Source organism: Pinus tabuliformis, chromosome 3_1, assembly GCF_031772625.1.
Source record: "Pinus tabuliformis cultivar Carrire ecotype Pingquan chromosome 3_1, CPIR1, whole genome shotgun sequence".
NCBI classification, from domain to species: Eukaryota; Viridiplantae; Streptophyta; class Pinopsida; order Pinales; family Pinaceae; genus Pinus; species Pinus tabuliformis.
This window is the reverse complement of record NC_142301.1, coordinates 813,483,529-813,555,617: the sequence shown is the minus strand read 5'-3', so window position 1 is coordinate 813,555,617 and position 72,089 is coordinate 813,483,529. Positions and strand designations below refer to the sequence as shown.

At 35.5% G+C, this 72,089-nt stretch overlaps 1 protein-coding gene across 1 annotated transcript; it reads right to left on the bottom strand.

The window, feature by feature from the left end:
- Positions 1-25,925: 25,925 nt before the first annotated feature.
- On the bottom strand, positions 25,926-57,140 carry LOC149189961 (cysteine-rich receptor-like protein kinase 2). The gene is made up of 9 exons (XM_089410391.1): positions 56,601-57,140; positions 55,725-56,378; positions 29,808-30,699; positions 29,558-29,686; positions 27,555-27,694; positions 27,252-27,462; positions 26,856-27,090; positions 26,554-26,698; positions 25,926-26,450 (listed from the first exon to the last, which is right to left on the bottom strand). The coding sequence occupies exons 1-9, from the start codon at positions 57,138-57,140 to the stop codon at positions 26,076-26,078; spliced, it is 3,321 nt and encodes a 1,106-aa protein (XP_089266517.1). The 3' UTR covers positions 25,926-26,075.
- Between the last annotated feature and the right edge of the window lie 14,949 nt (positions 57,141-72,089).

Genomic DNA, 72,089 nt, shown 5'->3' with positions numbered 1-72,089 from the left:
CAATGGTTTATTACCATTGTTTCCAGTTAATAACCCATGTTCAATGGGTTGAGGAGATGCTCCCGCAAAAGTACCAGAAAGTGACTGATACCTAGTGGGAACAGAAGGACCGCCGTACAAAAATGATTCAGGCGATTGAGTAAACATGGACGACTGACCAGACATATTTACAGGAGTATAAATACCTCCAGGTGGATAAGGAGTACGAGGTGGAGAAAAACTTGACCCTGAGTTGTCTAAATAATTAGTTAACGAAAGATACCAAGTAGTACTTCTAGGAGGACTGTAAAAAATGGATTCACACTCCCTTAGATCAATAGTAGGTTGATGTTCAGGGATAGGGATGCCTATATCTTCTTCTGGAGCAAGTTCTTCAATAGCTACCAAACCAGAAGGGAGATTTTCGGTGATGACTCTTTCTACCCTAGGTGAATCTGGAGCACTAGAAGTCGGAGTAACAGGTTCAGATATTTCAGGTTCTTCGCCTATATCACTAGTAGATGAAAAACTACCAGCAAGCTCGAAAACTGCAATAGATTCAAGATTGTAGCCTGTTTCTAGACTTTGGTAATCCGGATGAACTACCAACGAAGACTCTCCTTCTTCAGGTGACCCTACTTTACTGCCACTAGGAGTTACAAGGACTTTCAAACCTTCGTAATGACCCGGAACCTCTTCAGGAGGTTGGCCTCGAAGTCTAAGAGACCTCCTCAACAAATCAGCCACGGTTACAGCTTCAGGACACTGGCCCCGAATTCTAGGGGACTGTCTCGGTAATTCAGCCACAGTTAAAAACTTTTAACTACTGCACACGCAAACAAAGTAAAATCTCAAAACAAACCACCTAAAGTCTCTAAAGAACCAAACAAATTTGAATCACACGCCTAAAGAATCTAGGGCGTCAAACCATGCACAAACAGTAGCCTTCCGGACCAAAAACGCTAGTTGGTGATGAAGCCCAACATCACCGGATTCAGTACAGAAATGGCGGGCGGAACAGTTACCCTGGCAACCTGCTTAATGAATAGACCAGCACAAGTTCCTCCACTTTAATCGTCTCGAGTGAAGTGAACCCCCCAGAAAATCCAAGTGAGTCTAGCCGACGTCTGCTCCAGGTACAGTGGGATCTTCCCTCCACCGTCACCTCAGGTAGAATCTTAAAGATAATGGTCACTAAGGTTACCAACAACAACAAATATACCTGGGGGAACAGTCTACGACCCGATAGCACGCAAGGGCAGAGTAACAAGCTCAATCCCCTTGCCGGCTCCTTGACAATAATCCAAGGTTTACCGACAAGTGACCCCAGGCTCCTCGACAATAATCCGAGGTTTACCGTTTGTAGTACGTGCGTATCTGGCGTCTTTCCCAATGAAGGAGGATTGATCCCCTCACTGGTTCGGACACGGTCTCGTGCTTCTCCTTTAAGAGGAGCTTTCCCAGAGCATAAATGAAACAGTTGGATTTATCCTACCACAAGATGAGCTACTTGTTTGGTTTTGCTGTCTTGGAGAGTTTATTACTCTCCTACTCCAAGACACTAGCCTGATCTATATTGGTGTTTCAGAGCCCTAGTAAATAAAAAGTTACTAAGTTAATTTTACTTTAAGCGTTAATTTTATGGCTTTTCTTTAGGACAAAAGGTAGTGGAGATGAAACTGGTGGTGTGTAGACTCAACTCGCAACCACTAAAAAGATGCACCTAAGATGATTTACACTACTTTTCCTTTTTCAATGAATTTCCTAGCTAAGAGAGTTGGAGAATGCAAAATTTATAAAAGACAACTTTCTTGGCAAAGACAATCAAAGAAACAATCTCTTTATCTTTTCAAAACATACAACACATGACCACTAATTATTTCACGAAAATTCCTTTCTCTTTCAAAGACTTCAAACGCTACCAAAGCAAACTTTTTCCAAAAGAATTTTTGTATTTTCCCTATATTAACAAAGCATATAAAACTACTTAACAAAAATCACTTTAACAAATCTATAAAAATCAAATCAAATTTACCTAAAAGCAATTCTAAGGGAAATTTACCTAAAAGCAAAACTAATGAGGAAAAAAGCCTACAAAATATAATTCCAGGATGTTTTACTCAGTCAAAATGCAACCAAGTATCAGTTCATGCAGAATCATAAACTAATCAAAAACAAAATCGAAATCTTTTTGTTCTTTTTCTCAAGAATGAAATTCAAAGCTTTAATCAACAAACTTTCTCGAAATTCGCAAAGAGACAACACAAAGGTAGGTTTCTCATAAAGGTGGATTTTATGAAAGGTCTGACCCCTAAGAAGACTGAAAAGACCAGGGATATCCAAGGTTTTTACAACTTCTAAAGCCAAAGTCACTACAAGACCAATGCAAAAATCAACCCTAAGGCGAAACTTCTATGAATTTCACTAAAAACCTTGATGCTAACGAAACAAGTTCAGATGAAGATCTTTGACAGGTAACCAGTGGATCTGGGCAGTAAAAACAAATAAAAAACAAAATCTAAGAGGCAAAAAGGAAAAAATTGAAATTTTCTCAAATTTGACAGGGGTACGCAGGTGACCTGTTTGCACAGGTGCGAGTACGCTCTGTGCACAAAGCTGCAGTGCGTACAGATACGCACTGTGCCCAACTCAGAGGCTGCGTACTGCTGGCAAAACTAAGAAAAATAAAAATCTAACTTAACCCTAAACTATTCCACCCAAATACACAGTCAGACAGCCAAAAACCAGAAAGCAATCGAGTTTTCTTAGATCAAAATATCAAATAAAAAGGAACTCAAACACATTCATGGATTCCTCAGTGGAGTCGCCATTTTGTCATCCGGAAAGAGTCGATTTTGCGGACAAAACCAACCTCCCTAGAAGCTAAGGATTTCTAGTGACAAACAAGACAATTAAGAACAATCCTTCTCTAAATATGCATTTACCATATAAGAAATCAAGTGTTTAGATCCTACCTGTAATCCAACACTGTTGTAGTAGTCCAGCCTCGTTGATCCGGATGAGCTCCTCCTTCTCTTCGAAACTTTCATTCACTAACAATCAAATGATTAAATAGCACCTGAATATCTCATAAAATAAAACATATTTAACATACAGACCAAGGAGTATATGAAACAACTCATAAATAACAAATTGTTGAGAAGAATGGACTTATTTGTATTAATAGGAAACAAAAGAAACCATTACAACCTGAGCCTTGGTGTTGTGCAGGTCCCTCCCAGGGTCCAGCAAGAGTTCTCCTTTACTCTGATCAGCTCACCCACTTCCAAATGAAACAAGAAAGGATGGGAATCTCTCCTCACAAGCTTCTACAAGGAAGTCCTAATTCCAGCAGCATCTACCCTTAGGAATGTTCAGCTTTCAACCTCCCCTCCCTCTGGCCCAATGCCTATATTTATAGTGCTTTGGAGGAAGTTAATTAGGTCCACCATGAATGGGATAAGCCCCTCTTTCAATGGGATAGCTCCCCTCTTCATGGGATAAGTTCCTCTTTCTTTGGGGTGCATGAACCATCTGGAGGCGCTCAATACACGTCAAACCATCTTCTAGAATGCTCTAGATTTGACCACAAGTAACTTTTTTAAGGTGAAACTCGCGCCTTTTGACCTTTACAGGGGTACGCACCCACCCCTTTACATACAGAGCGTACAAGTACGCAGGTATTGTGAACTTGGGTTGCGTACACGCAGGTAAGGCTAAGAGAAATTGCGTACCTAGAGTTAATTGACTTTAAATGACTTTTCTCTCTTTCTTGGAGTTTGACATGAAGAGCAGAGGTATGAGACTTGCCAAGGAGGATAGTATGACAGTTGATGGAGCCATACTAACTGCAAATAGTCATGGTGACAAATTTTAGTGTAACAGTCATCAATATATCATCTGCATAAACTTCAAGATATATAACAAAATCTTTAACTTTCTTGAAAAATAGATTTGTGTGATCAATATTAAAGTATTTGAAATTCAATTACAGAAGATGCTCACTAACTTCTCATGCCAGGTATGTGTTCTCTTTTAGGGCATATAAGGATTTGACAAGTTTCCATATATTTTATTCTTAAATTCTCTTTACAAAAAGACATTTTGGTTGAGACTTGAAGGCATTCTCTTTCAAGTCTCCATTCAAGAAAGTAGTCTTCACATCCATTTGATATAATTTACATCCATTCTATGCTACACAGGAAAAGGGAGTGTGGATAGTGGCCCATTTTGTGATGAGGAAAAAGCTTCCTCATAATTAATGCCCTCTTTTTTTTGCAAACCCTTTTACTACAAGCCTTTCCTTGTGCTTTAAATTGGAGCCATTTGATTTGTACTTGTGCTTTTAGACCCACTTCTAGCCAATTGCTTTTTCTCTAAATGTAGGGTCCACCAACTTCTAATATGGCCCATTCTTGATTAAAGCATCATATGTTGGACTCACAATTACACTGAGAGACTTAGGGGTAGTGGAGCTCATTGTGAAACAATGTATTACTACTTTTACTTATTAAAATATTCAAACACAATAAAACATAAATATTGTAAGCAAATCATGGAGCTCGCGATATACATGGAAATCCTTTTGGGAGAAAACCAAAAAAATTATTTCAATTAATAGTTCTTTGTAGGAACTAACCTATAGGAAACACCAATCCCCCCTACTACTTTGTAGACTCCAACCTATAGGAGTTATCTAGGTGGCTCCAGAAACACTTAGAGATTAAAGAGGTCTAAGGAAAGGCTCAAAAACAAAAGTCCTTGGATGAAAATGAAATCACTGTTATATTTAAGAGCTCATCAAAATATTTCCAATGGCATAAATGACACCTCAATCTGACATCGTATGTGAATTTTATGGCCGGTCAAAGTTTTGGTCGAACTAGGCCCCCTGGCTAAATTTGGAAGAGCGCCAACTAAGTTTGGAGGATGGCTAAATTTGGCAGCCAATAATGAGGCAACAATTAGGCACTTATCGGCAATGGATTCCAGTGGCGGGAACCGGCGAATTTGTCGCCTACTTACCTTTTCCAATGACTTTAAAAATCCATTCAATGGTTTATACATATACATATAATTGAGGTGGCAGGCCACCACCCCCACCAATCCCTCCTACCATATATATTGTATAAATATATATAAGTCATTACAAACAAAATTCCATTTAAATGAGGTTGGCCTGACACTGGGTGGCCCTGTTACATATGTAACGACCCTAATGTAAAATTAAATAAAAAAAATTGCAACCACCTTGCCAAGGGAGGGAGCCCATAGGGTTTGACCTGGGGTTGCCCTACTATTAATAAATCAATTTACCAATGGGCCAACAACACAACTTTGGTTAATTTTCCCAAACAATTATATATAAATTCATTTTCACCATTCATTCGACGGAGAAGGAAGGTCGATCAGAGGTGGGACCCTGATGTCACCTGTAGTGAGGAACCACGCAGCACACATTTTTAGACTGGTATATTCCAAGGGCATATTCCATTTAATATTCTTGTAACAAAATCTTGAGGAATCTTAAAATTCCCTTGGAGCCAAATTTGCATAGTGACAAGTCACAAAATCATACCAAATTTATACTCAAATGAACCAGAATTTCGGCAGGACTCTGATGGCGTGATTGGTTTTCTGATATGAGTAGTGGATCTTCAGTCAAATTACAGAGAAGAATGTTTGTGGAATCATGAGGAATCTAAAAGATTCCTTAAGGGCCAAATTTTGACAGTTTCACAACCACGTCGACTTTATACTCATTTTACTCAATTTTTTCGCAAAGAGCATAGTGGTGAAGTTAGATTTGTCATATGAGCAATAAAATTCCAATCAACCAGCGAGAATGAATATTTGGGGAATTTTTGAGATTCCCGAGGGTCTAGATTTTAACAGTGTCAGAAAGGGGTTGAGTTTACAATCATTTGACACGATTTTGTGCCACGAATTTAACGATGCAATCCATTTCTTCAGCAAAGCTATGAATTTTTAGGCCATTCGAAACTGGAGGTACATGATGGAGTGATGCCATGTATTTCTTTTGATTTGTTGAGATGATGATTTTGATGTTGAGATCCTTGTTTACCATTCTGTTGGAGGATACTTGTATGCCACTTCATGTGAGAATTTCATATCTTGTCATGCTCAAGGAGGGCCTATATGAGTGAGACTTCCTAATAGGAGAATGTTTCGTGGAGAGACATGCCACTCTAGTTGAGGGATTTTATCCTTGTAATGAAAAATAATACACCATGTACTCACCATCATCTTGCAACATTTAATGAAGCAGCCTCCCCACTCTTGACACCGGGCCTGAAGACGTAACCCACACTAGGTGAACTCCGTTATCAACCTGTGTGTTTTCTTTGATTTGATGACTGTCATTATGTTTCCTCTTCTTTAAAATATGTGCATGTGTTTTTTCATCCTCTTTCACATGCAATTTTGCTAACATCATAGAAGTAAAAGATCTTGGTTAATTTTGGTGGCAGAGAGAATCCAGATCAAGTTTGGTATCAGAGCGGTCTTCTTGCTTATGTGAATTGTGGGTGTGAATGTTTGATTGTGCATCTAGAAAGAAAATGGAGGATGACAGAGATCTCTACGAGGCCTTCTATAAGATGGCCAACATGGTAGATATAATGTATGCATATTATGAGGAGAAAATGGCAAGAGAGGAACAAGAGAAAGAAAGAACAAAGGACAATGCTCCATCTACCCCCTCGAGTGAACATTCTTCTTCTTCATCATCTTCTCATCATTCAAATGATGAGATCAATCAGAGCCTTCAAGCAGATAATGTTGAATTAAGGATACTTCTACTAGAAGAAAAAGAGGAAAAGAGAAGATTGCAACTTCAGTTACGAGACATGAAAGAGGCCTTGGAAGATTTGAAGCACAATGAAGGCTTAGTGAAGCCATCATCACCTTCTTTAGAATCGACAGTTGAGGTAAACATTTTTTATCATTCTTTAGTTTCATTTTCATATGATGTTATTTTTGTTGGAATCCTTGAGGTACCCATTTCAGGTACCAACCTGAGACTCCTTACCAAGATGGGATACATTGAAGGAGAGTGCTCGAAGGTAATAGAAGCTTCCAAGGCATTGTTGAAACCATCAAGGAAAGAGGATGATGGGAACACATCACAATCCTCCCATGATAGTGCACATTGTAGAGGAAGAGCTAAGGCAACCTCATATCACTAAGATTGCACCAAAGACAGACAAGAGAGGTATAAAAATTCTCAATATTCTAAAGTTCATTTTGATTACAAGCATATTGTCAATGATGAGAAGAAATCATGGCATAGAAAACCATGTAGTTTTTGTGGCTTGCATAACCATGTGCTTGTTGAGTTTTGGAAGAGAATGGCAGTAAGAAAGAGGATGAAACGTGAAAGGCCTTATCCGCATCAGGGAAGGAAGAAGGTTAAGCAGGTCCGGGGGAAGAAGCATTTTTGCATTCATTGCAACAAAGATGGACATAAAAGAGCCACATGTTGGAGGCTCCAACCAAAGTAGCATCTCAAAGAAAAAGTGTCTATGCAGGAACAAGCTGGTGAAGATGTTCAACAAGCGAATCTGCCACAGGGAAATGGCCCATTCACTTTGATGAGTGAGAGATGGTTTTACTAGATATAGTAGCTTGTCATGGCTGCATTTTGTAAATCATGTGTTGCGATATCATTGTAGAAGTCATTATGTGTTTTCCATCACTTATTAAAGCAACAATGATGTTTTTGGCCTTTTATTGATAACCAGGGTATTGGTTTCTATTAAGATGTACACTTGACAAAAGAGTGTGTGCTATAAAATCTTGGAAAGTATGGGGATGCTTAGGTCATGATTGGTCATGTAATTGAACATGTAGTTTGCAAATATTGTGCTACAGGTTTGCAGGGGATGAAGTTGTCGGTTCATTACTTATGGCTCTGAAGAACAAAGGTGAAGGAGAAGGAAGTGTGGCCTATCAAGGAACTTGTTTTGTATATAAAGGAGCAATGTAGATTGCAAATTATGTTCATGCTTTTGGAGGAACAAAAGATCCTCAATGGGGAGGAGTGATCTAGGTGGCTCCAGAAACATTCAGAGATCAACAAGGGCTTAGGAAAGGCTAAAAAATAAAGGTTCTTGGATTGAAATGAAACCATTGTCATATCGAAGAGTTCATCACAATATTTCCAATGGTGCAAATAGAACCTCAATCCAACATCGTATGTGAATTTTATGGTCAGTCAACATTATGGTCAAACTAGGCCCCTTGGCTAAGTTTAGCAGAGCACCAACTAATTTTGGAGGTTGGATAAATTTGGTGGAGCCACTAAATTTGACAACCACTAATGAGGAAACAATTTTTCACTTATGAGCGATGGGTTCTGGTGGTCGGAATTGGTGAATTTTTCACTTACTTGATTTGTCCAATGACGTTAAAAATCCATTGGATGGTTTATATATATATATATATATATGTAATTATATATAATTGGGGTGGTGGGCCACCAGTCCCTCGCACCATATATATTTAATAACTATGTCACAAGCTTCGTCGAACTTTAACCTTGAGGTTCGAATTTTGGTAAACCTTAAAAAAATTTGAGGTTCACTGAACCTCATCCAACCTCATAGTCATTGACCAAGTCCATAGATCAAAACTCATAATTTCATGTCACAACTCAAGCTTGTAATTTATCGTTGCAATTTCCATGTTCGTAATAGAATTTTTGATGTTCACTAATGTTCATTTTAAATTAATATATATAGGTGAACTTGAAGGCAAACCTCATTAAAAAAATTGAACTCAAACTGAACCTAATAATTGTTGAACCCAAACTCGAACTTGAACCATTTGACATTTGGTATAAATATATATAGTCCATTACAAATGAGATTCCATTTAAATAAGGTTGACGGGAATTGAACCCGCCCGGCCCAATGTTTTAGCTCGCAACCAGTCGACATCATTACATATGTAACGAACCCAATGTAAGATTAAAACAAAACAAAACCACCATGCCAAGTGAAGGAGCCCACAGGGTTTCACCCTGGGTCGCCCTCCTATTAATAACTCGATTTACCAATGGGAAAACAACCCAACTTTGGTTAATTCCCCCGTAATATTATATATAAATTCATTTCCACCATTCATCTGACAAAGAAGGAAGGTCGAGCAGAGGTGGAACTCCGATGTCACCTGTAGTGAGGAACCACACAGAGCACAATTCAAGATTGGTATATTCCAATGGAATATTCCCTAGAATATTCCATAAAATATTCTTGTAGCAGAATCTTGAGGAATCTTTAGATTCCCTTGGAGCTAAATTTTTACAGTGATAGAATCATGCCAAATTTATACTCAAACGAACCAAAATTTTGCTAGGATTCTGATAGCATGATCATTTTTCTGATCTAAGCAATGGATCTTCAATAATATTGTAGAGAGGAATCTTTGTGGAATCATGAGGAAACTAAAGGATTCCCTAAGGGCCAAATTTTGACAGTTTTAGAACCAGGTCGACTTTATACTCATTTTACTCAGTTTTCACAAGGAGCACAGTGATGAAGTTAGATTTGTCATATGAGCAACAAAATTCCAATCAACCAGCGAGAAGGAATCTTTGGGGAATTTTTGAGATTTCTGAGGGTCTAGATTTTGACAGTGTCAGAAAGAGGTCAATTTTACAATCATTTGACACGATTTCATGCCATGAATTTAACAACAACCCATCTCTTCAGCAAAGCTATGAATTTTTAGGCCATCCTCGGAACTGGAGGTATATGATGGAGTGACGCCATGTCTTTCTTTTGATTTGTTGAGATGATGATTTTGATGTTGAGATCCTTTTTTACCATTTTGTTAGAGGATACGTGTATGCCACTTCATGTGAGAACTTGATACCTTGTCATGCTAAAGGAGGGCCCATATGAGTGAGCGTTTCTATAGGAGAACATCTCGTGGAGAGACATGCCACACTAGTTGAGGGAGTTTATCCTTTTAATGACAAAGAATACACCATGTACTCATCATCATCTTGCAACATTTATTGAAGTGGCCCCCCACCCCCCCCACTCTTGACACCCAGCCCGGAGACGTAACCCACACTAGGTGAACTTCATTATCAACTTGTGTGTGTTCTTCGATTTTATTACTATCATTATGTTTCCCCTTCTTTAAAGTATGCACATGTGGTTTTTCATACTCTTTCACATGCAATTATGCTAACATCACAAAAGTAAAAGATCTTGGTTAATTCCAGTAGCGAAGTGAATCTAGATCAAGGAGACACGAATCCCCTCTTCTTCTCTAGAGGCACCAACCTAGAGGAGACACCAATCCCCTCTGAAATTTACTCTGTAAACTTTTCTTTTGCAATCCAATCTTCATTTTTTAAATTTTTTGATCACCTCATCAGTCTTTGTTCTATTTGAAATTTTGCAGTCAATTCATTAAAATATTTACTCTCTTTGAATTTTTACTGTCACTTCCTCAATTATTTGCACCTTTTGAATTTTTTTAGTGGCTTATTAGAACATTTTCTCTAAACCAAATGCTCCCATCAAATCCTAACTTTTGGAACTACAAACTATGTTATCTAACACTTTAGGCACCTCTTCCATAATCGTTTATTTCTACCAATGTAATGCTTTATTATTTGGCGCTTCCTTCAACCTACTAATAAGATTTTGGTGCTCCCTTTAATTCCATGTTTTATATTTGTGCTTCCACATTGTCAAATCTATGGTTCGTTTTGGTGCTTCCTTCAAACCAACTTACCAAATTTTGGTGCTTATGAAATCAAGAATTTTATTTCCCCTCTAGGATTATTTAACATATATGAGCTCCCATCAATTCAACCTTTTCAAAGGTTTTTTGCTCATTCATCTTATCTTTACATTATATTCCCATATAATGTGATCATGATTTATTATATTGGCATACCAAAAGAAGTCCCATAAATATTTAACACTAAAATCATTTACAAAATTGGTTTTTCTCAAGGGCCTTTAGCTTTAGGTGCTACATATTAATCACACTGTGATCGACGGTTGTAACCAAGGGCTTTGCTAAAACCACTTATATGTGAGAACTAATAGAACCTTATGTCTTAGGTATTATAACCCCACATCACTATGATTAAATGTTGGAACCAGGAAAAAGAGGATGAACCTCAAACTTGGACTATTATACTAGAATATTGGAAAATCACCGAAAATATTTAACACTAGAAAACCGTGCAAAACACAGACCTTCAGAGTACAAATGATGTGAAAATATTTTGTCAAAAGCCATAAAATTTTCTATCAGTTGATTGAGTCAAGGAACTAATATATTGGGATATATATTGTTTTCAATCTATACACATCAAAAAATCCTCCATTTTTTTATATGTTAATGTCTTTAAATCCTTAGAGATAGAACTTGGCTCTTCATGACTAGGGGCATGATGAAGAGATGCTATATCAGAATATTGAGAAAAGTACCCAAGCATTCAATTTTTTTTATAACAATGGCATGCCAATATGTCGATGTATCCTATCCCTCAAGTACTACCTTAGCATCCTTGTGACCATGCGCGTAACTAGAAGCTTTTATACCGAGGTATCATAAATTCACGGTAATTGTTCCTTTTTGATACATTGAATCCATAAATAAAGAACTGAGGTAAGGTTTTGAAATGAGATATTTTGGCTATGTTCACTACTATCTTGGTATTGAAGTAACCCAACATGCAAAGTTTATACTCCTATCTTAGAGAAGTACATTGGAGATCTATTGAACAAGTTTGACATGGTTGAGTGCAATCCTTTAACTAATCCAATGGAACAAAATTTAAAACTCACATCCATTGAAGGAAAATAATTTGAGGATGCAACAAAGTATATATAGCTTGTAGGAAGTCTCAACTACCTAACTACTACCATACCAGACATTCCATTTGTTGTTGGAATCCTCTCCAAGTTTATGCAATATCCTTGTGAGGGTCATTGGTCTACTGCAAAAAGAGTTCTAAAGTGCTTGAAGGGAACTCAAGACTTTGGACTCAAGTATACACAGATGGGTGACTTCAAATTAATTAGATACTCTAATTCATACTTTGATGGAGATAAAGAAACCAAAGTATCTACTTCAGGTTATGTTATGAGTATTAGATCAGGAGTTGTCTCCTGGAGGTCACACAAACAATCAGTTCCAACATATTCCACAATTGAGGCATAATATGTGGCAACAACTAAAGAAACAAAGGAAATTGTGTGGCTCGGGAAAATTATGGAATATTTGCAGGAGAAACAAGTACGTTCAACTCCTCTTTTGATTGAAAACACTTATGCAATAAAGTTGGCCAAGAACCTAAAGTTCCATGATCAAATGAAGCACATCAATACAAAATACCATTTGATTTGACATCATGTTGAGGCCAAAACAATCCATCTACAACATTGGTCCACTAATGAGTAGATTGTAGACATATTCACCGAAGTGCTTGGAAGGGAAAAGTTTGAAATATTCAGAATGATGCTTAGGCTCACCAACGTTGCTTTAGATTAAAGGGGGAATGTTGACACCTAATATTTGGGATTAGGAAAATTTATGTAAATATTATAAATAGCAAAAAATAAAGGAATATAGAAGATGAGTAGACATTGTGAGATGAAACCCAATAGTCTCCCTCCCTTTTTATATATTCATATTCTCTCTTAATTCAAAGCATAATTTGATTCGGATTTACAAACCTAGTTTGATAGGAAATACACTTAAAATAATCATTTTAGGTAAATGAGAGCAGTAAACATATGATGGAATGATAACCAGAACAATCCTTAGATATTTGTTTTCCTTTTTATGGCATTCTAAGCATTAAGGGGCTTGCACAAGATGATTGAACAAGTCTATTCTAAAGACAAGGGTAATATGTAGCACATGGGATGAAAAAATGAGTGTAGCATGCAAGCATGTAGAGAGGCACCCATTAGAATGAGTTGAATCAACTAGAGTGGACATGGCAGGATAGCGCATAAGTCAAGTGAGCACAAAGGAGAACATATGACTATTGAGATAGGTTGGGCCAAACTATTATTTGGGAAAAGTATGTAATATATAACATTGACCCATTCGAAATGGAAGGATGCAACCTTCTTCAATTTGGAATGATTGCTTGTAAATGCAACAAGAGAGTTGGCTAAGGAAACAAGCATTTGACAAAGTACCATTTGGATTATAAGTCTTAATGTAAGATGAAGATTTAGTGAAGGAGTTGAAGGGGTAATGTTGGGAACAGGTCCCTTGGGGGTCAATTTTGGGGTTAAAAACCCAAGTTTTGGGGCAGAAGGCCTGTTGTATAAAGAAATGTAAAGTCTCCACATTTTGTGGTCAAGGAGCGCGAAGATATCTAAAGTAAAAACGGGTTTTCCACCCTTAGTCTAGATAGGTTGTGTCAATTTTGAGATCCACCCATGGTCTGCGGACCATGAGATTGTATAAAAGGGGAAGTCTTAGAAGAGTCTAAGGTAGGAGTTGGAGTTCAGAAGTCATGAGTCATTGATGTAATAGGTTTGTGAGAGTTAAGAGCGAGAGTCTTAACGTAGGAAGAGGCTTTGCAGCTGAGTGCGCAGAGGCCTAGGGTAGAAGTCCGCAATTGAGTGCATAGACCCCTGCAGCTGTGTGCGTAGGGCGGTTAGAGTATGTATTGGAAATCTAAATCATCAATAAAGAGAAGTGTTCTGAACTTACTGTGTACTTTCCATCTATGTATGCATTATTTTACTTCTATTATAAATGTTGCAATTATGCTATGTTGAACATTGGGTTTAAGATATAATGTTAAGTTCATGCACGAAAATATATGTTTCCATCTGTTACATGAACACAAGTCATAATATATGTTTACGTGAGGATAATCTTAATTGCATGGTAAAGTTGGCTAATACTTAAGTTAATTCTGAAATAAGATGGTAACCTGGTTTACTGAGGTGTGCAAGTGCCTGAATCATCATCTAGGGTTGCGTGAAGGATAGTTGGATACCTTCGCGGAGGTTTTGAAAGGCGAAAGAGGAAGTACATTGATAAGCGCTAAATGCTTATCAATCTACGTTAAGATAGGGATTAAGGTAGAAAACCGACATCACAACCATCTCACGGTGCAAAAACTTGGTTCCTGCTTCCCCCACATACTGCTTTCGGTGAAACTTCAATCTGTGCTCTGCGACTGATGCTGAAAGGGCTAGTAGTGTAGGGATTTGCTTCACTGCCTAATGCTGAACCTGGGTTAGGGCCCATCAAGCCAACAAATGGTTCTGTTGTCAGGACCGGGATCTGCATAATGATATGTGTGATGTCGTATCATTGGAATCCAACTAAGAAAGAGATCGAAAACTGGTTGGATAGAAAGATCCATGAATTTGCGGTGCAAGAGAATAGGAATCTACGATTGACAAAAGAATAGTGGTTGGATAGATATATGTACACAGAAATACATGAAATCTTCTTCTTCTCCTTCTTGGTTGAGTTATACGAGTGGATCGTGAAGTTAGCAGACAACCAAGGAAGGTGGAGGCTTGACAATCCAATTGTTTGAACACCGGAATTAGTGTGGATATTGGAAGCCTCTAAAGATAAGATCATGTGTGTTTTCGACCATTGGCTCGACCACATCATAGGAGGATTTGTGATAGAGTTCGCAATCAATAATTCTGTTAGTTACATCAAAGTGGAGTGCCGCTTCTTTAAAGGACCACGAGGTAAGTATTTGAAGTCACTAAATACTTGGATTAAGATGCTCTTGAGTGAAAAGCGGGTCATGTGGTTACCTTGATGTTTGAAGCTACGCAAAGTGGAAGGCCTTTCAAGAACAGAGGAAGAAAAGGTCTTGAGTATAGTCTGTTGATCGAGCCTCCTTTGAGTGATGACAAAGGAGCATCGCATGCTTCTCCCTTGAGCACTAGTCAGTTGATAAGACAAGGGTTCCCGTGAATACCTACACTGCCTCCACCCTCATCCCATCCATCCACACCGCCTCCATCCTCGCCTCCACCACTCACCCCATCGCCCACACCACCGCCACCTCCACCATTGTTCAATATGGTGAACTCCGTAAAGCTACCTGTATTCAAGGGCGTAGGAAATGAAGATTCGGACTAGTTTTGGTTCATCATGAAGGTTGTATGGGAAGCTCAGGGTATCACAGATGACCAAATTAAGAAAGCCACACTGGTTAGTGTTTTGCAGGACCGCGCGCTAACGTGGTACATTAAGTATAGCACTGATAACCCAATGTCTGCATTGGCAAATATCTAGGGTGCGCTGAATAGAGAATTCATTAGACCTAAGTTTCAAGTGTAATCAATTATGGGATTCAACGAGATCATGATGAAGCCTGGAGAGACGCCCTGGGATTTGGATCAAAGATTGAAGTGCATGATCTGTGAAGCCAACATGAACCTAACTGATGGGCAACATCGCGAGTGGTCCGTGGCCTCGCTACTGCCCCACCTAAGGGTTGCACTATCACAACAAAAGATTGGAACCCAAGCAGAAGCTCTAGAAATCGCGATGAGATTGCATGAGACACTAATGCAGGATGCTAATCTAGGTGTTCAATAGATTCACGTGTAGTTGCAGAACCTTTGCCTTGAGATGCAAAGTCTGAAGAAGGACAAAACAGCTCAGCTACAAGCGCGCGCAGAAGTTTGGTGCATAGAATGCAAAGGTCAAGGGCATGAAAAGGATCTCTGTCCAGTCTTTGCGGACTATGTTTCAGTAGGAGGACCAATGCCTCTACGACTTGAGGCTGCGGCAGGGCCAAGTGTAGGCCCTACGCTATGGTGCGCTATATGCCAAGTGGCTGGGAAACATTCGACCGACAATTGTCATTTGTTGTAGAAATTTGTACAAACACCACAACAGCTCTTCTACAATTTCTGTCAATCAGTAGGTCATGACATGCGCAATTGTCGCAGTTACGAATTAATGATGGATAGGACACCTGCATATAGGGTGTAGGAAAAAACACGGCTTCCTGACCAAGGCGTTGGGGGAACGAAAGGTGAGTATCAAGGCCGCAACTGAGGCTGAGGTGGAGGGGGGCCTGGTAGAGGCCAAGGACAACTTATTTGTTACAATTGTGGAGGCCCAGGATACTACGTGAGAGACTGTCTGAATCCGACATGACTATCATGTTGCTACTGTACCCAATTTGACCATGCAATTGAGGATTGCCCTATATTGTTGGCTAAGATTCGTGAAAAGGGGGCGCAACCTCCACAGCCGACGCAGAACCTCTAGATGATGAGAGTTGAGCCTCATGAGGAAGACCCTAAGGTAAACATTATGCTATGGAGCAGAACAACGATTGGGGAGGATAAAGGGAAGCAACCTGTAGAAGGGGAATGGGTCCGCAAAGCACTGGAAAAGGAGACTGGGTTTGATTTGGAGTGTGCAAAAGAAACATTCATGGAAGCAAAGAAAAGCTTCACTGAGGCTTCTACCTCTGGAAGTCAGGAGAAACTCGTTAAAAAAATGAACCCATCCATGATTACCATGTTCCTAGAGACTTGCATGGAACTGCTCCATGATAGTAAGGCTGTGAAAGGCCTACAGGAACCGATCAATCAGTGCACTGGCAAGGACAACACTACTGGAAAACCGCGTATAATCAGAAATTTTGCCAAGCATAAGGCAAGGACTGGGCGTGAAATGAGACTCACCGTGCAGATAGGGGAATATGAAATGGACCAAGTTATCTTGGATCTGGGGTCCGACGCAAATGTTTTGCCAAAGAAAACATGGGAAAGAATGGGGAGACCTGCACTCCAGTGGTCTCCGATCTAGTTAAGGATGGCAAATCAACAGAAAATTATCTTGATGGGGAGGCTTCAAGGTGTGACAGTTGACATCAAAGGCACGAGCGAACTAGTGGATTTTGAGGTAATAGAGATTGTGGATGATAGCAATCCCTACCCTACACTCCTTGGGATAGATTGGGCCACTGACATGAATGGGGTAATCAACCTGAAGAAGTGAAATATGATATTTGAAAAGAAATCACTAAGCGTAGTGGTGCCACTGGATCCTATAGAAGGACCATGCTATATAGTACAGGTCTGCAATTATGAAAGTAATGACGATTTGGACCAGATTTACAAGATAACATTGTGTGACTAGGATTGGGTAAGCCCAACAGCAGACGGACGTATTACATGGGATCGCGAGAGCTCCTGCACATCTTATTCGGACGAAGAACTAGAGCACTGGCATAACTGACTGCATGAAGTATCTACGCTACGTTGTAATATGATGATCAAGTAATTGTGCTGCATGTCATTAGAAGTGGAATCTACCTCACTATGATGGGCTAATTGATGTTGATCGCTTTTTGGATGCATTTGAGAGAGAAGTGCCAGAGAAGCATCGCTTCCAGGCCTTGGATTGGGCACTGTGCGCTATGCCCACAAGGTGGGGTATGCTAGGTCTTCCAATGGTATCTTGGAGAGATGGTGTTTGTTTCGGATGTGTACTCAGAAAACATCATCAGGATAGTTTTGTAAAACGTGCCTCTTGGAATGCCTTAGCCTCTTTACAGCTTGTGCATAGTGATTTATGTGGTCCACTTCCAGTTGTTTCATTCACTAGTTACAAGTATTTCTTAACTTTAATTGATGATTTCTCCAGATGCACTTTGATATACTTCTTAAAACTCAAGAGTGAAGTGTTTAACATGTTCTTGGCCTTTAAGGCCTTTGTTGAAAAACAATGTGGACATCAAATTCTTAAGCTAAGATTTGATAATGGCGGAGAATATGTTAACAACAAATTCATCAACTTTTGCACTGAGAATGGAATTCAAATGCAACATACTGTTTCATATACTCCACAACAAAATGGTGTAGTTGAAAGGAAGAATCGCACCTTAAAGGAAATGGCTAATTGTATGCTTCAATCTAAAGGACTTAGTCTTAATTTTTGGGCAGAAGCAATTAATTGTGAAAATTACATAGTAAATCGTACTCCTACTAAGGTTTTAAAGAATATCACTCCAGAAGAAGCATGGAGCTCAATTAAACCAGATGTAAGTCACTTTCATGTTTTTGGAAGTGAAACATGGCCCCATATTCCAGATGAGAAACATAAAGCATTAGAACCTAAGAGTGAAAAATGTATTTTTGTTGGATATTCTGAATATGTCAAAGGATATAGACTTATTCCACTTAAGTCCAAAAATGTTATCATTGGAAGAGATATAAAGTTTGTTGAAAATATATTGGCCTACGAGCCTAGTTCGGCAGATGTGCCACCTCTCTCTATCCCTTCTACTTCTAAAAATATTTCTTCTTCAGATGATGGCAGGGAGGATGACAATCCCCCCCCACCTTCTCAGGATCCTCCTTTAGCTCCTCAGCTTCCAAAATGGGTTCGTGCTATTCAGGATGCAGCAGGTGCTCTTGCCGGTGATCCTACAGATCAACGACGTACATGTTCTGAGTTCTATAGAGCCTCTTCTTTACTGGCTCAAGCTTCAGTGAATTATGATCTTTACACCTTTGCAGAAGCTTCAGGCCCTCCAGATTGGGACACAGCTATGAATGAAGAATATCGTTCATTATTGGAAAATGATACATGGGATCTTGTTCCTCTTCCAAAGGGACGAAAACTGGTTAGATGCAAATGGGTTTATAGAACTAAGTATGGACCAGATGGAAAAGTTGATAAACATAAAGCTCGTCTTGTTGCTAAGGGTTTTTCACAAGTTGAAGGAATTGACTGTACTGAAACCTTCTCCCCTGTTGCCAAAATGAACTCTATTCACCTTGTTCTTTCCCTTGCTGCCTCTTTCAAATGGGAAGTCCATCAGATGGAAGTTAAATCTGCCTTCTTGCATGGGGACTTGCATGAAGAAATCTATATGGAACAACCTACTTGATTTATACAAACAGACTCCAGCCTTGTATGTCGGCTTACGAAATCTCTTTATGGTCTCAAGAAAGCCCCTCAGGCTTGGTCTGCCAAAATGGGTAGCTTTCTTTTAGAAACTGGCTTTTCTAGGTGTCATTCTGACAATACTGTCTACACCAAGAAAGTGGGCAAGTCTATTATATTTCTTGTTCTTTATGGTGAAGATCTTATCCTTACTAGTAGTGATCCCAACCTTAAAAACCATGTGAAGTCCAGCCTTAAAAAGAAGTTTGAAATGACAAACTTAGGACATTTACATTATTTTCTTAGTCTTCAAGTCTTGCAATCCAAGGAAGTAATTTCCCTTTCCCAGTCCAAGTATGCCTGTGATATTCTATGCCATTTTCACATGGAAGACTGTAAGCGAGCCCCTTCTCCCTTTTAGTCTGGAGCCAAACTTTCAGTCACTTGTACTTCCCCTGAAGTTGATGTTACCTTATACCGTCAACTTGTAGGAAAACTTTTGTATCTGATCCATACTCGTCCTGACCTTTCCTTTGTTGTTGGCCTTATTGCTCAGTTTATGCAAAACCCACATGAAAGTCATTGGAAAGTAGCTAAAAGAATACTTCGTTATGTTCGAGGTACAGTTCAGTTTGGGATTCATTACAATGTAGAAGCATCTCCACTATTGGTTGGTTTCACTGATTTCAATTGGGCTGGTGACCCTGATGATCGGAAGACTACTGCAGGTTATGTGTTCACTCTTAGTTCAGGACCTATTACATGGGCTTGCAAGAAACAAAGTTCCATTTCTCTTTCTTCAGCAGAAGCAGAGTATCGTGGTGCCGTAGAAGCTAGTAAGGAAGCCTTGTGGCTTCGTCAGATCCTGTTAGAGTTTGGCTTTGAGCAGCAGCATCCAACTACACTTTGGTGTGATAATCAAAGTGCCATTCAACTATGCAAAGATCCACTCCAACATCAGCGCAGCAAACACATTGAATTGCACATGCACTTCATCAAAAAGCTCATTCATGACCATGTTCTTGAAGTGCAATATTGTTCAAGAGATGATCAAGTTGCAGACATCTTTACAAAGGATCTCATAGAGGCGAAGTTTACTAAACTTTGATTTATGGTTGGCGTTCACGAAGATGTCACTAAGGGGGGATAGGCTCTAATGCCTCCTTCCTTCTCCTATTGTGTCATATTTGTACATTCTTCAATCCTATCCCAAGTTGTTCTTAAGGGGGGATGTTAGGATATTCCGACACATAGGAAATAGTTAAGTATAACTTGGTCTAGTGTAGAGTTACGTAAGGTGTGTTTCTTTACTATGTACTTTTGTAACTTACAATCCGACGGTCACGATATGTAGTGACCCGATGGTTCATTCTCTCATCGGTATTATATGTAGTGACCCGACAGTTCATTCTCTCATCGGTATTACCGACACTTGATCCATGGCTTAACACCCAATTGGTCCATGATCTCTATTTAAAGAGCATGGAGGGTCATCTGTAGGGTAATCATTCATGAAAGAAGCTTATGTAAAATTTCATTTTTTTATTAATAAATTTCCTAAAATGGCTGCGTTAGCTCAGGCCATGGACTGTTTCCCTCTTTGAGGTTTTAGCCACGTCAAGAATACTGGTGTATTGATTTATGATCTGTTTGTGAGCGGTGTCCTTTGGTGTTCTGTCTGAGGAACGTACCCTGTAAATTCCTACAATATGTCCAAAATACCCATAACTCATTTCATATGAGGCTTTTTCACCTAACCTTTATTTGAAATGGCATAACTATTTTAGAAATAAATCTAAACCTTTCATATATGACTATTACAAAAGGTATTTTAAAATATTCATTTGAGGTTAAATCCCTACCATCAACCTAATAATTATTGATAAATAAATTAAATTCTAAAATCCTTATTTCAAAATAAACATGACTATCGACCTAATAAAAAAACATATGAGGAGTTAATAAATCTAATTAATAAACAAATAATTATAAATAAAAATATTTGTAGATATATAAATGTGAAATATATATAAAAAGATATAAATAGTAAATACAAATTAATATACTTTTATAATAATTCAATTTCATATTTAAATTTGATTAATAAAAAAACAAAATCTTTATAACTCTAATAAACTTTTTTTCTATGTAATCAATGCATATTACATTATAGTCCACATGTACTAATTATATAACTTATGAAAAATTAAATTCCATATTAACATTATAGTGAAGTAAAACACGAACGGAGAAACATTGCACATCCTTATCAATAACTAAAATGCCTATGGAAGAAGATGGGACCAAAGCTTGAATATGATTACCCTACAAACTTGACGATGATGCCAGTGGAGCGTGAAGATGCTAACCCATTCACACTGGCCAGAGCAATCCTACCAGTTAACCTAATGTGATCATCGGTACCGTCTGTAAACAAGGGCAACTGCGTAGCGGTAGTCCCTGTCGATATACTACATGAACATTGCAATCTAAAAATCCTAATCCGCATCCAAAACCATTAACAACTCACAACTAGTGGAATATAAATGTCCGCCAAATCATGGAAATACATGTAAACAAAGAAAACCACTATGCTAGGCCTACTAAGCAACCGAGAGTTAGTTTGTGATATGAAACTTATCCTCCCCTGATACACATTTAGAAAAAAATTGAAGTCTGTCTGGGTTTGTGGTGTACAGGGTGCTCAATTTCGCTGACATTGTTATTTTTTTCACATCCTCCCCTGATACACATTTAGAAAAGCAGTGTCTGTCTGGGTTTGTGGTGTACAGGGTGCTCAATTTGGCTAACATTGTTATTTTTTTTAGGTATTGGGTACCTCGAACATCTCCTACCAAATACGAATACATTGCCACCTTTGTAACCTTGCAAGCTTGTGCATTAGGATTCCCTATGTACCCACCCTTAGTGTATCAGAAATATGACATGTTTCACGTTTAAATATAGGAGGGTTTACTAGTTTGTTTAATCTGAGTGCCAAAATTCTGATCCCTTGTTGGATTGCATCGCAATTATGTGACTTCAACTTGCATGCCCTTGTCTGCAAAAAATCATATAATTTTCTGCAACTGGGTCTCCTTGCCTCTGCTCTAAGCCACGCCGCTGCTCTAGCCACAGTTGTGGTGCCCCCTGCCTCTGCTCTAAGCCACGCCGCTGTAAGCCACGCCGCTGCTCTAGCCACAGTTGTGGTGCCCCCTGTGAATTTCAAGGCAAAAATTTACTAATTTCAACATTTTGTTTCCCGGATTGAGGCCTTGCCTTGCTTTTCTTTCCACCATGGCATTTCCTGTTGGATATTCAGAGCGTCTCATCCCAAGGCTGGTCCTTATTGTAGCATATATGTTGGCCTTTATTAGAAGCTCCATCTGACTGGCTTCCTCATCTTGTGGGTCTTGGAGAGTTTCTCGAAACTGAGACCTCCTACTGGGAAGATCAAGCCAATCCATGGTTTGAGACGAACTCTTCAGTTTCTACAAAGAAGATTCGTGAGTTGTTTCTTATTGTAGAGTTCGGTGTTTTGGTAGAAGGAGCAGAGGATGGGGTTGTTATGTGCGTGGTTTGCTTAAACAACATGGAAAATTTTGAAGAGATTTGAAGGCTGACGAACTCCAGGCATATCTTTCAGTGTTCACAGAGCTTGTTTGGACAAATGGCTTGATAATAACCAGAGGACTTGTCCTCTCTGTAGGTCTCCTTCGCTTTAAGACGAGATTGACAGAGAAATGAATGAGGAACTCAGGACGTTAGACCCTGGTTCGAATCTCTTTGCGGATGCTTCATCAGTCCTTTTGTAGAGAGGCTCATTAAGAGCAAACTTTTCAGTCTCACTGTAACTACAAACTAGTTCCTATATGTATAAGCACAGATTCAAAGAAATGGGCAAAGAGAACACAGATCGAATCTGGTGGCTGCTTCAAGGTAGTCAAAGTTCGTTTTATCTTCTATTTTCAGCATAGACCTCTCTCTCATCTTCAAAGAAATGTTTTATCAAAAAATAAATTTTGGGAACGTTGATTGCTACATTGTCATGACGTGGAACTTGCACATGCGTTTAGTCAGATGCCCGTGCCTTGTTGCCCGTTCTTTTGTAACATTTTCTTGAAGCAATTTTTATAAGGAAATTATCACATGATTATTGATATCCTATTTGACATTTTTGTCAAATGACCTTCCTATTGCAGTTTGAGTTGTTTACTGACTGGGCCTTTGATTTTTGCCTACATATGGAACACAACCATTTCTTGCAGTTCACCCATCTTTTGCCTTTTAAATGCAATTCCACACTTTTAAATAGAATCAGTGGGCTTACAAATTTTAAATAGAATCAGGCGAGACTATTTTCATTAAAATTAGAATTAATAAAGTTGAAATATGCTCTTGATTATTGTTTTCTTGTTAATTTTTCTTTTAAAACAGAAATTATGCCAGGATAATTATCCTCATAGGATATGTAATTATTCTCACGCATCGCCATACATAATGCACTGAGAATTAAAGTCATGGGATATGTAACTTTGGGGATTCTCAGGTGTCACGATAAAAAGTTCACTGAAAATCAAACCTGGTGGTGGGGGTGGTAAACTCTCGGTGGTATCTGCCGCTGTAGTCCTGCGAACCAACAATTCTCTTGATGGTTGATGCCAAGTTGTAACTATTTCCTGCATTATTATGGTTGTATTATTAAGGTTATGTGATGTAGAAGGTGAATGGAATGTGCACCTTTCACTAGTTAGACTATACTTTGTTTGTCTCCAACCTTCTTTGGAATTTACCTTTGCTTAATTTCCAGCATATGACAATACTATAAGTCGTAATTAGATAGAGTAAGCATCTTCAACAAAGTTTTCACTGATATGGTTTCCAGAATGTCTTTAACTCTCTAAACAAATTAAGTTTTTAAGTGCCAGTTAGGTGATATTATATGATGCAGTCTCCTGGGTTTTCTCTATGATACATGCTTTTGGTCAGATTGAAGTTGTTGGAATGGCCAACTCACCCTATATTATTCGGATGACAGCTACAACCAAACAACCATTGACGGAATCCAGCGTCAGTGGTCTTAAGCGATGTCAATAATTGCAAGTTATCAGTGATCTTGGAGTAACACTCAATTAGGAGAGAGGTTCAAGGTGAAATAGTTGCATCTGGATAAGTGTAAAGCATGCAAATTAGAACATTGCACGCGTTCTTTTTAAAGAATTAATTATTATACAGCCTTCTTGGCCTTAAGATCTTCCCTTGCACCAGGGCTAAAGGGGGTATTTCCTCTCACAATTCTCCAGGGCTTCTATTCTGGGATTCAAGAGAAAGAGAGACCTATGGAGCCAGATTTTACCAGCCCTAATCTGTTTGTTTCTTGGACCAACGCCCGCCCGCCATGACATGTACTATACATGTGGTTGACATGTAGAAGGCGAAGCCGTACTACCATTCAGATAGTTTACCCACTCCATAGTTAGAATGAGAGGCTGGAAGTATAGGCCAGCAAATACCAGATTGGGATGTCCCGCAACTCGCAGAGTTGAATGTCATGAATCATTTCATCCTACCTCTTCAAAAATCGAGGGCTGTTATGCATGAAACACGTCATTGCTTTTTCTTTCCCTGTCGAATATATTGTACGCGACAGAGTCAAAGTATTCTTAAGTTTTTACGCCCTAGATTGAAGCTATGATTGGGTCCATGGGTTCATTCCAACAACATTGCGACTCTCTAACAGTTGGAGAATAGAGTAGGAGCAAACATGGTGAATAGAATATTTTTTTTTTACAGAGCAAACATGGTGAATAGAATATTAACAACACCCCGCATTCAGTTAGAAGGGGTCGTCACTTGGGTTCAGAAACAAACTTTCTGAAGGAAAGGTCGTCATCGCAGGGACGGTAAGTCTCTGAAGAACAATTTCTGTTAATTTAACTGAAATCCCATTAGAGCTTGGTTTGAATCTTCTCTTCAGATATTTATCCTTAGCAAAAAGGGGCTCTTCACCCAAGTGAAAGAAACATTCAGATAAACATTCAGATTCATGTTTCACATTCATATTCAAGACTTGAAGGTGGAGATGCAAGAAACATTCAGATTCATGACTTGAAGGAGGAGATGCATAGAAACATTCAGAAATAAAGCACAAGCTTACCTGTTAGCGTTTTCCCTTTTTATGCAGTTAGCAGAATTGTGACGTAAGGTTGGTTTGTACCCCACTTGATCTTGTGCCATATAGGCGTTGAACCTCGGGAAGCAACTCCACCATGCCTAGTGCTTGGAATAGCAGGGTTTAAACGCTGGACTTGCTCGGAATATAGGATTTAAAAGCTGGACTTCGTCTAGTGCTTGGAATTTTAAGATTTAGACCCTTAATGAAGGTGTACTGTAGTGTATAAGCTGAGGCATGTTCACGACCAACTCATTATCGTTAGCAGGAAAAAGTTGGGGGGACGTTTTTCTGGGGGCTAAATTCACAGGGCCTTACATCGCAGCGATCGCAGTTACCATTGTACTATTTGATGGCCCTCATCTGTCCTTCTTTGGTGTCTGACACATTCGACACCTCGAACCCAGGAGGGGCCATGCTCAACATGCAGCTTGCCACGCAGCTGCATTGCTTTGGATATATGTATATTGCAGTGAAGAAACCAGCTTCCGATATATGTATATTGCAGTGAAGAAACAAAACATTAAATGTTTGTCAAGTAATGCTAAGTACACATTAGCATTAAACTAGCATTTAAGCGAAAGTTGAAATGATTATCGTAAGTTTTAATAAAATCATATAGTTATGCTTGCAATAAGGGGTCTAAATTAAAACTTAATATAAAAAATTGTTCGATCAAATATTTTCGCTAAAACATTGGTTAAACGATGAATACAATACTCAGTCAAAACAATTTAATGCTGGTTAAACGCCCATCGATCGCTAGAGTCCGCCGAAGGCAGGTACTAATAACTAAATAAAAAAATGCCACAACAGAATGGTCTACCATCTTTATGCTAGCAGCAAATGTAATGAACTCCTATAAATATTCATAACAATACACTTCCTGGGATTACAGCACTGTTAAAAAACAAAAGGTCGACGTAGTATATGAAAACTTCTTCCACACATTAAGAGAGAAAATAATGACGTCCATTATTAATGTAAAATAATGCCAACCGATAGTCGCTGATCTTCACCTCGGTTGCAGGGACCCTGACGTAGGATCAGCAGCTGCGGAATAGATATCGGAATTTGTTGTCGCAGAAGTTGCTGTGCCACTGCTTGATGTTCCCTCAGCGTTGTGAGGAGCTGGCCGTTTAAGTTTGCGAAGTGCGCCCCCTGAATCGAGATCTATAAAAGCAGGTCTTGTGGGCGAAGGAAGATCATGTTCTCGCTCATTTGTCAGCATCCACACCACACGGGACATTGAAGGCCTCAACGCTGCAGCTGCTTGTGTGCACAAAAGACCAATTTTAATCACTTTAATCGCTTCCTCCACTGAATAGCTTCCCTCCAATGTGCCATCCATAGCTTCTAAACCTCTGTCTGCTTTATAGAGTTTCCATGTCTGTTTGACCAATATCAACAAAACCCAAAACGTTAATGAGCAAAGATGACGTGGATACTTTGGAAAATTTCAACCAGAAAGATGAAATCTATATGAGCCATACTCCTTCGATTAGAAACTCCGCGTCTGGAGCCAAACTCTGACTCTTTCTCCCGCTGATAATCTCAAGCAGAAGCACTCCAAAGCTGAATACATCTGCTTTTTCTGTCAGTTGTCCGCGTAAGGCGTACTCAGGAGCCATGTAACCTCTGCTCAATGTCAACAGAAAAAATTAAATCTCCACATCCAAATCATATGAAGCATATTCAGAAGTATGAATTGTAGTGGGTTTATTTATTTATTTATAGTTCAATTTATTTAATGATGATTATGACCTGACCAGAGTGAATGTTGGAGAGTTCTTACAAAGTTCCTGCAACTGTAGTGCTAAGGTGGCTCATATCTTCTGCAAAGAGTTTGGCTAACCCAAAGTCTGCTATCTTCGGTCTGTAATTATCGTCAAGTAAAATATTACTTGCTTTTATATCTCTGTGGACTATCCTAATTGCAGATTCCTCGTGAAGATAGGCTAGGCCACGGGCAATTCCCACCATGATTTCATACCTTCCTTTCCAATCAAGTAAATGACGTCTGGCTGTATCTGCAATTAATAAATCCATAACATTGATCGATAAGAACATTAACCAACTACATTATACACAACCCTAAAAAGAACAGAAGATACACCACCCTAAAAAGAACAGAAGAAAGAAAGGGAAAAAACAAAAGAAAACCCAATTAGAGTGAAGAAAGAGTAGAAACCGAAAAGAAACTTGTCGAGACTACTGTTGGGGAGGTATTCATAAACTAATAGCCTTTCCGAGGTATCGACAGAGCAACCAAGCAATTTGACTAGATTCCTGTGCTGCACACGGCTGATGAGATTGGCTTCATTCAGAAATTCAACATCTCCTCGCCTTGAACTCATATACAACCGTTTGATTGCAACCTCTCTTCCACCTGGAAGAACCCCCTGCACATCAAAAGTACCTTAATATTATTTATAATCTCCCATGGATGGTCTATCTAAATACCTCCATTAATTAAATGAAACACTGATCTCACTTTGAAGACGGATCCAAAACCTCCCTCGCCAAGCTTGTTTTCTGGTCCAAAGTTAGAGGTAGCCTCTCTCAAAATATCATACTTGAAATTGAATTCCGAAGCAGCTATAATTGGGTTTAACATAATTGCTCCTTCCTCACCTGCGAAACAATCACAAACCGCCTACTTATAAATTTCTAACCTTATAAATAGAAAATTTTAATTTAATCCTTTAACGTTTAACGTTTAACATTTAGTATTTAGCGTTAATCAAAGTTTTTCATATATATATATATATATAACTTAAAATAATAATATAAAAATAAGAAGTATCCCCATCATTCTACCGAATGGGTTTGAAATTTTGATGAACATCAAAACGCATAATAATATCTCATAAAATTGAATAAATCATAAAAGTTATTTAAATTATCACTTTATTCCAATTATTATTATGATTTTTTTTTTTAATAAAAGTTTATTTATTCTAATTATTATGATTTAAAAAAATATTATATTTTTAATAAAGGTTCATTTTCACATTATGATGGAGATTTTATTAAAATATTATGGTATAATATTATAGCTTATCAATATTATACGTTCAGAAAACCATATCTCATTTTATATGTCACTAGTTATATGATATTTTTTATTTAATAAATTTAATTAAAAAATAAAAAAGACATAATATTTTGAAAATAAATCTAATTTTTCATTTGTGTATAATATCAATAATATCCTAAAATATTGAATAGAGTTTAAATCTCTACCATTTATTTGATAACTATTGATAATTAAATTAAAATTATCCAAACCTTATTTTAAAATATCTACACTTATAAAAATAAATATGACATAATTAAAAAACCAAAAAATTAAATAAATTATAAAAATACCCTTATAAAATATTCTTAATTTTGTTTAAAATAATACAACAAAAATCTTATATTATTAATAACTCTGAAATTTAAAAAACAAATTGATAATTTCAGAACTTTTTGAAATAAGGCATCCTTGTATGATAGCAAATTCCAAAAATGTTGCGGAATCCAAAAATATCCTGGAATCAAATTGTTAGGAGAGAGGTTAAACTTTTCTCTGACTATCTGACTCTAAGATATTTCGAGAATATTCAATCTATATAAATTCATAATCCAAAATATTAAGATGATAGTAAACCAAGATGGTGAGGAGGAAGCCTTGATTTAAGTGAATGATTGATATTCTTGAAAAATATGCAAAAGCTAAGGGAAGGGAGAAATAACGGAGATTGTCTTAAGGGAGAATGGATTTTTAGATAAATTTATTACAATTTGAAGGGTTGAAAAATATGCAAAAGGTAGGAGGAGGTACAAATAACGGAGAATGGATTCCAAGATAAATTTATTAAAATTTGAAGGGGATGAAGACTAAAATTTTGTGTTGCAGACTTCACTTACGATCAACATTTGGATCGTGATAAGGAGATCAGATTTTATCAACGGTGTCCATAATTAATTCTTCGACAAAATTGATTAATAGGAATGTTTAAATATTTTCTTAGGGTGGAAATTGATTAATTATTTAAAACTATGAGGTACTCAAAATTGTGAAATCAGTTTACTATAACCTGGCCTTTATAAAAATTCCTCAATTTTTATAAATATCATGCCAACTTTTCTATTAGTTTCCCCACAAACTACTGTTATCCAATCGTAAACAAAAGCAAAATTTGGCTTATAGTAGATTTGTCAGGACAGCAATTTTTTATGGAACTATAAACAAACCCTTGAAAAAACATAGATTTTTTTGAGCGCCTACACAACCAAAGAGTTGGTCAACCACCAAGGTGTGGGCTCGGGCGACCCGCGTGAAAGGTGTGGGAGATGGAGGCGTCAGTAGAGGGAAGGGACAGCGTTGGTCCCTTTGAAAGGGTGGACAATTGTGTAAGGGGCTCGGTGTAACACAACTGTGACGGATATGCCACAGTAAAAGCATTCATTGCGGAATCTTAAAAGTGAATCATTTAACAATTTCGACACCTCTGCTTCGAGAAAGCCGTTCCGGCATAGCGAAAAATTTCCACGCGCAAATTCCAATCGCTGCAATTAATCCAATCGTCCCGGCTACTGCGCCCAGAGTTATCCCAAGCACATTACGATTTTTCCCTTCTGCGATTTGCACCGGAAGTCTAAGTTATGGCTAATGATCTACTTCACCAAAAATATATAAACCGTTACTAAAGCTAAATGATCTTTGTGAAAGAAACACCGGATACTGTAGGATTTTTACCTGGAGGAGCCGATGGAGGAGGAGGCGGGGGGGATGGTGGCGGATGCGGAGGGGCCACGGACGAATTGAAAAAGGAATACTCCTCGAAACGCAAATAACAGTTTTTGGATCCGAATTGTGCTCCAATAGTCCCAGTTGCGCATGATTTTAGTGTTGAGAAGGCAGAATTTAGGCAAGCCCCGCAGCTCTTTTGGGATAGGTCTTTCCAACATTGGGCCATGCCATATATATCCTCCTGAAAATTAGAAGGCAGAGAATAGTCTGCAAAGAAAAGTTGCGGGCTCTCCGCAGCTTTCTTTGTAACGTTTGAGAGCAGGGCATCAACAGCATCTGTGAATTCTTGTGGCTTGCTGCTTTTCCCACCGTTGCAGATCAAACTTGTCGGCTTACTATCAATATCGCCGTAAAAGTTATGATTGGCGTAACGTAAAAAGCAGCCGTCTTGCTGAATGAGTCCAGATGTATTGTGGCAACGCTGAACAAGATTTGTTTTGGCTGTGGATGCACACTGTTTGCAATCGGAGGAGTTTAAATCTCCACGGCACTGGAGAAGCCCATAAACCGAATTATTGCTGTTTTGTCGCTCAACAACAACGACACTAGAAACATTGAATCCGCTTGTAGAAACGTTGCCCACCAGTGAATTCAAAACCTGGTTTAGATTGCGCTGGAAGGAGCTACCGTTTCTGTATTCGGGCTTCTCACAACCAAACCAAACGACAGCAGTCCCTGGATCAGCAGCCGAGAGGGGCATACGCGTGCACAAATGGATCGTGAAAATAAGTAACATGGTACTGAATATTAATGCTTTCATCTTAATGGCAATCGTGCCCTCAGCGCACACTGGCATAAGATCAGGAGTTAAACCCTGCTCTGTTTTGTTCTCCTGAATCTATTGTTTTAAAGAGCAGCTCAACCCATATATTATCTGCTGCTCGAGTCTCTGCCATTCATTATCCAAAGCCCGATTGATTCTTAAACATCTATTGACTTGACTTGGCTGCTGCTCATGTCTCTGGCATTCATTATCCACAGGCCGATCAATTCGTGACCGTTCATTGACTTATGGGGTACCTGTCATACCTAATCTTTCTATTGTGATTATCGCAAGTTTCCCAGGTGAAACCCATGAGATGAAGGTTCAAATCTCATTGAGTATGGATTTGATCCTGGGTCTGTTCAGGATAACTCTCACCAGCTAAGCTACTGATTATTCTAGATTAAAATATATATATATATATATATATATATATATATTTTTCCGAAGGTGGCAAAACCTATCAAACTCAGGTGTCAAATCAACAGTGAGGACAGCCATCTCTGGCTGCTATCCGCGAATGTTGGTTTGACTCATCACTGTTATCAAGGAAAACCAGGCCAGCTGTAATAAACCGCTGGTGGTCCGTAAGGGAGCAGGCTTTCACTCCTGCCAGATGCCTCTGGGTCTTGGGCCGTTAACCTGTTTCCTTACGTCCGAGGAAGACGAGCTCTTAGCCAAGCAGAAGCAGTTTTACGACATACTCCAGGCCGATAAAAAATATATATATTGTTTATATAATTATATTTGGGAATTTTTTTTATATAATTAAATTTAAAATAAAAATAACAAATTAAATAAAATTTAATCAAAAGTTATTGAATTTGACTAATTATATTAATAAAGTAGTTGAAATATATTCTAAATTTTATTTTTATTTTTTAATATTATTTTCTATTTTTTAATGTTATTGAGAGGCATATGAAAGGTGGAAAATGATTTTTATGGAGATATTTCAACCACTTTTTTAATGAGGTTGTATTATTTCAACCACTTTTTTAATGAGTTTGTATTATTCCAACGATTTTTTAATGAGGTTGTAGTAGTTGGTGGATCTATGTAGGGAGGATTAGTAGGTCATAGTTAACTATAGCTAAATATGTTCAAGTTATATTTGATTAGGGTTTATTATGGTCAATATATAGTTGAATATCGATGACCATAGTTGTCCACATCTGATTGTACTTACCATGTTAGATTATCATTGATTTTGGTTCATCACAATTGCTCATGTTTGATCATGGTCAACCATGGTAACTATAGTTGAAGTTTAATATTATTTTCCATTTTTTAATATTATTGAGAGGCATATGAAAGGTGGAAAATGATTTTTGTGGAGATATTTAAACCACTTTTTTAATGAGGTTGTCTTATTTCAACCATTTTTTAATGAGGTTTTAGTAGTTGGCGGATCTATTTAGGGAGGATTAGTAGGTCATAGTTTTAATAAAGGTAACATTGTGTTTGTATATGGTTTGATTTTAATAAAAAGTATAAGGTTCAATGCATAAACTTAAATGTTATAGCTCTTTTAATGATATCAAATCAAGGTTATTTTAGATAACTTGATGAATAGTTCGTTTAGAATTTCTATTCCTCTCAAGCATCCGGGAATCTTAGTAGTACAATATTGAATTTCTATGCTTATAGTGGTTGGAGATGATGTTAGTATCAATGTGTATCAATTCTTGTTTAGTCCACATAACCTAACCTTCAGAACAAATAATAAGCATTTAGAAAAAGCTTAATGTGTCTTCATCTAGCTTAAAATGATCACCAAGACAATGGTTGGAATAGATATAGCACAAAACCATTGAAATCTGTACTAGTGGTATTTCCTTTCATTTTCCTTGTTCCAAATCGACAAAACAATAATATATGTAATTCAAAACAACTCTCTCAACACCCTTTTCTCTTTCGAACTCATTTGCAGCTAATTAATTGTCAAGCTAGATGAATATATCGATGGATGGTTTTTTCATTAAATCAAACTATGCATAAATATAGGAGCGTGTTTATTATTTCATTTGCTATTAGGGACTCTTGGTATTCCTCATGGCTCTTGTTATGAAACCAGCTTAAGAAAAGATAGAAAAGATAGATCAACACCTTAGAATTCAGCCTCTTCGAAGGGGCAACCTCCTTTACATTACATAAATGAACAATTCTTGGATGATTCAAATGACAAAACCTCCTTTCTATATATAGGAGTCTAAGGAGTCACAATATAATCCAGCCGACCTAACAATAATAATATAAAGCCACAAAAATAACAATAGAGGGATTCTATGGGGCACAGTAATAACAATATGGGGGCAATAGGGGCACAACAATATTAATAAGGGGTATAACTACAATAGTAATGGGGTAATCACTAGTATTATAGGGACCCAACATGCCCCTCTCCTTCAAAAAAGTGTTGTCCTCAACGCTTGAGTAGTTCTGGATACTTCTGCATAAAATTCTCATCCTCCCATGTGGAATCTTCAGCGGATAAGTTCTTCCACTTGATAAGATACTCTGAAATTGATCGATTTCGTAGCTGTCGAGTTCTTGTTTCTGTGACTGCTTCCGGTTCCAATATAATTTTTCCTTCCTCGTCAAGTTCTGGCAATATTGTTTGAACTGGGAGCTTGTCGCCTATAACCTTCTTTAAACATGAAACATGGAAAACTGGGTGCAATCGAGAAGCTGCAGGAAGCTCCAATTTGTATGCCATAGTACCAATCTTTTGCAACACCTTGTACGGACCATAATACTTTGGTGATAATTTATTATCCTTCTTAGCTTGCTTGAGGGACATTTGCTTATATGGTTGTAGCCGTAGGAATACCCAATCACCTACATCAAAACTTCTTTCACTGCGATGTTGATCTGCCTGTTGTTTCATTCTATTTTGTGCCAACACGAGGTTATCCTTTAAGAGTTGGAGGACTTGTTGTTGATGTTCGATGTGATGTTCCACTGCCTGAACCTTAGAATTTTCTCTTAAATATGATGTGATGGATGGTGGTTGATACCCATAAAGTGCCATAAATGGGGTCATTTTTGTTGCTGTATGGAAGGAAGTGTTATACCACCATTCAGCCAGAGGCAACCATTTGACCCATTGTGTCTGTTTATCAGATACAAAGCAACGAAGATATCCTTCCAAACATTTGTTTACTATCTCAGTTTGCCCATCAGATTGAGGATGATAAGATGAGCTATGAGCTAACTGAGTACCAAGACAAGAAAATAATTCTGTCCAAAAATTTCCAGTGAAAATGGGATCTCTGTCACTTACAATAATCTTTGGGTTTCCATGTAGCTTTTGAATTGTTTCCATAAATGCAGTAGAAACTGTACTGGCTTTAAATGGATGTGATAATGCACAAAAGTGTGCATACTTGGTAAGTCTGTCAACTACCACCATGATGACACTCTTTCCCTCAGACTTGGGTAAACCTGTGATAAAATCCATTGAAACCTCCTCCCAACGTTGGCTTGGAATGGATAAAGGTTGTAATAGACCCGGTGTCTTAATTGTTTCAACTTTATTTTGTTGGCAAACCAAACATTCCGCCACAAACTTTTGAATATCTGATTTAAGGCCATCCCAAAAAAATTCCTTCTTAACCCTGTGGTAAGTTTTTAAAAATCCTGAGTGCCCTCCTAAGGGAGAAGTGTGCAATTCCATAAGAATCTTTTGTTTTAGCTGGGAATTCTTACAGAGGTATAAGCGATCTTTGTACCATAACGAATCATTTTGCCAGCTAAATGTATCAGACGTACTGGAATCTTGTTGTAACTTTCGAATAAGTGCCCACACTTCTTCGTCATTCTTCCATTCCTCCCTTGCTTCGTTTATCCAATCTGGTTGGATAATAGAAATGGCGCACAACAATGCTTCCACATCCTCATCCTTTCTTGAGAGTGCATCTGCCACCACATTTTGCTTCCCTTTTTTGTAGATGATTTCAAAGTCATAACCCAACATCTTTGTGACCCACTTTTGTTGCTCTTCAGAGGATAATCTTTGTTCTAAAAAGTATTTAAGGCTATCATGATCCGTTTTTACCTTGAAGTGTCTTCCCATTAGGTAGGGTCGCCATTTCTTAAGTGCATGGAGTATTGCCAACATTTCCTTCTCATAAATAGCTTTGCTTAAAAACTTTCCCTTGATTGGACGACTTTCAAAAGCAATGGGTCTTTCATCTTGCATTAGAACAGCACCAATTCCATTTCCTGAAGCATCACATTCCACAATAAAGGTTTTTGTGAAGTCCGGTGTAGCTAAGACCGGTGCTTGGCACATTGCCTCTTTAAGATGTTCAAAGGCCTTTGTTGCTTCCGGAGTCCATGAAAATGCATCTTTCTTCAATAATGTTGTTAGAGGTGCTGCTATTCTCCCATAATTCTTAACAAACTTGCGATAATACCCTGTCAACCCAAGAAATCCTCGCAGATGCTTTATGGATGTGGGGATTTTCCATTCCTTAATGGCTTTAATTTTGCTAGGGTCTACCTTAACTCCTTCATGAGATACAATATGACCCAAATATTCCACCTCCTGGACTCCAAAGAAACATTTGGATCTTTTTGCATATAATTGTTTCTCCTCCAATAGTTGTAGCACCCTGTCAACATGTTCAACATGATCCTTCCAAGACTTGCTGTAGATTAGTATATCATCAAAAAATACTAACACAAATTTTCTAAGGAATGGTTTGAAAATTGAATTCATCAAACCTTGAAATGTTGAAGGTGCATTGGTAAGGCCAAAAGGCATGACCAAAAATTCATAATGACCCTCATGAGTTCTAAATGCTGTTTTCGGAATGTCTTCAATCTTCATTCTGATTTGATGATATCCTGAACGAAGATCCAACTTGGTGAAGTAAATTGATCCATGCAATTCATCCAGTAATTCATCAATGACAGGAATGGGGAACTTATCTTTAATAGTGAGCTTGTTGAGCTCCCTATAATCCGGACACATGCGCCATGATCCATCCTTCTTGTGCACCAATACTACTGGAGCAGAGAAAGAACTTTGACTCGGTTGAATTATACCAGCCTCTAGCATTTCTGCAACCATACGTTCAATTTCACTCTTTTGGACATAGGGATATCTGTACGGCCTGATGTTTGGAGGAACACTTCCTGGAATCAGATGAATAGCATGATCATGATCACGCATAGGTGGGAGACCTTTGGGAGTCTCAAATACCTTGGAATGATTGTCCAAGACTTTTTGGAGATCTGGAGAAATAGATGATTCCAATGTGGAAACATCTAGCGAACATAATTGTGCAATTACACCTCTTTGCTCCTTTTTTAGAAGCTTTGTCATACCATTAGAGCTGATTATCTTTCCTGGTTTCCCTGCAATACCCCTTAATTCAACTTCCTTTCCTTCCGTAGAAAATTTCATGAAAAGTTCTTGAAAATTAAAAGCTATTGTACCCAAGGATTGTAGCCATTGGACTCCTAGTACAACATCAGCACCTCCCATTGGAATGGAAAGCATTGGGCTAGTCAATACATATTCTCCCATGGATAGCTTGATATTATGGCACTTTCCAGAGCAATTTATTGTTCCTCCATTTGCAATCATCACTTGACACTCTGGTGCTGGATATAGGAAGCAATTCAATTCTTTTGCTACCTTACAATGAATAAAATTGTGGGTGCTTCCTGAATCAATCAACACTATTACCTTTTTCTTCTTGATTTGTCCTTCTATCTTGATGGTTTGAGGAGTGGTAATTCCCGCCAATGCATTACAAGATATGGTCGGATTTATTTGTTCTTCATCTAGGCTTTGTTCCTGGAGTATATCCTCTTCTTTTGACCTTTCTTGCTCCTTTTCTTCTTCCTCTTCACAATCTATGTAGAATAATTTCTTCTCAGCACACTTATGACCTTTAGTGTATTTGCTATCACAACTGTAACAAAGCCCTTTTGCTCTTTTTTCTTCCAATTGTTGTGGTGTCAACCTTATAGGTTGTGGAAGACTAGGGGCAACAACACTTCCGTCTTTATAGTTGTGAGTGGTATGCTTCCTGGTTGCCATAATTTTGCTTTCCATTTTTCTTGCTAACCTGAATGCCTTCTCTAATGAATCAGGTTCCCAAAGGCGAACATCATGTTGGATATTATCCTTTAAAGACCCTATGAACACATCAATCCTATGCTCCTCTGGAATATCTTTTACCCTTATGTTCAATTTTTGGAACTCCTCAATGTGCTCCATTATTGAACCCTTTTGTTTGAGACTTATCAATTGGCTAAAAAAAGTGTTGCTTTTTGTATCCTCATAATGTGCTATCAATTCTTCCGTAAAAATTGCCCAAGTGATAAATTGTTTACGAGAGCAAAGCCATTGATACCATACAAACTGATTTGGTTCCAAATATAAAGTTGCCATACGTACCTTTTGTGTGTTTTGCACATTATTGAGATCGAAGAATTGCTCCATCTGTAATATCCATGTGGCAGGATCCTTGCCATCAAACTTCCTCATATCGATTTTTGGAATATGGTGAGTCTTCGATCCAACATTAGCATCTATGGAATCATGATTAACATTTCTTTTATTCTCATCATGAGTTTCCTTTAGTACCCTTTCACCCTTAGTGCCCATTTCTTGTAGCAACTTATTCATATTTATCTTCAATTCATCCATGTCTGTCTTCAAATCTATCTTCAAATCATCCATCTTAGCTTCCACGTCAATCATATTAGCTTTTACGCCTTTCTTTAAACAGTCCATCTTAGCTTCTACACCTTTCTTTAAACCATCCATCTTAGTTTCTACATCTTTCTTTAAACCATCCATCTTAGATTCTGTTCCTTTTTGTGTAAGGGACAGTTGTTGCACTTGGTCTTGTAATTTTGATATATCATGTTGCATTTCTTCCTCTTCTTCATGAGTCATGCTAGAGCTTTCAGGTTCCTTACTAGGTGTTTGCATTTTCTTTCCTCGGGGCATCAGTTACCGATAATAATGCTCTACTATGCCCTTTGAATTCCTTCAAAATAAATTTTCAAACCAAGCTTAAGCAAAAATTTAAGAAAATCTACACACCTTTTTTCACTTTGTAGGAGCTCGATATTTCTTCTGATGTATCTCTGTACTTTCCAATCATCTAGTTCTGAATTTGTGACCTGTAGTAGCCCTCTGTGTCCTCTTTCCAATGCCACAAGTCTGACCCAAATTGGATTCTCCAAGGAAGAGTTATGTGAAATCTCCCACAGTGACTTGATTATAGACTAGTTCAGTAGAGCGAACTTGTACGATGTGCCACGAGTCACTGTTTCGACCTTTGGATCTGAAAAATGCATACAAGAAACTAAAGTCCGTCTCTTTCTGTACCTTCTTTTGAAATTTCAATCCGATCCCCAGAGAGAAAGTTATGACGATTTTCCCCAGGTCACCTGTTTGGAATGTAATTCAGGAGTCTGCAAAAAGACCAACTTCCTCAGATCATATCTCCGCAAATATAGCGCAAAAAGCTTTGAAATTCAGATCCAAGGTTCAGCGCGATTTCTTCTCAAATGGGTTTTTTTTGCGACTTCTGAAACATCACAGAAAAAAACTTATAACAAAAATTCCACGATGACCTGTTTGGAGCAGCGAAACCCTAGAATCCAAAGCTCTGATACCAAATGTTATGAAACCAGCTCAAGAAAAGATAGAAAAGATAGATCAATGCCTTAGAATTCAGCCTCTTCGAGGGGGCAACCTCCTTTACATTACATAAATGAACAGTTCTTGGATGATTCAAATGACAAAACCTCCTTTCTATATATAGGAGTCTAAGGAGTCACAATATAATCCAGCCGACCTAACAATAATAATATAAGCCACAAAAATAACAATAGAGGGATTCTATGGGGCACAGTAATAACAATATGGGGGCAATAGGGGCACAACAATATTAATAAGGGGTATAACTACAATATTAATGGGGTAATCACTAGTATTATAGGGACCCAACAGCTCTTCTTTTCTTCTACTTATCTATTATGTAGAAATTATTTAGAATGACAAAAATCTTCAGGGTTATGTGTCCAACATTCCCCCCTTAAGCCAAAGAGTTGTTTGTGAGTCCAAGCGTCATTCTAAACTAGCACTTTGGTGAAGATGTTTGTAATTTGTTAATTTGTGGAACAATTTATCAAATGAATTGTCTTGGCCACTACATGATATTGAATCAAATGACACTTTGTTTTGATGTACTTGGATCAATCGTGTAATATGGGATTCTTGGACTGCTTGACTGCATAAGTATTGTTAGTCAGAAGAGGAATAATATTACCTTGTTTCTTCTGAAAATCATTAGGTATTTTTCTAAGCTACACAATATCCTTTGTTTTTTTTAGTTTCCATGTATTCTGCCTCTATTATGGAATCTACCATGACATTGTTTGTGTGACAACCCAAATATAGTAACTAATCCAAGACTCATGAGATATCCTCATGTTAAAACTCCACTTTATTTAATCCCATCAAAGTTTGAATCCGAATATTGAATCAAGATGAAGTTATCCACTTTAAAATACCTGATTCCAAAACATTATGTTCCCTTCAAATATTTAATAGCCCTTTTTGTTTGTAGAAAACCAATGTCCTTAAGAGGTTATTTTTCATAAACTTGAAAATAATTCCAACAACAAATAAGCTATCTCAGCTCGCAGTGGTAAGGGAAATAAGACTTCCCAAAGGTTGTATGTACTTGGTTACATTCTTAGATACATTCCCTTCTTTTGATGTAATCTTCAAACTCTGTTCCATTGGAGTAGAAATGTGGTTACATTCAACCACGCTAGACTCGATTAACAATTCCCCAATGTACTAGTTTTGGGAGATGACTATGTACTTTGGATGTTGAGTCACTTCAGTTCCCCTAGTAATAGTGAATATGTCGAAAATATGCCATCTTAAAACCCTTCTTCAACTCTTTTTTATGGAATATATTTTTCATCATTCACTGTCATCAATATATCATCTACATAAACTTCAAGATATATAACAAATTTGTCAACTTTCTTGAAAAATAGATCTGCATGATCCTGATTAAAGTATTTGAAATTCAATTACAGAAGATGCTCACTTAACTTCTCATACCATGTATGCGTTCTTTTTTCATGGCATATAAGGATTTGAAAAGTTTGCTTATATTTTATCCTTTTCTCTTTACAAAAAGATGTTTTTGTTTGGACTTGAAGGCATTCTCTTTCAAGTCTCCATTCAATAAATTATCCTTCATATCCATTTGATTTAATTTCCATCCATTCTATGCTACAAAGGAAAAGAAAGTGTGGATGGTGGCCCTTTGTGTGATGGGGCAAAAGTTTCATCATAATTAATGTCTTCTTTTTGTGCAAACCCTTTTAATACAAGCCTTGCCTTCTACGTGTAAATTGGAGCCATTTGATTTCTACTTGTGTTTTTAGACCCACTTGTAGCCAATTGGTTTTTCTCCAAATGTAGCGCCCACCAACTTCCAATGTGCCCAATTCTTGATTAAAACATCATATTAAGGAATTTAGACTTCTGTGATCCATAACATTGTTTAGATAATCTTCGGCGAAATCACATAACCAATCTTTTGTCGACGCGTTTCGAACCAACCAGTGTGGTTCATCGTCAGGACAAGTTGAAGAACCAATCCGGCTTAGCTTGTTTAAATAGAGTGTGCAGAGACTCCAACGGCTATATTGCCAACGGCTAATTTTGACCTAATGACCCTAGTCAAACCACTAATATTCTTGTTATATTAAATTATTATTATTCTTAGAAAATAGCTAAATCAGGTAAATATATTAAAAGAATTCATTTGTTAATTTAAATAAATGTATATGTATATCTAAAGACAAATAATATATAATTTATTATTTTTAGAAATCAGGTAACTTATATATTAAAAGAATTCATTAGTTAATTTAACTAAATGTATTCGTTTAATAATAAAGGTATATGTATATCTAAAAATGAATAATATATAATATCTATATAATCCATATTTATTATTTAAATATAATGGTCATTGAAATTAAATCAATAAATTATAATAATTCATATTTATTGAATAATCTCTATTTATAATTATTCCAATCCTAAGGAGAGGGAAGACAGAAACCCTAAGACCTAACAAAAGGGGAATGAGGAGGCTAGGAAGACAAGGCTGGGACCCAGCAACTGCTAATCTTACACTGAGAGACTCATGGGTAGTGGGGCTCATGGTGAATCGATGTATTACTATTTTTACTTATTAAAAATATTCAAACACCATAAAACATCAATATTGTCAGAAAATCGTGGAGCACAATATATACATGGAAATCCTTTTGGTAAAAAACCACAAAACTTATTTCAATTAATAGTTCTTTGTAGGACCTAGCCTATAGGAAACACCAATCCCCCCTACTAATTTCTAGACACCAACCTATAGGAGACGCCAATCCCCTCTTTTTCTATAGAGGAACCAACCTAGAGGAGACACCAATCCGCTCTGAAATGTACTCTGTAATCTTTTCTTTTCCAATCCACTCTTCGTTTTTGAATTTTTGCAATCACCTCATCAATCTTTGTCCTATTTGAAATTTTACATTCAATTCATTAAAATATTTACTCTATTTTAATTTTTAGAGTCACTTCATCAATTATAATTGAATTTTTTTTGTTGCTTAAATATTTTCTATTAACCAAATACTCCCTTCAAATCCTAACTTTTGCAACTACAAATTGTGTTATCTAACACTTTAAGCACCTCTTCCATAATCGTTGTTTTTACAAATTTAATGCTTTATTATTTGGTGCTTCCTTCTCTCCACTAATAAAAATTACGTGCTCCGTTTAATTCCATGTTTTAGATCCGCACTTTCAAAATGTAAAATATATGGTTTTTTATGGTGCTTCCTTCAAATCAACTTAGCAAAGTTTGGTGCTTATGAAATCGAGCATTTTATTTCCCCTCTATAATTCTTTAACATATATGAGCTCCCATCAATCCAACATTTTCAAAGGTTTTTTACTCATGCACCTTATCTTTACATTATATTCCCGTATAATGTGGTCAACCTTTGTTATATTGGCATACCGAAAGAAGTCCCATAAATAGTTAACACTAAAATCATTTACAAAATTGAATTTTTTTCATCGGTAGCGTGGGCAGCAGGACACCAACAGCATCAGTAGCCATTGCTTTATATGGATCATAAGTGATTTTAGCTTCAGCGGCTACATCTTAAGCACATTGTGATCGAGGGTTTTAACCAACAGCTTTGTTGAAACCACTCATATATGAGGACTAATAAAACCTTATGTGGTAGGTGCTATAACCCCACATGTCTACGATTAAGTGTTGGAACCAGGGAAAAGAGGATGAACCTCAAAATTGGCCTATTACACTAGAATATTGGAAAATCACCCAAAATATTTAACATTTGGACACTGTGAAAAACAATATAGTCATCCAAAAACCCTTCTTCAACTCTTTCTTTTAACGGAATACATCTTTCATCATTCTCTGTCATTAATACATCATCTACATAAACTTCAAGTTAGATAAAAAATTTGTCAACTTTTTTGAAAAATAGAATTGCAAGACGAAGATTAAAGTATTTGAAATTTAATTACAGAAGATGCTCATTTAAATTCTCATACCCGATATGCGTTCTTGTTTCAGGGCATATAAGGATTTGACAAGTTTTCATATCTTTTATTATTTTCTCTTTACAAAAATATGTTTTGGTTGAGACTCAAAGGAATTCTCTTTCAAGTCTCCATTCAAGAAAGTGGCCTTCACAACCATTTTATAGAATTTCCATCCATTCTATGCTACAAAGGAAAAGAAAGTGTCGATGGTGGCCCATTTTGTGATAGGGACAAATTTTCCTCATAATTAATGCCTTATTTTTGTGCAAACCCTTTTAATACAAGCCTTGCCTTATGCTTGTAAATTGGATCCATTTGATTTATACTTGTGTTTTTAGACCCACTTGTAGCCAAATTTAGTTTTTTTTCTAAATGTAGGGTCCACCAACTTCCAATATGCCCCATTCTTGATTAAATCATCATATGTTGTACTCACAATTACACGGAGAGACTTACAGACAGTGGGGCTCATTGTGAAACAATGTATTACTATTTTTACTTATTAAAAATATTCAAACACCATAAAACATCAATATTATAAGAAAATCATGGAGCATAAGATATAAATGGAAATCCTTTTAGGACCAAACCATAAAAAATATTTCAATTAATAGTTCTTTATAGGAACTAACATATAGGAAACACCAATTCCCCCTGCTACTTTGTAGACACCAACCTATAGGAGTGATTGACGTGGCTCCAAAAACACTTAGAGATCAAAGGGGGCTCAGGAAATGTTCAAAAATAAATTTTCTTGGATTGAAATGAAACCACTATAATATTGAATAGATCATCACAATATTTCCAACAGCGCAAATGGCACTTCAATCCAACTTTGTATATGAAAGTTGTGGTCAGTCAAAGTTTTGGTCAAACTATGCCCCCTCGCTAAATTTTTCAAAGCATCAACTAAGTTTGGAGGCCAGCGAAATTTGGCAGAGCCACTAAATTTGGCAGCTAATAATGAGAAAGCAATCTGGCACTTATCGGTGATGGATTCTGGCAACAGTAACTAACAAATTTATCGCCTATTTAATTTGTCCAATGACTTTAAAAATCCATTTGATGGTTTATATTTATATATATATAATTGGGGTGGTGAGCTACCACCCCCGCCAACCCGTCCAACCATATATATTGTATAAATATATAAATAAATATATATAAATATATATATATATATATATATATATATATATATATATATATATATATATATATATATAAGTCATTACAAACAATGTTCTATTTAAATGAGGTTAGCTCGCCACCAGGCGGCCCTGTTACATATGTAATGATCCCAATGTAAAATAAAATAAAAAACACAAACACCATGCCAAGTGAGGGAGCCCACAAGGATTGAGTTGGGGTCTCCCTCCTATTAATAACTCAATTTCCCAACGAGCCAACAACAAAACTTTTGTTAATTTGCCCAAAAAATTATATATAAATTCATTTTCACCATTCATCCAACGGGGAAGGAACGCTGAGCAAAGGTGGAACCCTGATGTCACCTATAGTGAGGAAGCACGCAACACACATCTCGAGACTGGTATATTCCAATGGAATATTCCCCAAAATATTTCATAGAATATTCTTGTAGCAAAATCTTGAGGAATCTTTAGATTCCCTTGGAGCCAAATTTTCACAATGACAAAATCATGCGAACTTTATACTCAAATGAACCAGAATTTCACCAGGAGTCTAATGGCATGATTGTTTTTCTTATATGAGCAATGGATCTTCAGTCAGCTTGCAGAGAGGAATCTTTGTGGAATTATGAGGAATCTAAAAGCTTTTGTAAGGGTCAAATTTTGACGGTTTCATAACCAATCCGAATTTATACTCATTTTACTCAGTTTTTCACAAGGAGCACACTCGTGAAGTCCGATTTTTCATTTGAGTAGAAAAATTCCAGTCAACCAGGAAGAAAGAATATTTGGGGAATCTTTGAGATTCCTAACAGTCCGTATTTTGATAGTGTCAGAAAGGGGTAGAGTTTATAGTCATTTGACACAATTTCGCGACACAAATTCAATGGTGCAATCCATTTCTTTGGAATATTTTTTCATGTTTAGGCCATCCCTGGAAGTGGAGGTATATGATGTAGTGATGCCATGTCTTTCTTTTGATTTGCTGAGATGATGATTTTGATGTTGAGATCCCTGTTTATCATTCTGTTGGAAGATACTTGTATGCCACTTCATGTGAGAATTTGATATCTTTCCGTGCTAAAGGAGGGCCCATATGAGTGAGAGTTCCTATAGGAGAATGTCTCATGGAGAGACATTCCACTCTAGTTGAGGAATTTTATCCTTGTAATGACAAAGATTACACCGTGCACTCATCATCATCTTGCATCATTTATTGAAGCGACCTCCCCACTCTTGACACTGGGCTCAAAGATGGAACCCACACTAGGTGAACTTTGTTATCAACTTATGTGTCTTCTTCAATTTGATGACTGTCATTAAGTTTCCTCTTCTTTAAAGTATGCACATGTGGGTTTTCATACTCTTTCACATGCAATTCTGCTAACATCACAAAAATAAAAGATCTTGGTTAATTTTGGTGGCAGAGAGAATCTGGATCAAGTTTGGTATCAAAGCGGTCTTCTTGCTTATCTGACTTGCGAGTGTGAATGATTAAATGTGCAACTAGAAATAAAATGGAAGATGATATAAATATCTACAAGGCCTTTTATTGGATGACTAACATGGTAGATATCATGTATGGGGATTATGCAGAGAAAATGTCAAGAGAGGAACAAGAGAAAGAAAGAGAAGAGGATAATGCTTCATCTACCTCCTCAAGTGAACATTCCTCTTCTTCATCATCTTCTCATAATTCAAATGAGGAGATCACTCAAAGCCTTCAAGTAGAGAATGTTGAATTGAGGATAATTCTACAAGAAGAAAAACAGGACAAGAAGAGATTGTAGCTTCAAATATTAGCCACAAAAGAGGCCTTGGAAGAGTTGAAGTACAATGAAGGCTCAGTGAAGCCATCATCACCTTCTTCACAATCGACAACTGAAGTAAAAATTGCTGATCATTCTTCAGTTTAATTTCATATGATGTTATTTCTGTTCGATTCCTTAAGGTACCCATTTCAGCGACCGGCCTGAGACTCCTTACCAAGATGGGATACATTGAAGGAGAGCGCTCAATGTTAGCAGAAGCTTCTAAAGCATTTTAAAAACCATCAAGGAAAGAGGATGATGGGGGCACATCATAATATTCCCATGACAGTGCACATTGCAGAGGAAGAGCTAAGGCAAGCTCTCATCGCCAAGATTGCACTAGAGATAATGAAGAGGTACAAAAATTCTCAATATTCTAATGTTCATTTTTATTAGAAGAATATTATTAATGATGAGCATAAATCGTGGCATAGAAAACCATGTAGTTTTTGTGGCTTACATAACTATGTCGTTGTAGAGTGTTGGAAGAGAATGGCAGCTAGAAAGAGGATGAGACATGAGAGGCCTTATCCACATGAAGGAAGGAAGAAGGTTAAGAAGGTATGAAGGCAAAAGCTTTTTGCATTCATTGCAACAAGATGGACATCGAGGAGCCACATGTTTTTGGCTCCATCCAAAGCAGTGTCTCGAAGACAAAGTGTAGGTGTAAGAACCAGCTGGTCAACATTATCAACAAGCGAATCTTAAAAGTGAATCATTGCAGAATCTTAAAAGTGAATCATTTAACAACTTCGATACCTCTGCTTCGAGAAAGCCATTCCGTCAGATCGAAAAATTTCCATGCGCAAACTTCAATAGCTGCAATTAATCTAATCGTTGCGACCACTGCACCCAAAGTTATCCCAAGCACATTACGATTTTTCACTTCTACGATTTGCAGAGGAAGTCTAATTTATGGCTAATGATCTACTTCACCAAAAACATATAAACCCTTACTAAAGATAAATGATCTTTGGGAAAGAAATACTAGATCCTGTAGGATTTTTACTTAGAGGAACCGATGGAGGAGGAGGCAGGGGGGGATGGGGGCAGATGTGGAGGGGCCACAGATGAATTGAAAAAGGAATACTCCTCGAAATGCAAATAACAGTTTTTAGATCTGAATTGTGCACCAATAGTTCTAGTTGTGCATGATTTTAGTGTTGAGAAGGAAAAATTTAGGCAAGCCGCACAGAGCTTTTCGAATAGGTCTTTCCAAAATTCTGCTATGGCATATATATCCTCTTGAAAATTAGAAGGCAAAGAATAATCTGCAAGGAAAATTTGCAGGTACTGTGCAACTTTCTTTGTAACGTTTGAGAGCAGGGCATCAACAACATATATGAATTCTTGTGGCTTGAGGCTCTTCCCACCATCTCAGGTTAAAATTTTCGGCTTACTATCAAAATCACCATAAAAGTTATGATTAGCATAACGTAAAAAACAACCATTGAGTCCAAAAGTATTGTTTGCAATCGGAGGAGTTTAATTCTCCATGGCACTAGGGAAGCCCATAAACTGAACTATTGTTGTTTTGTCCCTCCATAATGACATTGCCCACCAGTGAATTCAAAATTTGGTTTAGATTGCCCTGGAAGGAGCTACCATTTCTATATTCGGGTCTCTCACAACCAAACCAAACGATAGCAGTCCCTAGATCAACAGCTGAGAGGAACATACACGCACACAAAAAGATGGCGAAATGTAACATGGTACTGAATATTAATGCTTTCATCTTAATGGAAACCATGTGCTAAAAGAGGAGTTAAACATTGTTTTTCTCTCTTCAATCTATGGCCTTGAGTAGGAGTGCAACCCATACATTGTCTGCTGCTCAAGTCTCTGGCATTCATTATCCAAAGTCCGATTGATTTGTGAACATCCATTGACTTGGCTGCTGCTCATGTCTCTGGCATTCATTATCCAAACAACGATCAATTCATGAACGTCCATTGACTTGTGGCATACTTGTGATACCTAATCCTTGTGATTGTGATTATGGTAATATTGTGTATATAATTGTGCGTGGGAATTTTTGTTATATAATTAAATTTAAAATAAATATAACAAATTATATAAAATTAAATGAAGGGTTATTGAATTAGCGTAATTATATTAATAAAGTAGTTGTAATTATATTAATAAAGTAGTTGAAATATATTCAAAGTGTCATTTTCATTTTTTAATATCATTTTTCATTTTTCACTTTTTAATTTTATTGAGAGACATGAAAGGTGGAAAATGATTTTTATGGAGATATTTCAACCACTTTTTTAACGAGGTTGTATTATTTCAACCACTTTTTTGATGAGGTTATAGTAGTTGATATATATATGTAGGGAGGATTAGTAGGTCATAGTTAACTATAGCTAAATATGTTCAAGTTATAGTTGATTAAGGTTTATTTTGGTTCATATATAGTTGACTATGGATGACCATAGTTGTCCACATCTAATTGTAGTTGACCATGATAGATTATCATTGACTTTGGTTCATCATAATTTCTCATGTTTAATCATGGTAAAACATGGTAACTATAGTTGACTATAGTTCACCATGGTTGACTACTGTTGACAGTAAACCAAACAATCTTAATCAATTTAGGTAAATCTAGTAAGTCTATGTTAACCTAGTGAGACTAGTAAACCTATGTCAACTTACTTGATTATGGTTGACTAGTTGACCATGGTTGATTATGGTTGGCCTAGTAAATATAGGTCACCAAACTCAACCTTATACCTAAGTTAATTTATTAAGCCTAATAGATCTAGGTCAACTTAGTAAACCTAATATACCTAATAAATGTAGTGCAACCTTAAACTTACCTTGTAAAACTATATGTCAACCTAGTAAGCCTAAAACAACATGGTGAATGTCTATGAGATACCATGGATACCTAATCCTTATTATTGTGATTAGGATAATATTGTCAATATAATTCATTTATAATAAATATAAAAAAATAGATAAAATCAATGGTTACTTGAGCATTATTATATATTGTTAGTTTTTATAAAGGTAACATTGTGTTTGTATATGGTTTGGTTTTAATAAAAAGTATAAGGTTCAATGCATAAAATTAAATGATATAGCTCTTTTAGTGATATCAAATCGAGGTTATTTTAGATAACTTTATGAATAATTCATTTAGAATTTCTATTCCTCTCAAGCATCCAAGAATCTTAGTAGTACAATATTGGATTTCTATGCTTATAGTGGTTGGAGATGATGTTAGTGTCAATGTGTATCAATTCTTATTTAGTCCACATAATCTAACCCTCAGAAGAAATAATAAGCATTTAGAAAAATCTTAATGTGTCTTCATCTTGCTTTAAATGATCACCAAGACAATGGTTGGAACAGATAGAACACAAAACCATTGAAATCTGTACTAGTGGTATTTTGTATTGCAGGTGGAGCCAAAAGGAGAATTCCAGCCGAAACCTCAATACATTTTGCAGTTGAAACAACTCATGCTCTAGAATCGAGCAATTGAGCAAGTTAAAGTGGAGTGGAAGAACATTGGGATGGATGAAGCTTAATGGGATATGGTTGATCAGATGTGATCCATGTATCCTTTTCTATTCGCAGGTTGAGCGGATTTATTTTGGTACATGTTTTGGCATTGTATTCTGGTTATGTCTATATATGCATATGTATGATGTAAATATGGGTCGAGTTGTGTGATAAAGATCCAATAATAAGTATGGTTGTTATGTTGTCATGTTAGTTATGCTGGTTTTACTTTTCAGGAGGTTGTTCACTGTAAATACTGCATTAACCTAATTTATAAAGCTCCATGGGCAGTATGTTTTGGTTTTCAACGGTCTTGCTGGTAATAGGTGTCATTGAATGCCATGGATAATGTTCCCCCAAGGGGGTCCATTCTATAACAGCCCTTAGTAAAAATCCATGTAATAAAGTTAATAAAAGAAAAATAAGACCAAGGTCATTAGACACATATTCCATTGAGCTGAATGTTGGGTAAAACATCCTAGTGGGTGTACATTTGGTTTATTATGGATAAGGAAAATTGCAAAGGCAATGGAAAAGGCTTTGAAAAGGAAAAGAGGGATTAATTGGCAATTTATTTATCAAAATAAAGTAAATTAGAAGAAAAGGAAGGTGAAAGGTCAAAGGTTGCATGTGAGGAGTAAATTGAAGGAAAGTAATGGAAAATGAAGAAATAGAAGCCCCATTAATAAAAATGCTTATGAGGATTAGTTCACAACCTTTTGTTAGTTTATTTTTGGAGCTCTCTCTCTCTCATACTCTTCCACACTTAGAGCATTCTTGGAGCACTTTATCATTAGAGAAAGGAAGGCAAAGGAAGGACAAGAAATAAAAGGGAAGAAAAGATCAAGCAAGGAAGAGTCAAATCGACTAGCTACAACATGATTACTTGTAGGTATCAAGTTGCATGTATGATTTCTGTGATAGTTTTGGCATGCATGGTATATGCATGTGTGTATTTGGTTCTCTTGTTTTAATAGGCATAGGTTTTGCCAGGTGTGACAGTGGTTTTCAGTGGTGTCTTACCATTTCAAGATAACCATGGTGTGATGGGGTACTTTCATTTGGTTGAGCTAGTTTGTTAGATGGTTGAGCTAGAAAAATGGGGAAGCTCAAAAAAAGAATGGGTGGCAGCACACTGACTTTTCAGAATCTGAGTAAGAAATTGGGGAAGATATCCCTTCTCAAGATACTAAGGATAATCAGAACATGGAAAGTAATTACCAGTCAAAACAGATTGACCATGATGGGGAGATGACTCAGGAAGGAATTCCTTCAACATAGATGGTAAGACAAGAAAATGGGGCTGCAAGAACAAAGAGAGCCCATGAATCGGGAAATTTAGATTCAGACAAACACCAACCGCAAGTGGAGTCGGGTTTGGATCTAGAAATCATTCCAATGGAATCTTTGGGTGGTAACTAGAAAAAAGTACATAGGAGGAAAGGAAAAATAGGGAATCTTCATGATTATTACAAGTGATGATTTCTTTACTTTTATGTTTTCTAGTTGTTTTTGTCTCCGATGATTTTGATCTTGGTTTTTATTGAAAGGATTTCGACCTATGCAAAATGTAATTTTGTTTATGTATAATAAAATTATGATTCTCTTTGGAAAAAAAATAACACCTCAATCATTATTATTAATCCCCTTTGCATTTTCCTAAATCTTAAATTGTTAGGATAAATATTATTAATGTCCACCATGGATGCCATGTTAATTATGGTGTTTCCTTACCTTTCTTACACTATTAGATTAATTTTGTCTCTTAACATTTATAGTCACATTAATATTATGTGGAGCGAGCAAATGAGGCTAAACAATCACAAAAAGCCTATGTCCAACAACTAAATCAAGTACGGAATGCCTATGTCCATCTTTTAAAGTTCTTCATAATAATATATTAACACATATTAATAGATTATTATACCATTTTTTCTATTTCTTTTATTTGAGCTTTAATTAAAGGAAACTTATTCAAAACCAATAATAAATATGACTTTAATTCCAAAAATAATTTGTCTACTCACCAATAAACTTCTTAAAAAAAAAGATTAAATTCTCACAAGATTTATAAAATTTAACCTATCATATTTTTTATAAACACATTTCTTATATTACATAGTTGAAAGTCTCACTACAAAAATAATAAAAAAAAAAATATCTTAATTAAATAATAATAAGAATATAAATCACACACTAAGAAAAGTTTGAAATCTTACTAATATGATGATCTATTATCAGCTAGACACATGACCCTTTTTTTAATGCTAGTATATGAACAATGTTGGAAGCATACAGAAGGATAAGGAATACTCCTTTTTATGGATTTTTCTAACGAGGATAGTGGGATTTTTTTTTTTTTTTTTTTTGAATTTGGGTTTTCGCAATGAAATATAAAATGCAAAAGCAAATGTAGAATACAATTATATATATATATATATATATATATATATATATATATATATATATATATATATATATATATATATATAATTTTCTCAGGTTATTTAATTTAAATAATGTAAATCATTAAAAAAGGTTATAATTGATATTTATATATTTGAATATCCATACTTTAATAATCCTAAAAACAATAAATTAATTAACAAAATTGTATGAATAACACTTATTCAATCTGAAAAGTGTACCCTTTTAACATTAGTTTAATTCAGCAATCATCACATCCACGAAAAAAAAAATACCATAATTTTAAATGTGGAAAAAAAATGCTTTGCCCCTAAAATCCAGAACCAAGTTGATGGGAAAAAAGGAAAAAATCCTAAAATGGTGGAAAATAAACTAGACATCAATGGCTTCTTACCATCAACAAAATTATCGGAAGCTTCAAACATTGACTCTTCCTCCTAAATTATGACAGTCAATTCAACGCATCTTACTTTTGAAATGCCCATGAATGCAGACATTCAAATTGAGGGGATGATTTTCATGATAAGCTAAATACACATTTCACTTTTGAAATTCCCATGGATGCAGACATCCAAATTGAGGGGATGATGGTTTCCATGATAGGTTAAATTCAAAACCAATATGGTCATGTGACTATTTTTTCAATTTTTAACATAAATGGCTCTTGGTATTTCCATGAGATTTTGGAATTTTAAAAGCTCGTGAAAAGGATAGACAATTACATGCTAGTGCTCAAAGGGGATTTTCCCAAAAAAGTTAGCAAGAAGACTAAAATTTTTGTTCTTATTTACAACTTACATACAACATACATCCCAAGTATCTTCCAACCGCACTTCAATTATAGTTCTGCACATTGTATGTCAATTGAGAAAATGAAATTTTATATATCAGATTAGCCCCACAAATTCCAAGAAAAACTTGTCTTTCACTAATTTAGTTGAACATTATTTATAAGATGACATGACACCTCGTGGTAAAAAATTGTGAGGTTTACCTATGTTCTAAAGGTTTTTTCATTGTACAACTTGAATCAAAGGGAGAGCTGAAAAATGGAATGCAATAAGGCCCCTAGTTTTTGGGATGACTCTTTGTGACCCATTTGTTCCATGAATTTGACCTTGTAACAATGGTGGTGTCAACAATCCCAATGCGGGTGATGTTACCAAACCTCTCACTACCATTTTGGCATCATCAAGTCCTTGAAGATATAGGGAATACTTTTGGGAGTTATAAAGAAACAGATAATGATCAGATACAAGGTTTTTTACCTTTACTTGGATTTATATAGAGATAGCTTTGAGCAAAGGCTTACCAGACAACATACTGTTTAAAAATGGAAACTATGAATGGAACCAAAGTATGGATTATGAAAACACAACATTTAGATGTTGCACTTGTTTTCAAACAAGTCACCTACAATATTCATGTTCACAGGCCAAAAAACACCTGAATAAGAAAAAGGGGGAGCTCGAAAAAAGAAAGGTTAGCAACACACTAACTTTGCAAAATTAGAGTAGGATGTTGAGGAAGATATCCCTTCTCAAGAGAGTTTACCTCGAGAAGATTTAATTCCATGGCTAGAACTTTGTCCACTTGTTCAACAATGTAGGGAGTAGGAATGTTTTGGATCTCTGGACTAGAAATGTTTTGGTGTTGTTCAGAAGGAAGGGAACATTTCCTTTTGTTTCATATTTATAATAAAATGAACCATTTTGTGTCTTGAGACATGGGGATAATTCTAGTTGATGCCAAAACATCTCCCTCTATCAAGAAGTACTTCATATATTTTATTTTATATTTTAACTGTCAATTACCCTTTTTCATTGAAAATTGAATATTTTATTATATACAACATTAAACTATTTTCTTTTAAAATTATATATATATATATATATATATATATATATATATATATATATATATATATATATATATATATATATATATAATTGATATCGATATAAATTACTCATAGATTCTAACTTAGTAACCGGAGAACCCACAGTAAAAACCATTTTTCAACAATGTTTCAAATCCCAACAGGGATCCATCATCGAGACTTCTTGAATGTTGATAGAAGAAGAGCTTGAATTAGGGTTTAAATAGTTTTGAGGTTAAGTGGATGTCGGCTGTTTTAATCTTTTCATTTATTTTAATCATAATAAATAATTTTGAAGTATTTTAAAATATTTTTAATAACTATTATTTAATACAATTATTAATGTAAAAATGAATAAATACTTTGATTATTTAATCTTTATCATCAATATTTATTATTAAATGTTATTTTTATTTTTTTTTTACTATTAAATGTTTAATTTTTATTACTGGTTTAATTCAATTAATAGATTCATTAATTTTTTTTTTTTGATCTTAAATAATAATTAATAATACTAACAATTCATAAAATAATAGTAATAGTCATTATCAAAATTATTATATTAAATATTTATTTTCATTTTTAAATATTTGTATTAATATTCAATATATATTAGTATGTGAATATATAAAAATGTATATTTAAATTATTATTACACTAAAAAGTAATATTGATATTAGATATTAAATATTAAGAATTAAATATGAAATATTAATAATAATATTATAATTAATAATATTAAATATTAAATACTAAAATATATTAATATAATTAATAATATTATGATTAATAATAATATTAATGTTAATGTAATGTGTTAAAGTAAATAATAATCATCAATAACTAATTAATATTTAATGTTGATAGTTCATAATAATACCAAATCCTAATAATTACTACTAAATAATTAATTTTTATTAATTTTATTAATAGTTTAATTAATTATTAGAATTATTCATAGGTCTTAATAAATAATAAATAATAACATTTCATAATAATAATTAATGATAATAGTAATAGCTAATATCATAATTATTATTGTAAATGTTATAATTCATACCTAATAGTATTGAAATTATTATTATTGTTGAAAAATTATTATGGAGAGTAATGATGAAAGTAAGACTACTAACTACTAAATGCTAGAATAGGAGAGGGAGATATCAACTTACTGAGCACTATACCTGAGATGTACTGGGGATCTTAATTTCTCTGATTAAGGGGAGCCAGCTTCCACTAATCTCAATACCATTGTCCCTGTTGAGATTATGTGGATGTTTGATAATCTCAAGAGCTTCTCTGATCTTTTGCCTATGATGTTTTTCTTCCCGTGCGATAATTGAAGCGTTTTCCAAGCAGACCTGGTGCTTGGTTTTTGAGGAATGTTCTGCAAGGGCCGAAGTTCGAGACCTTTCATTCCTAATATCAGCTCCATGTTCCTTGAGTCTTGTCTGCAGGGATCTACCTGTTTCACCAATGTAACTTTTTCCACATGAACAATCTATTTTATAGACTCCCTTAAGCTGATGCTTATTAATATTATCTTTGATAGACCTCATACCTTGCCTAATAGTTCCAGGGGCTGAGAATTGTGTGATTATATTTTTCTTTCTAAGGATTTTAGCAATCTTGTCTGTCACTCCTTGAATATAAGGTAGAGAAACCCTTCCACCCTGAGGTTGGTCTTGAGCCTTCGGTTTATTAGATAACATCTTTCTTTCAGCTCTCTCTATAGCTGTTTTAATTTTTTTTTCTTTGTAGCCTATACCTTTAAAGGCTGAAACTAAATGCTTCTTTTCTTCATCCAAATGCTCAGAGTCAAAAATTCGAAAGGCTCTGATGGCAAGAGTGTTTAGGACACCAAACTTCCGGGCTGGGTGATGGTGGGAATCGGCGTGGAGGTAGCTTTCTGTGTGGGTTGACTTCCTGAAAACCTTATTCCCCAAAGAGCCATCCTCCTTCCTGATAATGAGAACGTCTAAAAATGGGATGCTCATGTTTTCTTCTAGCTCCATGGTAAATTTTATTTCTGGGGAGATAGAGTTGAGGTGAATAAAAAACTTGTCAAGTTCTATTTTACCGTGAGTCCATTTTATATTGGTATCATCAACAAATCGTTTCCACCAGGTTGGCTTCAAAGGGTATGATTCAAGGGCTTTCTTTTCAAAGTATTCCATGTATAAGTTGGCCACAATTGGTGAAAGGGGTGATCCCATTGCCACCCCAGATGTCTGCTCATAATATTCTCCTTGGAAGGTGAAAACAGTTGATCGTAAACAAATTTCAGCCAGTCTTGCAGTTCCTGGATCAGTAACATCTTTTATAACCTGAATGGCTTCATCAAGAGGAATCTTGGTGAATAAGGATACTACGTCAAAGCTAACAAGGATGTCATCAGGGTTTAACCTCTCATTTTTAATAAGATTTACAAAATCATGTGAGTCCTTAATGAAAGAATCAGTATTCCCAACAAGGGGCTTAAGGATTTTAGCAACATACTTAGCGAGCTCATAGGTTGGGGAGCCAATGGTATTAACTATTGGCCTAAGAGGAACACCCTCTTTATGGATCTTGGGTAACCCATAAATTCTTGGGATGGTTTCACAAGAAGGGATTAATTTTTTCTTTAATTTATCCTCAAGGTTGGAATCTGCAATTGTCTTTTTTACCTCCTTCATAATCTTGGGAATGGGATTATTGTTCAGCTTCTTGTAACTGCCACATCTGAGGTGTTCATTCATCTTACATACATAGTCTTCTTTATCCAAGATCACTGCTGCCCCTCCCTTATCTGCCTTGAGAACCACAATTTTATCATTGTTCCACAGGGATTTAAAGGCAATTTGTTCTTCTTTTCTTAGATTACTTTTGGGAGCTTTGGCTTTTCTCAAAATGAGGGAAAACTCCTGTCTTAGTGCTTCCTTATCCTCCAACGAAAGGTTATTAATCCCATCTTCTATGCTACATATCATATTCTCAATAGGTAGGTTTTTAGGAGTAATTGCAAACCCCAAACCTTTGTTGAGGATACTCATGATTTCCGGATCTAATTCTTGGGAAGACAGATTAACAACTTTTCTTTTCAACTCTTTTACTGAAGAATTGCTGGTTTTTGGATTGGCGCTGTCGTTTCTTGTTTTCATACTGTTCTTATCCTGTTCACTAATCTCATGGTTTTTAACGTCTTTTTCGTTAACTTCTTTTCTGACAGTCATACACGGTTCTCTGTTTATGAAAGCGTTCTCATTATCGATAATGCCTGAAGGTCGTAGGTGTGAAACATTGTCGTTGTTGTCTGAAGGCCGTAAGTTGCTATCTGAACCCTGATGAGAACTGTTGTTGATGTTGTCGTCAGTGAATAAACATTAAACACTGTCAGAACACTTGGCGCTGCTATGCGTAGCCTTAATTAACGAATTTGTTTCATTTATGTTGTCTGAGCAGGAAGTGCTGCCTTCGTTTTGCGTAGCCTTATTATCCAACACATTTTCTTTATTGTCTGAGCATTTTTTGTTATCTCCATTCTGCATAGTCAACGAATTTACCTTTAAAGTGTTCTCACTATCGTTGCTGCCTGAAGGCCATAGGTGTGAAACATTGTCGATGTTTTCTGAAGGCCGTAAGTTGCTACTGCTGCAACACTGAATGTTGTCCGAACACCTGGTGCTGCTATGCGTAACGTTAATTAACGAATTTGTTTCATTTCTGCTGTCTGAGCACAAAGTGCTACCTTTGTTTTGCGTAGCCTCATTATCCAATGCATTTTCTTTAATGTCTGAGCACTTAGTGCTGTCTCTATTCTGCGCAGTTAATGAATTTACCTTTAATGCACTTGCTTCCTCATTAGTTCGGATATCGGTTCTGCCTTTATCTTTGTCAGAGCATTCGTTTACCATAAATCCGTGGCCCAAGTTGTTTTCTTTTTCAATCGATTTTAACAGGTCTTTTAATATGCTTGCCCTCGTTTTTATGGATGCATCAGACCTCGCATAGCCTGATTCCGGACCTGTCGAATTTTCGATGTTATTGTTAGGTCTTCGATTTGGATTATCTTCTTTACCTTCTCTATCGCTATAAAACGCCATGTTCAATAACTTGGACAGCTTCTTATGTTGTCTGGTTTGAGCAATGTGTCCTTCATTACTGGCTTTTAGAGCAGCCCTGGCATCAATTACAGACCAAAATTCTTTGTTGATGCTGCTGGCTAGTTTTAGGTGTGCTAAGAGCGCTGAGTGTCCAAGATTATCCAGAGAAGCCCTCACCCTCTTGATTTCTGCCCGTATTAGAGTAATGCTTAATTGAAAAAATGCCTTGCTATTAAATTTGTTATGTAATCTATGGTTAATTTGCGCAAATGAGGGAATGAGTTTATTGTCACGACAATTTTTAAGAAATTGAAGGTCTGCAGCTCTTCTAGCTATCTTCACCCTAAATTTTTCGAGTAAAATGATTTCACTCCATGTATCCCCTTCGCATAGGGAAATGATTCTGGATTTAAGACTTCTGTGGTTTATATCTTCTAACTTAGTAACCGGAGAACCCACAGTAAAAACCATTTTTCGTCAACGTTTCAAATCCCAACAGGGATCCATCATCAGAACTTCTTGAATGTTGATAGAAGAAGAGCTTGAATTAGGGTTTTAAATAGTTTTGAGGTGAGAAGATTTAAATGGATGTCGGTTGTTTTAATCTTTTCATTTATTTTTAATCATAATAAATAATTTTGAAGTATTTTTAAAAACTATTATTTAATACAGTTATTAATGTAAAAATGAATAAATACTTTGATTATTTAATCTTTATCATCAATATTTATTATTAAATGTTAATTTTTTTTTTATTTTTTATTTTATATACTATTAAATGTTTAATTTTTTATTACTAGTTTAATTCAATTAATAGATTCATTAATTTTTTTTTGATCTTAAATAATAATTAATAATAAATTATATTGATGATAAATATTAAATAATCAAAGTATTTATTCATTTTTACATTAATAGCTGTATTAAATAATAGTTATTAAAAATACTTTAAAATACTTCAAAATTATTTATTATGATTAAAATAAATGAAAAGATTAAAACAACCGACATCCACTTAACCTCAAAACTATTTAAACCCTAATTCAAGCTCTTCTTCTATCAACATTCAAGAAGTCCTGATGATGGATCCCTGTTGGGATTTGAAATGTTGACGAAAAATGGTTTTCACTGTGGGTTCTCCGGTTACTAAGTTAGAAGATATAAACCACAGAAGTCTTAATACTCATGGATTCTCAATACTTAACAATATCTTCAAATAGTTTATTTAAAGCTTGTATTGAAATATTTTTTTAAAGTATAAGGTTTAAAAATCTTACCCATGTTTCTTTTTAATTCTAATTACTCTATCTATTTTTAAAGTTGATATTAAAGTATATTATGTGATGTGTCCATTGACATATTTTATTTATGACTGTGACTAAAATAGTTTTATTACATTGGGTTGTAATATCAAGAACAACTTGAAAGGCCATGGTAATGATGTTTTATAATACTTTTAATTAATACTAACCAAACATGTATATTTCTTTCCTATTTAGAAAATAATTTATTTTATTTTAAGAAAAACACATGTAAGCTCCCTATTGAACATAGATGGAATCACACATCTTCATGATATTGAAATATAAAATGTGCCTCTCAGTGCACCAAATTTTTATTTTAAATTTAAGTTAAACTCTTAATTAATATATCTATAATTTGCAAGTCCATTATTTTTAGTCATTTAATTAAACTTATACTTATTTTTCCATAATAGACTTTAAATTTAATTTTAGTTTTAATTTTACTGATAACTCTTGACTTCTATCTCTTTCATTTATATATGTAATTATTTTTCTTATTTTTTAACAAATATTCATATTTTATTGGGTACACTAAAAAGATTAAAACACATACATTTCTTTATTAAAAAAATGAAGATTTTATATATAATTAAATTTGATATTGGCATTATTAAAAACACCAATATCAATACATTAATCATTATTTTTGAAAACTATATATATTAATTTTGATAGTGACATTATTAAAACACCAATATCAATACATTAATTATTATTTTTAAAAACTATATATTAAAGATCAAATCAAGAGGTGCTTATTTCATTATGTGTTTTAAATTGTTAAAAAAGAAAAGAAAAAAAAGAAGAAAGAAACATATAACGAGTATATGAGGTAGATATATATACATTTAAAAAACATGTAACAAGATCCTTAACTATATAGATTAACCTTTATTTTACCATATAAATTTCTAACTTGGAAATAAGCTTTGTTATAATACTAGTATAATACAAACATTTTTTTAAATGTAAAATGTTCTTAATCCCTCTATTCCATGGTCCATGTTTTCTATCTATATATATATATATATATATATATTAATCCCTCTATTCCATGGTCCATGGTTTCTCTCTCTCTCTCTCTCTCTCTCCCTCTCTCTCTCTATATATATATATATATATATATATATATACACACACACACACACACACACACACACACACACACACATTAAATTGCATTTTGAATACATAAATAGATTCAATACCTGAATTGCATTTGTTGATGCATAAACTAGATCCCTTAAAAATCTCCTTGGGCACTTTGATTGCGTAGACTACATACCTTAAACTTGCAATTACAACAATTCTTTTCTATATTTATGACAAAATTGACCAATTATGTTAAACATTCTAACCATATATTTTTTTCCAATCACTTCATATGATATATAAATAACTTTTTTGAGTCATATATAATATATGAATAGTTGATAACTCATTTATATAATATCTATGTATTAGAGAGAGAGAGAGTTGACATTAGAATATTTTATTTTACATGGGGATATGTGTGTATAAGAAATTGATGTTAAAGAAGATTAGTTAAGATGCATATTCAAATAATTTATTTAAGTTCTATATTAAAATATTTTTAAACATATAATAATTATTCATCTTCCTTACATTCTAAAAGTGAAAATATCATTTTTTTAGTTTTAATTACTTTATTTCTCTTTAAAGTTTATATAAACTTATGCTACATAATAAGGATATCAAAATATTTATTTATGGCTAAGAATCAAAGAAATATATTTACCACATCTTATAACATCAATTACATCAATTTTTTTTATTAGGGTGGACATTGATTTTTGTTTTGTTATGATTTTTTTAAGAATATATATATATATAACTTTTTTAAAAGGACACTTGTCAACTCCACTTTGAGCATGGAGGAAATTACACATCACTTTTATAATGAGCTATCCACCTCTCAGTGCAATCACAGGCAATACCATGGCTTAGTAATATCACATGTCCAAAAAACCATAACTAGTGTTCATATGACATTTTTTTTTTAAATTAATCAATTTAATTAAAAATGAAAAAAGGGCATAACTAATTATAAGATACATCTCAATCTTTGATCTATGACTACTAGAAACATTTTAGAATATTGTATGAAGATTAAATCTTTACCATCCACTTCGTAATTTTTTATAATGAATTAAAATTCCAATTGCATAATAGACACTCCTAACTGTATAATTAAAAAAAATCATAAAAATTAACTAAATTATTACTTTCTTTCAAATTATTATTATTATTAATTATAAAGATAATTAATGTATGAGTTAACCATACATGCATTTAGAAAAATAAGTTAAAATATTCATAACCATAGAGATTGAATTCCAATTTATACCATGGAGATTCTTAATTTATAAATAGGTTTTGTTACAATATCATGGCCAATACTGTGACTTATCAATACTATATGCGTTAAGATATTCTGACACATAGGAAATAGTTAAGTATAACTTGGTCTAGTGTAGAGTTATGTAAAGTGTGTTTCTTTACTATGTACTTTTGTAACTTACAATCCGACGGTCATGATATATTCTACACATGAAGTGATCCGATGGTTCATTCTCTTCTGAGTATTACCGACACTTGATCTGTGGCTTAGCACCTGATTGGTCCATGAACTCTATTTAAAGAGCAATGAGGTTCATTTGTAGGGTAACCATTCATGAGAGAAGTTTATTTAAATTTTCATTCCTTTATTAATAAATTGCCTAAAGTGGCCGTTTTGGCTCAGGCCATGGACTATTTCCCTCTTTGAGGGTTTTAACCACGTTAAGAATACTGGTGTATTGATCTGTGATCTATTTGAGAGCGGTGTCCTTTAGTGTTCTTTCTGAGGAACTTACCCTATAAATTCCTACATGGTATCAAAGCTATTTGAGGGCCGCATTCATTGGTGATCCAAATCTGAAGCCGGTACAACTACATCTGACTGTCGTTTCCTAGATCTATTGTTTTCGACTGCTTTCGGGCCGAGAGGACTGCTCTATTGTATTAGGAGCATATGTTCTAGTGAGGAACCCCTTTTGTTTTACACGAAAAGGTTTTCGGTAGCCCTAGCTATGTCATTTTTAAGATCTGGAGGTATGTAGTCTTTATTTGCAATTCTAGCTATTCATCTTTCTGTTTATTTCGGTTTATTTAGCTCTTTATTTTTTATTACCGGATCTATATCTTTCATTTCTGCGTATTCTCTTTGCACCATGACTTTGTGCGATCTGGGCAAATCAGAAACAAAAAAGAAGGGTTTTTCTCATGCGTATGTTCTTTTCCACTGAGCCTTAGTGTGATCTCGAAAAATCAGAAACATTGAGGAAAATATTTAGTTTTCGGCTAAAACTAACTTCAAGCCGTAAGATTTTTTTTTTTATGTATGTCCATGTTGGGTTTTATGGTTTTGTTTTGTAGGAAAGAAAGAGATTTTTCAAGTAAGCATGCACCCCAAAGCTTCAGTGACTAAAAAAAAAAAAAAAACCCTTCCTCTTTTCCAAAAATTACTAGCCTTTTAAACTAGCTCGCTTAGTCCAAAGTTACTTTATGAGAATAGAGGTCTTGAGTTCAAGTCTTTCTTTTTGTTGAGTTACTTTTTCAAAAAAACACATGTAACTTATGTTTTAAAGTTACTTTATGTAAAAGTGTTCTCACCCATTATAAAAAGTGAGTCACTTATAATTCTAAAGTCTCTTTATCTTTTATTTAAGTTACAATTTAGTGGGTAGCTCATAAAGTACCATTGTAAAAGTGACTTTCACTTATTTATAAAAGTAAGTCACATAATTTATTTATTTATTTTTTTAAGTGGTCTAATTAGATTAATTTTGGAAAGGGGGGGATTTTTTTTTTAAATATAACATTATCATTCATTTCCATAAATTCGTGCACTTTGTCAACATCTTCAACAACTTTTCTTCAAAAAGCCATAGCTTCTTCATCTGGAAGCCATTTTCAGAGCCCTTTTTTTTAATTAGCCTAATTTTTTGAAATATTTACAGTGGAACACTTAGCTTCAGCATCTACAACTTCAGTTTCTGTTAAAATGGAAATTACATGTGAAGTTATTCTTGACAACACCAACTACTTCCTATGGTGTTCCTACATTGTGGATTTACTTAGAAGTAAAGATCTTTACAGAATAGCCTTAGGCCAAGAAACCAAAGCTCAAGATGAAGATAAGGTAGCCAAATGGGAAAATAGGCAAGATCAAGCACGTGGGTTGATAGGGATGTCTATTTATTGAGACCTTAGATGCAATATCGCAGAACTTGATACTCCTAATGAAGCAATGAAACAACTCACTAAAGTTTTTGGAATTAAAAATGAAATTAGAGCACATCAACTTGAAAATGAGATGCTTACATTGGACCCCAATAATTTTTCTTCCATTGAAGATTTTTTGTCCAAGTTCAAGACCCTTAGACTTCTCTTGGAAGGTATTAAGGTTAAGAAAGAAGATGGTAGCCTTATCTATTCCATTCTTACTAATTTGGGACCAACCTACTCTGCGTTTGTTTCCACCTTCCATTCTACTAGAGAAGCCTTTATTCTCAAGGACAAGACTACAAGTCCCCCTCTTTTGATGTTTTTTGTGATTCTTTAATAAGAGAACAAGAAAAGCTCTTATATCTTGGTCTTCTTAATCTTGGAAACTCTTCTAAGAAAGCCTTAGCCGCACAACAACAACCAAATTCAAAGAATCCTAAGAAGCAGTATCCTAAAAAGAATGGTCCTAAACCAAACAAGGGTCCTAAGCAATTTCACTCTCAGAATGAAAAATCATTTCAAGAAAATGATAAGGAAAATAAAAACAAAGGGGAAAAGATTGATAGAAATTGCCACTTTTGTAATTGAGATGGCCACTTAGAATCCAAATGCTTTAAGAAGATGGAAGCCTTAGAAGCAGCAATGAAGAAGCATAACACCCATTTGGAGCACTCTTCAACTTCAACTTCATCTTCAGGAATAACACTTTCTGCATGTTGTTGTCAAGCATCTCAGTCTCATTATGCACTAAATGCATCTTCTTCTTCTCATTCTCATGCGTGGCTCATTGATTATGGAGCTTCTTATCACATGGAAAAAAACAAAGCCATTTTTTCTTCTTTAAATGATTATAACACCAAAAATATATATGTTAGTGATGATAGATCTCTTAGTGTTGTAGGGACTGGAACTGTTCATCTAGAAAATGGTCAATTTAATGATGTATTATGTGTTCCAACCTTATCCTGCACCCTTCTATATGTATATCAGATAACTCATTCAGGTGAAGGTAAAATCATTGAATTTTCACCTCACGATGTTGTAATTAAGGACATAAGAGATCCTAAACATATTTTAGCTACTGGCACTGCTGATGATTTTACAAGGTTGTATAAGTTTAACAAATTTGGGTCATGAAATCTTCCCTCGGTATTTTTTGCTCATAATGATGAAGTGAGCAAACTTTGGCATGAGCGTTTTGGTCACATAAACTAACGCCCCCTTTAGAATCTATGTAAATAAAATATGGTGATAGGTCTTCCAATGGTATCTTGGAGAGATGGTGTTTGTTCCGGATGTGTACTTGGAAAACATCATTGGGATAGTTTTGAAAAATGTGCCTCTTGGAACACCTCAGCCCCTTTATAGCTTGTGCATAGTGATTTATGTGGTCCACTTCCAATTGTTTCATTCACTGGTTACAAGTATTTCTTAACTTTAATTGATGATTTCTCCAGATGCACTTTGATATACTTCTTAAAACTCAAGAGTGAAGTATTTAACATGTTCTTGGCCTTTAAGGTCTCTGTTGAAAAACAATGTGGACATCAAATTCTTAAGCTAAGATCTGATAATGGCGGAGAATATGTTAACAACAAATTCATCAAATTTTGCATTGAGAATGAAGTTCAAATGCAACATATTGTTTCATATACTCCACAACAAAATGTTGTAGTTGAAAGGAAGAATCACACCTTAAAGGAAATGGCTAATTGTATGCTTCAATCTAAAGGACTTAGTCTTAATTTTTGGGCAGAAGCAATTAACTGTGCAATTTACATAGTAAATCGTACTCCTACTAAGGTTTTAAAGAATATCACTCCAGAAGAAGCATGGAGCTCAATTAAACTAGATGTAAGTCACTTTTGTGATTTTGGAAGTGAAGCATGACCCCATATTCTAGATGAGAAACATAAAGCTTTAGAACCTAAGAGTGAGAAATGTATTTTTGTTGGATATTCTGAAGATGTCAAAGGATATAGACTTATTCCACTTAAGCCCAAAAACGTTATCATTATAATAGATGTAAAGTTTACTGAAAATATATCAGCCTACGAGCCTAGTTCGGTGGATGTGCCACCTCTCTCTATCCCTTCTACTTCTAAAAATATTTCTTCTTCAGATGATGGTAGGGAGGATGACGATCCTCCCCCACCTTCTCAAGATCCTCCTTTAGCTCCTCAGCTTCCAAAATGGGTTCGTGCTACTCGGGATGCACCAGGTGCTCTTGCTGGTGATCGTACAGATCAACGACGTACATGTTGTCAGTTCGATAGAGCCTCTTCTTTACTGGCTCAAGCTTCATCGAATTATGATCCTGACACCTTTGCAGAAGCTTCAGGCCATCCAGATTGCGACGCAACTATGAATGAAGAATATGGGATCTTGTTCCTCTTCCAAAGGGACAAAAACTGGTTAGATGCAAATGGGTTTACAGAACCAAGTATGGACCAGATGGAAAAGTTGATGAACATAAAGCTCGCCTTGTTGCTAAGGGTTTTTCACAAGTTGAAGGAATTGAGTATACTGAAACCTTCTCCCCTGTTGCCAAAATGAACTCTATTCACCTTGCTCTTTTGCTTGCTGCTTCTTTCAAGTGGGAAGTCCATCAGATGGATGTTAAATCTACCTTCTTGCATGGGGACTTGCATGAAGAAATCTATATGGAACAACCTACTGGATTTATACAAACAGACTCCAACCTTGTATGTCAGCTTAAGAAATCCCTTTATGGTCTCAAGCAAGCCCCTCGGGCTTGGTCTGCCAAAAAGGGTAGCTTTCTTTTAGAAACTAGCTTTTCTAGGTGTCATTCTGACAATACTGTCTACACCAAGAAAGTGGTCAAGTCTCTTATCATTCTTGTTCTTTATGTTGATGATCTTATCCTTACTCATAGTGATCCCAAACTTATAAACCATGGCATGATTGCATGTTGTTTGCAAGTTTGCAGGTTTGCAGGTTTGTAGGTTTGCAGTTTTGGTTGTTTATAGGTTGTTTACAAGTTTGTAGGTTTGCAGGTTTAGTTGTTTACATGTTTGCAGTTACATGTTATAGGTTATATGTTAGTTCATTTAGTTACAGGTACTAAGAAATGATTTCATCATTGGGTAGGAGCTTGTGCATTTGAACTGAATGGTATGCCTACATTAGTGCATATGAATGTACTTCCATTGGGTTCATACAATATGCTTTTGGGTATGGATTAGTTGTATCTTAACAGGTCTAAGGTGGATTTTTATGATAAGGATATTGAGTGCTTGGATCAAAATAGAGAACAGAGAATCTTACAGGGTAAGAGAAAGGAAACATTAGTGAGAATGTTTACAACTATGTAGTCGAAGCACACTCACAGGAAAGGGTGTGTGTTATTTGTAGTGCATATCTCTAGTGATAAAGGTAATGATGTTGAGGATGTTGAGGTATTGAATAGGTACCTTCTTTTACAGTAGTTTTAGGATGTGTTTCTAGCAGATATTCCAAATTTAGTGCCTCATAGGGAAGTGGACTTTTCCATTAAGTTGGTACTAGGGAAAACACAATCATCGAAGTCACCTTACAGGATGAGCACACCAGATCTAGTGGAATTAAAGTTGTAGTTGAAGGAAATGTTTGACAAAGGATACATTATGCCAAATGTGTCGCCTTGGGTTGCACTGATATTGTTTGTGAAGAAGAAGGATGGTACTCATAGGTTATGCATTGATTACAGGCATTTGTACAAGGTGACAATTAAGAACAGGTATTCGTTGTCAAGGATTGATGACTTGTTTGACCAACTAAAGGGATGAAATTATTCTGGAATATTGATTTGAGATCAGCATATCATGAAGTACGGATCAAAGAGGAGGACATTTACAAGACTACTTTGCGGACTAGGTACGGGCATTATGAGTTTGTTTAGGTTCCTTTTGGATTGACTAATTCTCCATATACTTTTATTTTTTTGATCAATAATGTATTGCATCCTTATCTAGACAAGTTTGTTATTGTATTCATTGATGATATATTGATATATTCTATGAATGAGGAAGAACATGTTGAACACTTAACAACAGTATTAAGATTTCTCATAGAGCATTAGTTGTATGCCAAGATTAGTAAATGCATCTTCTTTCAGACAGAGGTACACTATTTGGGACATGTGGTTTCCAAGGAAGGCGTAATAGTGGATCCAAAAAACATAAGAGCTATTATGGAATGGGAAACTCTTAGGAATGTGGATGAGGTAAGATTATTTATGAGGTTAGTAGGTTATTATAGGTTGTTCATAAGGAACTTCTCATGCTTTGCCTATCCTATTACATCATTGCAGAGAAAGGGAAAGATATTTGAATGGATATAGGAATGTGGAACAAATTTTGAGCATTTGAAACAGTTGTTGAAAAATGATCTTGTTCTAAATATTTCACACCCAGATAAAGAGTTTGTGGTATGTACATATGATTTCAATAGAGGACTTGGTGGATTACTTATGTAGGAGGGACATGTGGTATGCTATGAGTCAAGGACACTGAAGGAGCATGAGCAGAACTATGTGACGCATGAACATGAGTTGGAAGCAATCATCCATGCTTTGAAGATGTGGAGGCACTATCTTCTTAGCAGGGGATTCATCTTCATGAGTGATCACAGTGGATGAAGATACTTATTTGACCAACTGAATCTGAATGCTACCCAATCTAGGTGGTTGACTACGATCAGTGATTTCAGCATCGAGATTAGGTACATTAATGGTAAATAGAGCAGGGTTGCAGATTCTCTTAGCATAAGGATACAGTTAAATCACATAGAAACTATGATTTTTTATGGGATGAATCTAAAAGATCATATCTTGTAGGCATGACAAAACGATGACATGTACCAACATCTTAGGTAGAGGTTACAACAACAGGGTATAGGTGAACAGGATGTGGACTATCATCTCACGACATATGGTTTGGTGATATTTAGGGATAATATTTATATGTTGGACAACAACGAGATCAAGAAGCTTATCTTGCGGGAATTTCATGTTAGGTTGTATTCAAGTCACCCGGGATATCAAAAGACATTGACAGTGGTGAAGAATTTCTACTAATAGCCTAATCTAAAGAAAGAGGAGGAAACGTTTGTGGCTAGATGTTTAGATTTCCAACAGGTAAAGGAAAAGTGTAAGAATCCAGGTGGTTTACTACAGTCGATTCTCATTCCAAAGTGGTAATGGGAGGTCATTTCTATGGACTTCATCACACGTTGCCGAGGAAATCTAGACAACATGATTCCATTATGGTTATGGTTGATAGCTTGATAAAGGTAGCTAACTTCATTCCAGTGAAGTCTACTCAATCAGATAGTGAGGCATCACAAGTCTTCATCAAGGTTATAGTGAAGTTGCATGGTATTCTAAAGAAGATTGTGTCAGACAAAGACACTAAGTTCACTTCAAGGTTCTGGAAAGAGTTATTTGCAGGTTTGGGTAAAAATTTGGACTTTAGTACAACTTATCATCCACAAACATATGGAAAAATAAAGAGGATCAATAGGATTCGGGAGGACATGTTTAGAATGAATGTTATGCATCAACAACAAAAATGGAAAGACTAGTTTTTTACAACAATGGGCATCAAGAATCTTTGAGGATGACTCTGTTTCATGAATTTTATGGGTGGATTTGTAATACTCTATCAGTTGGAGTGATCAAGTGAATAGAGTAATTATAGGACCAGATATGTTGACAAAAATGGAATAGGAAATGCAGGTTATCAAGAAGAATCTAAAGGTAGCATAGGACAGGAAGAAGAGTTATGAAGATTAACACAAAATATTTAAGGAGTTTCAGGTTGGAGAATAGGTGTACTTGTGCATCAAGCCCAAGAAGGGCTCCTTGAGGATTAGGTCATGTGTGAAGCAGGCACCTTGGTATTGCCACCCTTTTCAGTTCCTTGATAGGGTTGGACTAGTTCCCTACAGACTTTCACTTCCTCTAATAGTGAAATTCCATGATATTTTCCATGTTTCATTTCTTAAAATATGTATAAAGGATGTTAATCATGTGATTGATTATTTTGTATTGCAGGTGGAGCCAGAAGGAGAATTCTAGCCAAAACCTTAGTACATTTTGCAGTTGAAACAACTCATGCTCCAGAATCGAACAATTGAGCAAGTTAAAGTGGAGTGGAAGAACATTGGGATGGATGAAGCTTAATGGGATATTGTTGATCAGATGTGATCCATGTATCCTTTTCTATTTGTAGGTTGAGAAAATTTATTTTGGTACATGTTTTGGTGTTGTATTTTGGTTATGTCTATATATGCATATGTATGATGTAAATATGGGTCGAGTTGTGTGATAAAGATCCAATGATAAGTATGGTTGTTATGTTGTCATGTCAGTTATGTTGGTTTTATTTTTCAGGAGGTTGTTCATTGTAAATACTTCATTGACCTAATTTATAAAGCTCCATGGGCAGTATGTTTTGGTTTTCAACGGTCTTGCTGGTAATAGGTGTCATTGAATGCCGTGGATAATGTTCCCCCAAGGGGGTCAGTTCTATAACGACCCTCGGTAAAAATCCATGTAATAAAGTTAATAAAAGAAAAATAAGACCAAGGCCATCAAACACATATTCGATTGAGCTAAATGTTGGGCAAAACATCCTAGTGGGTGTACATTTGGTTTATTATGGATAAGGAAAATTGCAAAGGCAATGGAAAAGGCTCTGAAAAGGAAAAGAGGGAATAATTGGCATTTTATTTATGAAAATAAAGAAAATTAGAAGAAAAGGAAGGTGAAAGGTCAAACGTTGCATGTGAGAAGTAAATTGAAGGAAAGTAATGGAAAATGAAGAAATAGAGACCTCATTAATAAAAAGGCTTATGAGGATTAGTTCACAACCTTTTGTTAGTTTATTTTTGGAGCTCTCTCTCTCTCTCTCATACTCTTCTCCACTTAGAGAATTCTTGGAGCACTCTATCATTAGAGAAAGGAAGGCAAAGGAAGGACAAGAAATAAAAGGGAAGAAAAGATCAAGAAAGGAAGAGTCAGATCAACTAGCTACAACGCGATTACTTGTAGGTATCAAGTTGCATGTATGATTTCTGTGATAGTTTTGGCATGCATGGTATATGCATGTGTGTATTTGGTTCTCTTGTTTTAATAGGCATGGGTTTTGCCAGGTGTGACAGTGGTTTTCAACTTTGTCTTACCATTTGAAGATAACCATGGTGTGATGGGGTACTTTCATTTGGTTGAGCTAGAAAAATGCGGAAGCTCAAAAAAAGAATGGGTGGCAGCACACTGACTTTTCAGAATCCGAGTAGGAAACTGAGGAAGATATCCCTTCTCAAGATACTAAGGATAATCAGAACATGGAAAGTCATCACCAGTCAGAACAGATTGACCATGATGGGGAAATGACTTAGGAAGGAATTCCTTCAACACAGATGGTAAGACAAGAAAATGGGGTTGCAAGAACAAAGAGAGTCCATGAATTGGAAAATTTAGATTCAGACAAACACCAACCACAAGTGGAGTCGGGTTTGGATCTAGAAATCATTCCAGTGGAATCTTCAGGTGGTAACTAGAAAAAAGTACATAGGAGGAAAGGGAAAAAAAGGGAATCTTCATGATTATTACAAGTGATGGTTTCTTTATTTTTTATGTTTTCTAGTTGTTTTTGTCTCCGATGATTTTGATCTTGGTTTTTATTGAAAGGCTTTTGAGCTCTGCAAAATGTAATTTTGTTTATGTATAATAAAATTATGATTCTCTTTGGAAAAAAAATAACACCTCAATCATTATTATTAATCCCCTTTGCATTTTCCTAAATCTTAAATTGTTAGGATAAATATTATTAATGTCCATCATGGATGCCATGTTAATTATGGTGTTTCCTTACCTTTCTTACACTATTAGATTAATTTTGTCTCTTAACTTTTATAGTCACATTAATATTATGTGAAGTCAGCAAATGAGGCTAAACAATCACAAGGAGCCTATGTCCAACAACTAAAGCAAGTACGGCAAGCCTATGTCGATCTTTTAAAGTTCTTCATAATAATATATTAGCACATATTAATAAATTATTATACCATTTTTTCTATTTCTTTTATTTGAGCTTTAATTAAAGGAAACTTATTCAAAACCAATAATAAATATGACTTTAATTCCAAAAATAATTTGTCTACTCACCAATAAACTTCTTTAAAAAATCGCTTTATAATTTTTTATAATTTTTTTCTATTTTATAATTAAATTCTCACAAGATTTATAAAAGTTAACCTACCATATTTTTTATAAACACATTTCTTATATTGCATGGTTGAAAGTCTCACTACAAAAGTAATAAAAATAAAAATATCTTAATTAAATAATAATAAGAATATAAATCACACACTAAGAAAAGTTTGAAACATTACTAATATGATGATCTATTATCAGCTAGATACATGAGCCTTTTTTTAATGCTAGTATATGAACAATGTTGGGAGCATACAGAAGGATAAGGAATACTCCTTTTTATGGATTTTTCTAACCAGGATAGTGAGATTATTTATTTATTTATTTATTTTTATCTTTTTGAATTTGAATTTTCGCAATGAAATATAAAATGCAAAAGCAAATGTAGAATACAATTCTCTCTCTCTCTCTCTCTCTCTCTCTCTCTCTCTATATATATATATATATATATAAATATAATTTTATTGGTTTATTTAATTTAAATAATGTAAATCATTCGAAAAGGGTTATAATTGACATTTATATATTTGAATATCCATACTTTCATAATCCTAAAAACAATAAATTAATTTAAAAAATTGTATGAATAACACTTATTCAATTTGAAAAGTGTACCCTTTTAACATTAGTTTAATTCGGCAATCATCACATCCACAAAAAAACAAATACCATAATTTTAAATGTGGAAAAAAAATGGTTTGCCACTAAAATCCAGAACCAAGTTAATGGGAAAAAAAGGAAAAAACCTACAATGGCAGAAAATAAACTAGACATCAATGGTTTCTTACCATCAACAAAATTATCGGAAGCTTCAAACATTGACTCTTCCTCCTAAATTATGACAGTCAATTCAACGCATCTCACTTTTGAAATGCCCGTGAATGCAGACATTCAAATTGAGGGGATGATGGTTTCCATGATAGGTTAAATTCAAAACCAATATGGTCACGTGACAATTTTTAACATAAATGGCTCTTGGTATTTCCATGAGATTTTGGAATTTTAAAAGCTCCTTAAAAGGATAGGCAATTACATGCTAGTGCTCAAAGGGGATTTTCCCAAAAAAGTTACCAAGAAGACTAAAATCTTTGTTCTTATTTACAACTTACATACAACATACATCCCAAGTATCTTCCA

Bases quoted from the DNA above. Each gene is read 5' to 3' on its own strand.
- LOC149189961 (XM_089410391.1), bottom strand. From the start codon at position 57,140: ATGGCGTTTTATAGCGATAGAGAAGGTAAAGAAGATAATCCAAATCGA. The intron at 27,695-29,557 runs GTGTCGAAATTG...ATTGTTTCGCAG, and splicing joins ACGGCTTTCTCGAAGCAGAG to GTGAGGAAGGAGCAATTATG. The intron at 27,463-27,554 runs GTGAGATCAGTG...TTTGATGTGCAG, and splicing joins GTTTTGGATCCGTCTTCAAA to GGGGTTCTTCCAGGTGGAAG.